Consider the following 72,089-nt stretch of genomic DNA (forward strand, 5'->3'; position numbering starts at 1 on the left):
TAAGAATGACATTGATTTTACTCTTATTCCTAAACTTAAGAATAAGTGTGATACATAAAGTGTTGAGACTAGGTCTCAGCTCCTAAATTATTTAAGAGTGCTGGAGAGGTATCCTAACCTAGTTAGGAGTAACAAGATGGCAGCAGAGAGGAGGAGGCTGCGCACTTTTCAATGAAAATATAATTTATTGGAGTTAAACGATGACGGAGTTGATCAAACGATAAAAGTTTGATCATCAAGGTATTCTTTTTGTAACTTATCTTTAAGAAATTGAATAGCTTCTCCCACTCTACAAATCAATGCTCTAAATGCAGAAATGAATGTAATAATTGCATTTTTGGCAACTGGAAAAATGCAGCAGTGCACTGGTGATGACTTGGGCTCATCAGTCCACAATAAACAGGGTCTTAAATAGCACTATTGTGGCACTGACCACACCAAACATACAGTAGTGGCCAAAAGTGATGTGCGGAGTTATTTTTTAAATGACCCTTCAAGTTTGTTTAAACCATCAAATTATGAGGAAAATATTTTTATATTTAATTTTTTTAATATTTTAAAATATGAGGGAAGAACAAAACACTAAACTTAGTGAAGGTATTTATCTGACAAAATTATTTCAAGTCAAGTCAACGCTTTTTACAACACAGATTGTTTCAAAGAAGCTTATTGATTACAGGAAAAAACTGCAACAAAGTTGGTTTTGGTTGTACAGCAGATCAAGAAGAAAATAGTGTAATTGTCCAGCTTAAGTAACTTCAGTGTTGATTCATTTCCATTGTAAAAATCATTAGTTATGTATTTAGTTCATTTATCTATACAGCCGCTCTGGAGAAAACAGTGATGTCATCGTCCAGCTCAGTTCAGTTCTCAGACAATAGTGCCAATACAGGCAGATCAATTATGTTGTTGAATATTAAGTGACAAATAAGGCAAACTACAGCTAGAGGTTTTAGAAAAACTAAAAAGCTCTCTGGAAAAAAAAATCGTACATTGACTGCAACATTTAATATCAATTTAATTTCAATTATTAATATTTCTGTCCTCTCTTGTTTTTTATGTCTGTAAAATTTGGCATGTGTCATTGTGTTACTACAAATAAACAACTGACTCCAAGCACAACTACACAATATGCTTACAAAATCTTTAACACATTTTTAATACTATTTAAATAAAGGGTGAATATTTGAATTTTCCTTTGCTGGACATCACTTTTGGCCACTACTGTGTGGCAGTTCATTGACTTTCCAACTGATCTTCAAAATCTTGCGGCAAAATCAAGCAACTTTTATGAGGATTTTGGGCTTCCCTGGAGTTGTTGGAGCAATTGATGGATCTCATCCATCAACTGTAAATGAGGAGACATATCAATGGAAAAGGATTCCACAACATCAATACTTATTTTTGATAATTTTGCACAATGCAAAGCTTTTTAAATATTAAAGTTATAGTCTCTTAATTAAATTATTTTTTATTATAATTACATTAAATGATTGGTGTCATGCTGCTGTGACTTCACCCTTGCAGGCTCACTATTGGCTGATTCAGTGGTTGAGGGCGGCCATTTTTGGTTGACATCATTGTAGTCCTTAGTTTGCAACACTTAAGTGCCACTTCAGTCAGTCAACACTTAAAAATCAGTCTTTGACTTTACTGAAAGTTGCTTTTAGCTTCTTTTTAAAAGTCTCCTATCTTTAAAGAAGTCCTACTTTTTTCTAAGAATTTTTTGACACTTAAGTCAAAGCTTAAGACTATTCTTAAGAACATTTCTTAGAAGTTTTATACATACATACACACAGTACAGGCCCTGCAGCCGTATTCACAAAACATCTTAAGGCTAAAAGTCGCTCCTAACTTGAAGATTTTGGAGAAACTATTACAAATAAAGGGCGTGTCAGTCCTAATTTTAGGACTCTTCAATTTTTGCTTTTAGAGTATTTCACAAAGCATTTTAGCACAAAAACCAGTTCCTAAATCTGTGAAAAGTTGGGGTTAGTCAAGAGGACTCCTAAATCCTAAAAAGGCTGTTGCCGCAATCTGCCTCTGCAATCCGCTCAAAGATACTGTACACTTTTGAGGCAATTGGCGATAGAGTCTTGGGGGCTGAGGCTTTTCTTCATAAATGCAAGAAATATTTTGATTTTCATAGATTTTAATCTGTGATGACATAACATAAAGGTTCATATATGTACAGGTAAAATGCATTGAATTATGGAGAATAAAACATTGCGGTCAAGTTGAGAGCAATGTCCTATTGTTTGTGGCGATTGCCTTGTGGGCGGCTCGGGTGACATGAGTTCAAGTTCCGGCTCGTGGACCTTTCCTGATCTCTCTCTCTCTCTCTCTCTCTCTCTCTCTCTCTCTCTCTCTCTCTCTCTCTCTCTCTCTCTCTCTCTCTCTCTCTCTCTCTCTCTCTCTCTCTCTCTCATCATAATAAAAAGGCAAAAAATAATCTTTGCAAATAAATTTAAAATATAAGAAAATACAGTTCGATGGCAGTTATTTTCACAAGCTCACACTTACAAATGATCAAACAGAGTAAAAGAGTAAAGAGTATTTGGTGTGCAGTCAGAGGGGATCGAGGACTCCAAACCCATTGTTCTCCCCTGTATCCCCGGCTGGGAATAGGAACCAGCCAAGAGTGGGAGTCAGGGTTGCGGAGGGATGCTGTCGAGGTAACTATATAGGTAAGTCGGCTGTATGTATGCCTTCTCTCAAGCTTGATTAGATAGACCATTTGAACGTGCTCCTCCTGAATTTTGTCGCTTTATGCAAGACAATTTATCTAAACATACTTGTTTAATTAGTGACACTTGGCCTATATTAAAAACTTAAATTGAATATGGCAACATTTTTATTTGAAAATCTTTATTTGAAAATGGCAACATGATACCTCATTCTACAATATTACTGATCAATTCACTGACAGAGACCCCTCTCCCATCAGCCAATCAATTTAGTCATATAGTAAATGTGTTGACATCATACATAGCAGAGGTGAACCCCACTTCTCTTAGCTTAAGACTTCTCTGTTCCTTAGTAAAAGTTGGTCTCGCTCTCAGCAGCTTTGTGAATAGGTTTTAAGAAGGAACTCTTACCCAATAACTTTTACTGCTTAGGAGAACTCTTTATGGTAAGATAAAATGTTTTGTGAATCAGCCTCCTGAATAACTTTTTATGGAATCATGGATGCCAATAAAGAGCATGTATTTTTTAGAGTGCATGGGATAAAAGCAGCTTGAGCATTTTACCAAATCTTTTGTGTTCTTCTCCAGACAAGTGTCAACATGAAGATGAGTAGGCTAAATGATTTTATTTAGCCTTCACTGTAAAATTTGTCAGATTGGTTTTACTTAAAAAAGTTACCTGGTTACCTAATTTTGAGTTCATTGAAAATGCAATAGAGATTGGTTTAATCAATTGAAACTCAATGTTGATTTGTCAGGTGATTTGACAAAAGGTAAAAGGTTGTGATAACAAATAATGAAAATATTTTTTTTACAGTATAAGATGGGTTCTCCTATTTCAAACACTTAATTAATTGGGATTTCAGTGCTACAACGTAATGATTTATTCCGCGTCAATCGAACAGCACAATGAAATTCTTTAAATGTGAGTCAATGACAACGGTGATGAAAAAGTTACAAAGGGTGAAATTTGCAGTTGTGGGATTACAAATTTAAGAATATGTTTAAGATCTGCTGATCCTACATGCTTTATAGTATCACATGAAAAATTAAGGTGAACTACATTGTATTGGGCATTCAAGGTGAACATGATGGCATCAATTCACTGATTAGGAGTCAGCTGCAAGTCAGCAGTTGGTCTTTGACCTTCCTACTAAGAGTAAAACCAGGTGTGAATGTTTACATAACTTTAGTTCTTGTGACCATGTGGATACAACTCTGGAGTACCATTTGTTTTTGACTCAATCACATTATCACAGTCGGGGGTAATTATCTCTATTGTCTTTAGATGATTAGATTTAGTAGTCATCTCTAAGACTGTGTCTAAGGTCAACATTTTAAGAACTGCCCACTGAAATGCCTATAAAGAAACCATGTAAAGTTAGTCAGATTATGTTGGATTCCTGCAACCACGTCAACGCGAAGTCCTCAATAAAGAATAACTTTGTTTGAACGTGATCCCCAACGTCTACTGGTCTGCTTTGAAGAAAGAAAAACTTTCCAATACAGTCAAACCTGCATTTCTGCGGCAGCTCAGTCATTTGAATAAACAGAGATTATGATTCTTTAGTCGTCTCAAACAACATTTTTGGTACGTTTGACTCACCTGAGACAATGGAAAAGTCATTTGCAACGTGCAAATGGGTTGACAGGAAGTGAGGATGAGGAATATTTTCTGGTGTTTATGAATCACATTTAAATGTGTAAAAAATGATTAATTTTACATTATGATATGTGCTGCCGACTGCTGCCTTTATCATTCACACTCTTTTTTCCTTTGTAGCCTACTGGTTCACTTTCATATGATAGAACTGTAGCAATTAATTTATTTTGACAAGTAGTAGAATGTTAAACATTAAATTTTCATTTGCACGTTTTTAAAAGACACCGAGAATTGTTTAAGAACTGACTGAGCTTTTTCTATTAATATTCCTGGAGGTGAAGAATAAGACAAAAATGGTCAGATTCACCCAGAAGGCTTGTGTTGTAGGCACTAAATCAGTCTAGTACTTTATAGCCAAACTAATGCTTATATTGAAACAATGAACATTTCTGTGCAACTCCAGACTGCTTTCTGGCTCCTACCTGACCAACCCCACTGAGCCAAAACAATAAAGAAAACTGGATGGCCCACTAGCTATACTTGTTAGGTGAGTTCAGAGAATCACTGTCATTTCTCCTGTATAAACCCCTTGGGCAGCATCGTCCGGACTCGGAGGTAATAATTTTCTTTTAAGTTTCTAAAATAAGTATAGAAATAAGTTTATTTTCTGAATTATTTGCCAGTGCAGCATGATCTATATGCCTATTATTTTCAATAATGACTAATTACATTATTTGTAAATATTTAGCCTAAGTAAAAAGTATCTCATTAAGTCAAATTAGTTTACTTGCTAGTTGTGGTTTGCCATTCGTCTCTAGCACGCATAGTATGGAGGGTTTATGGGTCAGATTTAAAACTAAAAGTCTAAAACTAAATGTCTAAGTTGAAAATGAATTTGGTATTTAGGATTGGGCATTTGGTATTTAGGATTGGGCATTTGGTCATTTGGTCATTTAGCCATTTAGGATTTAGGATTGGGAATTTGGTATTTAGGATAGGGCATTTAATCATTTATCCATTTAGGATTGGGGATTTAGGATTGGGAATTTAGGATTGGGCATTTGAGGATTGAGGATTGATGAGTGTATGCAAATAAGGAGGCGTGGCCCAAATACTGGAGGCTGGGTTTGAAATGGCTGGTGTGCAGAGGCACCTTATGGACAGCAGAGGGAGCTCCCAGTGCTAAGGAGCACACCGTAATGAAACCAAACAGAGCGAGTGAGCAGGGCTGGAGCGAGGACTGTACTTTATAATGTGATAATAACTTAATGACAGCGTTGTAACCTTTATGTGGCTTCACACACAAAGTCACCAGTGAAAGGAGTGCTATCGGTCTGACGACGAGAATAAGGGTGCTTTCACATCTGTAGTTCGGTTCATTTGGTCCGGACCAAGGGAGAAAAATTATACTTTGTAGCATTTTTCAGGCGTTTTGGTTTCTTTTCACACCACACTTATCGCTCTGGTCCGGATCAGTTTATGAAACGAACCAAAATGCAGTCATGTGACAACATCCACATCACTCGTTGGCCAGATGGGTCTTGAACGTATTTTCATAACTGCACTTCGATTGTCAGAATTAACGTGCGGGAAAATCCAACAGATATCCCGGAATTAAACAAAGAGGAGGGAAATCCGGCAGACAACACGCCACTTTTTATTATGGAGAGACGACTGCGTGGGCTGATTGTAGCCTATCCCTAGTCATAGTTTATTATATAGTTTGTCCAAAGCGAGGATGCTGCTTAAAAATGTTTTATTCAATGCACGCGGCGAGTCACTTCAGGAGGAGGCGACGCGTGCATAACACGCCACTGTTTACTATGGAGAGACGACTGCGTGGGCTGATTGTATCCTTGGTCATATGTTATTATAGTTTACACCACTTTAGACAAACAATAATATTTGAGAATGAAGCGAGGATGCGGCTGTTAATAATTTCTATCAGGCTCCGCACCTCCTCACAACTCCAAGTTTGTCCGCGAGTGCAAACTGTCAACAAACATTTCTCCTCATCCCATAATCACAGCGCAGTTGACTACGGCAACTGGTTTAGTCCAAAAATGCGCATTTCTTTGGTAGTTGGTTCTGTTCGAGGTCGGATCACGTTCTCACCACAAACGAACCGCTCCAGAGTTCGTTTCGAAGCGTACCGAGACCACCTCTTCGAGCAGGTCTCGGTACGCTTGTTTGGTCCGCTTTTGGTGCGCACCCGAGTGCGATTGCCGCATTCGCACCTGCCCAAACGAACCGCACCAATGGGGAAAACGAACTCTAGTGCGATTCAACCGAACTAAATGAGGCAGGTGTGAAAGCACCCTAACTGTTATTATTATTATTAATAGTGAGTGCGCGCACGCGGCCGGGGCTCTCTCTCTCTCTCTCTGCTCGTTCTTATATATGCCCTGTCAAGCGCGCCCTTGTTAAACTGACATGCAAATGATCAACTTTAACTCTATGATGGTTAAACTGTGCAATTAATCCGATAATGATAGGAACCACCAGCCAAGGGTAAGCGGGGCAATATATGACTTGTTCATGTATGCTTACCTGGAAGGTGTACAGATCACACAGGACTTAAATGGCACTGGATGAATGATCGGGCTAGGTGTAGGTGACCCATACCTAGTTGTATCCCACATAGATATCCATATAAAGGCTAGATGTCTTAAGGCGGAGTCACTTCCGGCATCACCGGTGGCCATCTTACCACAGGGAAGCTGTGCATTAAGGTGAGTGATCAGCACGCACACATATCCTCTTATCTCACTGAAATCTTGACGGATTTACAAACGGTTTGGTTTCTTACAAACGTTATTAAAGTGGCTATAATTCTTTCATATGGAAGTCCATTGTTATAATTATTCATATGTATGCAGTATCATAGCTACATCTCTAACGTTTATAACAAACCAAACCGTTTGAAAATCGGTAGAAAACTGAGCAAGTTATGGTTATTTAAAAGTACATGCACCATGTTACGAGTGAGCGAGCACCCTGTGGTAAGATGGCCGCCACGTGCGGGCGTCGACCTCGAGACATCTAGCCTTTATTATATGATATCTATGGTATCCCATACCTGAATGTGTACTATGTCTATGATTGAGGTGGTAAAAGGATAACCCCTCGGCCTTAATCAGACAACAAACCCCTAAAATGGCAAATGAAAATCCCATGTCAGCCAAGAGTCCAACTGATTGGATGAAATGTTGTCTTTGTCAGACAGACACAAAGGAACCCCTCCAATCACCACCTACCCATCATGTTTCTTAACATGATGGCTATAAAATGATTGCCACCAATATTCCACTCTGTCACAAGATGAACAAAATGCCAATGACCCTGGACCTGGAACGACTGGATGAAGGTGGGGGTATAAAAGCTACTTTGAGAAGGAACCAAGCGAAGTATCACCACAATTGTCGACTTCGGTTCAACAACACAAAGTTACTTCGTGCCCAGAAGCAACAATCCGATGCTCAATGTAGTGAGACAAAGCAAACAAAGCATCGCAGAACCATGAAGCAGAAAAGTCTAGATGATCAGGTTTGCTTTCTTTGTGATAACATATCTCCTGAATCTGACCTACGTCAGGTAATGACACTGCAACTGAATGACAGACAGACTACATGAATGTGCACGAACACGGAATGATGCTAAATTGTTTCAACTAAGTGGTGCTGATGCCATTGCACAGGAGCTAAAATACCATCATTTGTGTCTCATTCATCTTTACAACAGATAGAAACCACCTCAGAAGGCTTGAGAAAGAGTCACAGAGTGAAACGATTCAACCAGCCATATTTCCTATGGCTCTTTCTGAACTGGTCGCCTATATTGTTGAAACCAGTCTCAATTCTGATGGTCCTTCCGCCTTCCATCTCGCAGATACAGTGGGGAGAACAAGTATTTGATACACTGCTGATTTTGCAGGTTTTCCCCTCTTTCAAAGCATGTAAAAGTCTGTAATTTTTTATCATAGGTACTCTTCAACTGTGAATGACGGAATCTAAAAAAAAAAATCCAGAAAATCACATTGTATGATTTTTAAGTAATTAATTTGCATTTTATTGCAAGACATAAGTATTTGATACATCAGAAAAGCAGAACTTAATATTTGGTACAGAAACCTTTGTTTGCAATTACAGAGATCATACGTTTCCTGTAGTTCTAGACCAGGTTTGCACACACTGCAGCAGGGATTTTGGCACACTCCTCCATACAGACCTTCTCGAGATCTTTCAGGTTTCGGGGCTGTCGCTGGGCAATACGGACTTTCAGCTCCCTCCAAAGATTTTCTATTGGGTTCAGGTCTGGAGACTGGCTAGGGCACTCCAGGACCTTGAGATGCTTCTTACGAAGCCACTCCTTAGTTGCCCTGGCTGTGTGTTTCGGGTTGTTGTCATGCTGGAAGACCCAGCCACGACCCATCTTCAATGCTCTTACTGAGGGAAGATCTTGGCCAAGATCTCGCGATACATGGCCCCATCCATCCTCCCCTTAATACGGTGCAGTCGTCCAGTGCCCTTTGCTGAAAAGCAAGCCCAAAGAATGATGTTTCCACCTCCATGCTTCACGGTTGGGATGGTGTTCTTGGGGTTGTACTCATCCTTCTTCCTCCAAACACAGCGAGTGGAGTTAAGACCAAAAAGCTCTATTTTTGTCTCATCAGACCACATGACCTTCTCCCATTCCTCCTCTGGGTCATCCAGATGGTCATTGGCAAACTTCAGACGGGCCTGGACATGCGCTGGCTTGAGCAGAGAGACATTGCGTGCGCTGCAGGATTTTAATCCATGACAGTGTAGTGTGTTACTAATGGTTTTCTTTGAGACTGTGGTCCCAGCTCTCTTCAGGTCATTGACCAGGTCCTGCTGTGTAGTTCTGGGTTGATCCCTCACCTTCCTCATGATCATTGATGCCCCACGAGGTGAGAGCTTGCATGGTGCCCCAGACTGAGGGAGATTGACCGTCATCTTGAACTTCTTCCATTTTTTAATAATTGCGCCAACAGTTGTTGCCTTCTCACCAAGCTGCTTGCCTATTGTCCTGTAGCCCATCCCAGCCTTGTGTAGGTCTACAATTTTATCCCGGATGTCCTTAGCTCTCTGGTCTTGGCCATTGTGGAGAGGTTGGAGTCTGTTTGATTGAGTGTGTGGACAGGTCTTTTATACAGTTAACGAGTTCAAACAGATGCAGTTAATACAGGTAATGAGTGGAGAACAGGAGAGCTTCTTGAAAACGAACAGGTCTGTGAGAGCCGGAATTCTTACTGTTTGGTAGGTGATCAAATACTTATGTCATGCAATAAAATTCAAATTAATTATTTAAAAATCATACAATGTGATTTTCTGGATTTTTGTTTTAGATTCCGTCTCTCACAGTTGAAATGTACCTATGATAAAAACTACAGACCTCTACATGCTTTGTAAGTTGGAAAACCTTCAAAATCAGCAGTGTATCAAATACTTGTTCTCCCCACTGTATGTGCAACCTGTACCAGCTAGGGCTGTGTATTGGCAAGAATCTGGCGATACGATACGTATCACGATACATGGGTCACGATTCAATATATTGCAATATATTTCGATACTGTGCATAAGGCGATATATTGGGATTTTTTTAAAGTAAAATATATTAAAAATATTTTAAAAAAGTACATGATGTGCATAAAAGTCAAAGAAGTTTACTTTAGGTAAACAATTCAGTACACAGAAAATGTGCCAGTTTGGGATTGTGGTTCACAGGTTCTTAGTGAGCAAGTTTTTATATGCTCAAGTAGGCCATAATAAAAGAAAATAGGTACATAGCCCCTATCACAATACAAAACAACAACGTGAACTGGACGAAAATGAATGAAAGTGGATGAAAGTGAACAAAATGAATGTGTCATATATTGAAATCAAGTTTTATGTGATAAAAGATTTTAAAAGAACTGGACGAGCGAATGAGGCGAACCACGCCGCGCTAAACGCCTCGTGCCGTAGGACCTCCAGACGCACGTAAACGCGTCTTTGCATTGACTTAACATTGAAATCACTCGCGCCAGATGCTCTATTCGCGTTTGGTGTGAACGATGCACGCGATTACATTTAGAAATACACAAGCTTTGTTTCCAAATGCACCAAGCAAATATATCCTTTCAATTGTATAAACTTTTATAAAACCAGCCAATATAATCACAATAAACACATCCAAAATGAAATATTTAACATAGGCTATAGGGATGTCCCGCGTGACGTCACGCCATTTGGAGCAGCCATTTTGACGGTATAGAAAATCCTTAACCGCTGGTCATAATACAGGTCGTCGTGAAATATTCACCAGAGAATGTCTATTATGGCTCTATATTCACCTATTTTTCTATCATGCCCGAGCGATGCTGTGATACCGATAGCCTGCTAAGCTTGTGTATGCTTTTAATGAAGCTCCAGTGTAGCGTGATGGGAAGTGAATAAGGTAACTTAGCTGTAAATGTCACCGAACTCAATGTCAGGAAGTTTTTCTACACATTTAATGTCTGTAAAAATAACTTGTGGTGCTTCATAAGGATCTATGATTACTAATTCCTTTATCTTCCTCTTGTATATTTCTTTTTGTGATGACATGACGTGAAGAGTTGCCCAGCTGACGGCCGCTGTGCTAATAATAGATAATGGTCAGTGTTCGTCTAAACCAGTGACCGTGACGCTGAAGTGTGTGAGAGAACAAATGAAAAACATCAGTGTGAACCACGAACATTTATTTATTTGAATTAAATATTTAAATTTCAATCATTCTGTGTCATTTTTCAATGTCAATCTTTTCATTATTTACATGTTTATGCCCAAAATGCTATAATATTCAAAGTAGTTGACTGTCATTCTCCTCTACCCTGTGTACATTATTGATTAAATAGCCTAACGTTAGCCTATTTAACATCGTTACTAGGCACGAGCGCGAGCATTCATTCAACTATTTTAAAAGACTGGAATAAACACCAGCAGCACACACAAGCAATCTTTATAGTCAATTTGATTAAAAAATGTAAACCCAACAGGTAAGAAATGTCAGAAAGAGAAGAAAAAAAAAAACTGTTAATGGGAAGACGAGCATATGACTGCTGCAGCTTAGTGGATAAATATATTTAGCCTATTTATTATTCAGAATGCACAGTTGGAAAGAAAATATATTTATAGGAACATTACAGCAGGCTCAAGATAATTAATACAGTGACCATTATATACTATTATATTATTTTAATCAATTCGCAGTCATAAAACATGTGATAATCCGCATTCTCATGTATGTAGGTGCGCTGAAGTATTCCGTCAAAATGGCTGACACGCGGCTAGAGGTCACGTGACTGGGAGATCCCTATATATACAACTGCACAACGTCTAATTTGTAAACAAAATGATTTAAGCACTAAATCCAGCATAAACTCCGGCACAATCTGCATATGTTTAAACTCTCAAGACAGACGTCACATCCCGAAACTCACAGCAATTGGCTGCCGACTGCGTTTTTCGCTTGATATTTGTATAAAGTCGAAGAGAACTGCCCAACTTTTTGACGCTCTCGGTCGCTCTCAAAGCTTTCTCCGGTCCGCTGTCAATCCTAAAATGTCCAGTGGACACGCACCGTTATAGGCGAGCCTGGCGAGGACACTAGTGGTGTGTCTCAGCATAGCTATCTAGTGGTAGGGATTTAAACAACATAAACGTGAACCACTGTCTTACGGTCTTACCATGAATATTTTTGGACGTAAAAAAAAATAAATCGATATTGTGTTTTTGAAAATCGATACAGTATTGCAAAATAAAATATCGCGATACTCAAGTGTATCGATTTTTTTCTTACACCCCTAGTACCAGCAGCGTATCCTTTTTTAACAGTGGCACTTCCTCTCTGTGGACTACACCTTGCCGTGGTGGAGAGGCTTGTGTGCTCCAATGAACCTGAGACCTATGACCTATTTTATATCCCTGGCAAGTTTAACTAAGCTGGACAGGTCAAAGGAGAGGAGGCAGACAAAGCAGACATTATGACTATTTGACAGAAATGGTGGCCATCTTGAAAATGGTGGCCATCCTGAATTTTTGAGTGGCACATACCTTTTTCCAAAAGAGTGTTCCTTGAAGAGTATTTCTGCCTAATTTTATGCTTGCATCACCATTTAAACACTTGAAATAATTAATATTCGACAGGAACGGTGGCCATCTTTAAAAATGGCGGCCATCTTTAATTTTTGAGGGACAAGCATCTTTTTCTATTAACTTTTCTATTAACTTTCATATTTTTCTATGTCCTTTAGAGAGTATTTGTATCAAATTGTATGCTTGGATCACTGTTTGAATAATTTATATAATAAGCATTGAATAGCAATGGCCATATTGAATTTTTGAGTGGCCAACGCCTTTTTCCAAAATAGTGGCCCTTAGAGAGTATCTGTGCCAAATTTCATGCTTCTATACCAAAGTGAACGATTTTTTTACTAATCTGCTGCACTATTGGTTGAATTCCAATGTTAGAATGCGGTCTGTTATTTCTTGATAACAGAGCATTGCTATGGACATGGACCGGACTATTTTCTTTAGCGAAAGCAATACAATCATTTTTAAATCAATAAACTCCTTTTTATATAAATATTTTGTGTAAAATTATTTATGTATTTTGTAGGTAGCCATGTAATAAGTGGGATAATGTACAGTATAGCGAGGCAGTTGTTATAGCGAATAACAACCCCGACAGGCTGATTCAAGTTCAGCATGTCGGGGTTGTTATTCGCAATAACAACCGCCTCGCTATACATTATCCCTTACGCTCCAGCCCTGCTCACTCGCTCTGTTTCATTACGGTGTGCTCCTTAGCACTGGGAGCTCCCTCTGCTGTCCATAAGGTGCATCTGCGCACAAGCCATTTCAAACCCAGCCTCCAGTATTTGGGCCACGCCTCCTTATTTGCATTCACTCTTCAATCCTCAAATGCCCAATCCTAAATCCCCAAATTCCCAATCCTAACTCCATGTTTTCTGGGTCTATGAATCCATTGGACTTGTATAAATTGCACTGGCATGATTACATATTTATGGAATACATGATTTTGCAAGATTAGTGTCAGGTTTTATCTTAGTTTGGGATGAATCAGAGTTGTAAACGAATGTGTTTTTGGACACATACCCTTTTTTGCTAAAACACAGACTTGACATTCAATGTAAACGTTATTGCACCCAAAAGTAACTTAAATTGGAGTTGTATAACTTTGATCATAAACAACTCTAAATTAATTATTTATTATAAATCTAATTATTTGTGAACCAAAACTTATATACAAATTAAATTAAATTACACAATACATTACATAATGAATTCAACTGAATTATGAGATGTATATATTTTCATTAACACAAAACTACTAGCAAAATGCACATTGTTTTAGGACATTTATAGAGCTACACAAAATACAAAACAATTCAAAGCAGCTTTAAACAGCTTTGAACCTGGTTGTCATGGACTGGCTTGAGGGAACTCTGCTAAATGACACACATTTTACTCATACCTTTTATACGTCATATGCTGAACAGCATAGGGGAGAGTGGGGTGATTTGTGCCAGGGGGGGAAGTAGTTCCACCCTTGTTTCTGGAAAACCATAGAAGAAATTGGTCATGTGACCACATAATTTTGAAAAGCAATCACTTTTACTCGTCCTCCAAAGAAGAGAGACACATGGCATGAGAGTTAAGCATATTTTAGTGCAAAAAACTGTTTTTTCCCTTTCAAAGTAAAATTTCTATGATTAAAGGAGAACTTGGTAACTTTTTTAACTTAATAAAACTGTCTAGAAATCATTTGGATGGTTAAACAACCTGTTCTGGTGATATTGGTGACTTTCCCCGCTCCCCCCAGCGTTCCCAGGCGGAAAACCAACCTTGCAACTTGGGGACTACCGTCCCGGCAAGATAGAAATTGGAAGTCTCGTGAGAAGCGAGAATGAGAACGAGGACGAGCGCGAAACACGAATGGCTTTACGGCAATTCGACATAAACACACACGCATGTATGATGTATTACCAGATTACCCACCTCGGTAGCCAGACAAAGCTCCACACGATACAGTTGGCTTGATCCGATCAAAACAAACGCACATGAGCAGCGGTAGAGAGGGGGAGGAGGCCGCCGCAAGTGAGTTTTTTACGACCGTGTTGTGAAATATACGCCCCCCCACAGCTGTAGGGGGAGCTCGTGGGGAAAACATGCAACAACAAAAGGGAAAATCATCTTCTCAGATGCCACAGATCTTCTCCCTGTATCACCTCGATTTTCATAGAGGTCCATTTGTCCCTCACCTCCATTTCTGCCATCTAATGCAATATACACAGTTGTTAAAGTAATGTAGATGTAATACACACAAAAAAATAAATAAAAAATAAATAAACGCATTTATTTAACGTGCTGTACAAACCAAAACCCCACAGTTGTTAGAGTCAGCCAGCCTCCACTGTCTGGGTACTCAACAGTCCATTTTCCCAAGTCCCAAGTATTTCGGAAGACATTGCTTTTGTACAAAAGAAAAAAGAAATTAAGAAATGTACATTAGTAAATAAAGATAACAATTTTGTCATTTACAAAGCACAAAATACCATAGTATAGCCAGGTCCATTGCAGAAATTGACTTGTAGTTGCCAGTGGGGTCGTACACTCGAATATGATTCAGCACCATCCAAGACCAAGACCTTTACAAAATAAACAGAAACCGCTTTAACCAGAGTAACAACTGTTGAGCAAAAATTTCTTTTTTTATCCACACATACCCACAAAATGAAGTGGTTTCCCTTTTCATAGTCATTCTCATCAAGGTCCTTTAAAATATTTTTAAGTAAATAATTGGTGCTGCAAATGTGTCCCTGACATTTATTTTAAAGATTTTCATTTACCTTCAGACAAGAAATGTGACTGTCATCCACGTTTCTTGATAGTGAAGGATCGCCACCAGAGAACGAACGTGTGCACCTGTAAAGCAGTTCCACCATGTCCATGTGGAACCAGAGCTGTGTATACCAATCTATATCCTTATAGATATTTTGGGTCAAAAAATAAAAGTTTCTTGGATAATCTTGAAACCTTGGATTCTGTTAGAGGGTGCTGACATGATTGTAACATTGGAGGCTCTAGAGCAGGGGTGCCCAACCCGATCGGCAGGAACAGGGTTGGGCACCCCTGCTCTAGAGCCTTCCAGAGCTGAGATATGGAGATCCCTCAAAGCATTTATTCTATTGTGGCAAATAGAGACTCGAGTCGCAGACAGTGATATTTTGGGATGAAACTTGGTGCTTTTGCAGCTTTTTGTTTGGACGTTATTACAATTACAGATTACAGATATTACAAATATGTCTCAAAAACTGTATCAAATTGAAATTCTAACGTTGTCATTCAGCCATGGGAAACTTTTCTTCTGTGTACATAGTGTCTCGAAATCTTCAACTGTGGCCTGGCATCTCGATAACTGAATGAGTGGCCGCTTTCTGTCGTCGGTTTCCTCACTCAAAATTCTCATATACATTTTTCTAGAAAAAATAATGCTTTGTAATTGTCTTACATATACAGTATTGTATAATATATACCAGACTTCCATTTATTTGATATCTTACCTCTTCTAGCTCCAAGATGTGAAAGCAATTCACTGAAAACTGAACAATTTCTGTAAACATGTTTGGATCAGTCACAAATATTTGCCAGAGTTACTTATTGTACATTTTTACATATAAAAAAGAAATACACAAATTTAACTCTAATATCAAAATCAAATAAAGCATACCTGTGCGTGATGCATCACCTCCTGCCATGTCTGTCTTCAGGCAGTAATAATCATGGTCATCATGAATATTCACTGAAAAAGTATATGTAATATTTTAAATTTGCCATAAACAAACTCAAAAAGTGGACCATCAACTGTAATGTACTGCCTTTCTCACCATCCAGGTTAATGTCACGCCACAGGTATGGTTTGAGTTAGGACACATTGGTTTTCTGGTGGAGATTGTTGCCTGATTTGTCTGCAATTGTACCCTAACTGATGAAAAGAAGATGTGATCACTGATGTAGTGTAGCTTTTTCTCACCAAACAGAAAAGAAGTCGTGACATCCCAATGCCAGATGTTCTCCGGTCCTAAAAGTAAAACAAAAAACACAAACAGTGTGTTCTCTTACGAGAGGTTCTCTCGTATTGCGTAAGTAGCTTACGCTGCGGGAAAGTCTTCTTTCTCAAGATACTAAAGCCAAAAAATTATCCTTAATTTTTAATAATCTTGTCATCGCAGTGCGGCAGCATGCAGACCTAGGGCAGGCTAACAACTGCAGCAGCCTATCGCTGAGCCCTTGGCATGGCCTTGGCCTTGGCCCTTCCTCAGGCTGAGATCCACTTTTATGTCCTCAAACGCTCGTTTTTTGGGGTCGACAGCTTATGAAAACTTTTTTCTGGGTTTCTTAGCTTGTTTGCTGTACACCGTGTCACACAGCAGCTTTTAGGCATTATTCTGTCTTTTGTTAGAAGCAAGAAATGACAAGGAGGCAGTCTCTCGCAATGCAAAGTCAATGGAGACCGTTGGACTGTTTTCCCCCTGGGTGGGCGTGGTCTTCAGATTATGACGCGTTGTGCTCTGTCTCTATCTCCAAACTAGACGCTGTCTTGCTCTCTCTCCCTCGCAAATATTAATCAAAATAAATCGACACGGTGGTAAAAGGTCGGAAGACCAAAGTTTCATGTGTAAATACAGTACACACCATTGCGATACATCCATATGAAGACGTTGTTCTGCAGGTTCGTCGTCATCATTTTCATCTCGCTCCGGCTCTGACTCTGGCTCGAACATGTAAGGCTGGCTGGACAAGTCTTCCGTTGTTGACATTTTGTTAATAACGTGTGAATAAAAAGTTTCTGTGCCGCTAGATAATCGTATCTCTGCTATCAAACTACAAAAATGGCCGAGCGGGGTGGAGTTGAACCTCTGCAACCTGGAGAGGGGGCGGGGTATGAAGTGTCTCAATTGTATTTAAAGAGACCGCACCAAAGCGAGTTGCTCTTAGACGCACATCAGAAAAGGGGTAGAAAAGGGGCCTGTGGAGCTATAATAATGAGGAATTCAGACCCAAGCATTGCAGTTCCGCTTTATATATACTACAAATGTATGATTTATATGTAAAAAGGAACAATTTAAAAGCATGATATGTCTCCTTTAATTGAGTATATCAGGATTCAGATGTTCTCAAAATTAGCTGGCTTAGAATTTAGGTATTCAGCAATACTATTGATTTAATTTATTTTGGCTTCATGTGTGAAATTTGCAACAAAAATTCAGAATTGCAAAAATTCAGAATTGTCCCAGGTTACCCATATCCACTCTACATGATATTTAGTCATCCAAAACAGTTTTGAGATTAATTGACCTAATTTCATGTCTCTGGAAAATAGTGATTATGACATTGTACGCCTATATGTTTAAAATACTTTTTTTCTGTGTATTTGTTAATGAGGGATTTGTGGAAAAATCCATGCTTTTAGATTTGTTGAGTAAATGTTTTTTTTAAGCAAAAAGATCATTTCTAATTTCTAAATTAACCTAAGATAATTGAGTGAAATCATTCAATTTGAATTCATAGTATTGCTATATAGACATATCTTCAATTAGAATATGGACAATTAAATATGTAAATATTCATATGTCTGTGTATTACACACAGACACACATGTACACTCTTTAAAAGTTTAGCAGGGGGATGTAGGGGTGGGACTTGATTTGATGTCCATCATTTCTCAGAGGAGAGCTACGGTAGAAATTTGTCAATTTAGAACTTAATCAGAATTATCATCTAATAAGGGTAATCAACATACTCTGGTATGTTGCAACAGACTGGAGGGAGAGTGTAGTCAGAGTTGGGTTTCCACAGAGTTGTACCTTCACCAGTTGTAGAGATCTTTGATGGAATCATGTACTTATATCAAAGACATGCAAAGTTAAACTTGTAAGTTCTTTGTCTGCTGGTCAAATGGGAACAAACTCAATTGAGTTTGCAATAATTGAAGCTGTATTATATTTTTGGTATATTTGTCATGAGTTAGGTTTGCTTTCCTCCTTTTGTCTCTCTCTCTCCCCTGCTACATTCCTGCACCCTGTCCACCTGTTCGCAGTCGCAATCAGCGCGCACTCAAGTGGACATCTGAAAATCTCTTTGAAAAATCTTTCATGCCCTATGAGCAATAAAAACATATAAGGAAAAAAAAATGTCTGAGGTTGTCATAAGTCATGCATGAAAGGGTAAATATTTCCACTTTAATGTAAGAGAGGGCACGGCCATTTTAAACTTAAATGTGCGAGGTATCTGTCAGAACAAAACAAGTTGCAATTATGTTCTTCACATATATTACATTTATTACATTTTAAAAGTATTACATTTCACTGCTATTGACTGTTTGCTGTTGACTGGTTACACATCTTATTTTCAGATAATCTCCAGAAATGAACTTTTTCCTCAAGTTATTCCTGATTGGGCTCAGTATTACGGTATTGGGTATTTACAGTGTACAACATGGATTTCTGGATTTTATAGATGCCACAAACAGACTGTTTCCATTAGGGTATGACCCTACTACGGTGTCTCTGTCATACTTGTTTGTCAGTTTTCAATTTGGTTGTTCTTCCTCTTGTGGCATTGGAAAAACTTTTTCATGGGTGACCTTTTTGTCATTTTAGCAAAAGGTACCTCCAATATAGAGTCTTTCCTAAACAAAGGTCAGTGGTTGGTTATTTATTCAGAATACTATACTTCGTCTCTGTAACATATTACTTCTGTATCATTTTAAATAATGTCTTATCTGTGCAATGCTTCCTTATTATTGTCCTTATTTTTTTTTTTTTTTTTCAAATATGACTTCAGCATTGGACCATTTTCCAGTAAAAATCGTTCGTCTTGTTCCTGTAATGGATTTTCTATACTTGCACAGAATGTGGAAGTGGATGAAATGGAAGATCTTCAGAGACGTCGGTCAGAGGAATACCAGAAATACCAGCTCAGGTCAAAAGTGCATTCCAGTTCCTGCCCCTTAATCAATTTTGGTTTGGCTTAATTCTAAAAGTTCTAATTCTGTATTTCTTAGAATGGGGACGAAGATGGACTCACTTATACTTTCCCAAGCCAACTCGCCCCTCCAATATCCCACCCAGGGTTTCGAAGTGCCACCTCTTACAAAAAGAGTGATACCAGGTACAACTCTTTCCTTCATGTAATGTTTCAGATCTCAGATGTGTTTACTGTAAAACACTCAATCTGTTTTGGGATGTTAGATGTTAAATGTCATGTGTGCAACAACATGCAGATATTCTTTTAAAATTAGTAATTTACTGTATCTTCAAACTGAATTAGAAGATGAGATGTAATGACCAGGTAAGAATGCACTTTCAAAGAATTTTAGAAATGTATTCGTCATTATTTACTCTTAATGAGACCTGAATTGTCAAACTGCCCATTTTCACAGGTTTGGCTCTGCATGCACAAAGAAGAAGACTATATAAGGTTTGTTTTGAAATTTGTGAGGTCCTTTTAGGTTCTCTGGCTTTATGTTCTTAGTAAAGGTGGAGGGTCTTTTCATTTGTATTTTGCTTTGCAAGGGCAAACGGTCCAAATTAATCTTTTTTTGTGTTTTTGAAATGCAAACTCAAAACAGCTGGTTACTTTCTTTGCAGGGGATGTGTCCAGCAATGAGGCAATTAATAAATATCACACCGAAGGTCCATTAATCAACCACTTTTGTGCAACAGGTGTCTTTGAGTGTGAAGAGTGGAGTGCTCTCAGTAGAGGATGTTCTGGATGGAGAGCAGGTGGATGGACAGGGTCAGAGTGAACTGAGCATCTCATCTAGCAGCCTCACACAACTCAATCATCTGCTGTCCAGAGTGACTTACACCAGCACTATCTACCGTGTCAAGTCTAAAGATCTGGGTAATGTCTGCAGTGCCCTATGTGTCCATTAAGTTCAGAGAATGGGTGTGAGCTATAATATGTAACTATTGAGCTGTCTAGTCAGTTTACTTTTTTTTTTTTTTTTTAATTTACATTCAACTTACCTTTTTTAAAAAAAAAAAAAAAAAAATCCAAATCCACGTTTCCTTGTTTCCTTAGTTCATTTTTCTTTTGAGGTCTATGAGGCCATATTTCCCATTATGATCAAGAGACCCTCAGTTCCTGTTTTGTACGACCCAGGGACAGGTAAGACCACACACAAAAAAAAGAAAAATAACAAAAAATAAATACACACACAAATCTAGATTTGGTCAAGTCAATAACCCTCCCCCTTCTTTCTCAACTTAGATATTAACTCACAGGTTACCATAACAACCAAGACCTTTCTGAGATATGAAGAGCTGAACATCCTCATCAACAGTATTCGACAGGTTTACCCCAAAATCAAGATCATTGTTGCAGATGACAGCCTGACACCAGAAAAGGTGACTGGTAACAACGTAGAGCACTACATCATGCCTCCAGCACAGGTAAATACTTTAAGGCCACAGTGACATAGGGGCTTTTCACACAGCGCTCAACCCCGTGTTATCGTAATTCTAAACCCCACTTTTAACCCCGGATAGAGAATCTTTCTGCTCTGGAGCAGGGTTATCAAGCACTGCTTTTGCGCTGTTAACTCCGCGTGTTAACATTGCAGGGAATGATATGGCCTAGATGCTTAGCAAACGACAGCCATTCGTGTGCCTCATATTCATGTGCTTTTGGTTAGCTATGGAAACATCTAACGTTGGTTAGCTATGGCAACATGTAACGGTGTACGTTATATATACGGTTGTTCCAGTGTTTGAGGGGAAAAATGTCAAATGGAGATGGAAAACGTGTCAAATAGCCAATAGCTGCTTTTCCACCATTGGGCCAAATTTCTATTAATTGCATTAATTTGTGTTTTTATGACACTCAAATAGTGTGCTTAGCCAGCTACAGAAAAACTGGTTGCCAGGCAACAGACAAGTGACCAATCATGAGTGGCGAAGTAACTATACACTCTAAAAAGTTTAACTATGATTTACTCAATTTTTTTGGTGAAACATTTTTACGCTCAAAAAAATTTAGTACATTTTAAAGCTATGAAATCAATTAAATATACTGTATGAATTGAGTAAATGCAAGTAAAAAAAAAAAATCTGAGTAACTTTATCTGGTACATCAACAAATAAAATTGAGTAGAAATAATGTAACATTTAAACATTTAAAAACCAATATTTATGAGTAATATTAACTGTTTTTATTTATGAAGAATATATGAACTTTTTTTATTTCCTCTAAACCTTTGTAAAATAGTATTCCATACAATCACCAGTATACGTGACATTGGCCTTTATTGTCGATGAGTACAGCAATACAGCATATTTTTCGGTTTTATATATTTATACATTGTTTTAATATTGCCTACATTTAAACTCATTTAACAAACATTTTATTAGTAAAAATGAAACATTTAAACATTCAGGTAGCCTAATTCAAGTGTAATCAACCAGTCTGTTATCCAATTTCCACCGTATCAGTGTTGGTTCTCGTGCCGGAGACGGACTCGTGCTCTGCGGGTGAACTTCTAACTTCAGACCGCCGTCTTGCGTTTCACTCATAGCCGAAAGATACTGCGAGCGACTGACTCCATAACCTGCCAATAAACAAACCGTGCACAGTTCTGAGGACATTTTATCCTCCAAATTAATTATATTCATTATCATTATAGGAATAAAGTTGTGTGTTTTATGCAAGGCATTTCAGCGAAAAGTGTGACTCTGGTTTAGGTGTCACATTAAGCCTGTATGTTGTTTTGCATTAAATAAAACGATTTAAAGCACAGCAATGATTTTATAGATAATAAAACATACACAAATTTCACGGAGTAAATGCACCAATTCTGTGACGCTGAGAAGAGAGAACTGTTCTGGTTTGGAAAGAATTCAAACAGCCCGCGATCACTCAACAGTCACATCAGAGGGTGGGGGAGGGGTACATTGTTTTAATTGAGTAAATTTACTCAATTTCTTAAGAGTGTGTTAAATATATTAATAATATTGATTTGAATTAATTAAAATTTTTGTTTCTTGAAACAGATCAGTTTAATTCTCCATTCTCAAATATTTTGATTTCACAAATATATAAAATATATTATAAATAAATAATTGGTTAGTCAAATACTAAATTCTTTTTGTGAATTAACTGTTGGATTTTTAGTCAATTATTTTGGTATGATTAACTCAAACAATCAAGTAAACGATATTCAGAGATTTTATTAAGTTAATAAAGTTAAATATTACTGTAATATTTACTAAGCCACATAATTATTTTTATACATTCATTCTACCAGCACAGTCAGCGAACTGTTTAATTGTACCATGCCGAACCAAGCTCAAGTGAAAATAAAACTGGAACCGTTCTTAACTGTTCTTAGAACCATTCGACCCGTTTCAAGTGTGAAAATGTCTATATTACACTTTTACTGCAAAATGACAAAAGATGATATAAAACGTCTCGGTTACTAATGTAATCCTCATTCCCTGAAGGAGGGAACGGGAGACGTAACGTCGATGTGACGACATAATTGGGATCACTTCAGGGAGCCCTATCATCTTCGAGCGTCTACAGAACGAGCCAATGAACGTTGGCGTGCATGAAACGCGTCACGCGCCCCGCCCCGCAGTGCGGGTATAATCAGGAAGCAGGCGCACGCACACATTGTTTTTCACTGAGGAGCCGAGATAGTGACGGCCATAGCAGCGATGGTCAGCAACCGTGGTGACGGGACGTTACGTCTCCCGTTCCCTCCTCCAGGGAACGAGGGTTACATTAGTAACCGAGACGTTCCCTTTCAGTCGCTCACGTTCAACGTAACGTCGACATGATGTAATTGGGATCCCTTGGAAAACGCCACAGCTGCTGCCACATCCAGCGCCCTACGCAGACTCTCAGACCCCCAACTGGCTGGGGCGCAAGACCTGCGTAGAGGGAGTTCAACTGCTGTTCCGTTATACCCCACACTGTGGAACTCTTGGATAACACTAGGAAAGCGTGCTTTCCAGAGGAGAGGGACGCTGCAGAAGCCACATCCTGCCTGAAGGGAGGTACCATGTGGAGAATACACATGGATTGAACTCACAGGGTTTGCCTAAGTGGGAACTCGACTTGAGCAAGAAGTGCACGTATCCGTTCCAATGGAAGGGAGTGGCACAGCAAGCCAACACTAGAGCGGGAACTTCGGTGTTACTGGCTGGTTGAAGCGAGCACACAGGAAGAAACCGGCTCAACACCTAGGCTGTAAAACCTAGCGAACGTGTTAGGTGTCGCCCAGCCCGCAGCTCTACAGATGTCTGTCAGCGAGGCGCCGTGTGCCAGCGCCCAAGAAGAAGCCACACCCCTAGTGGAGTGGGCTTTCAACCCGGGTGGGCAGGGCACGCCTTGAGCTTCGTAAGCCAAGGCGATGGCATCCACTGTCCAGTGGGCCATCCTCTGCTTGGAGACCGTTTTTACCTTCTGCTGGCCTCCGTAACAGACGAAGAGCTGATCTGAGGTCCTAAGGCTTTGCGTTCGGTCCACGTACAGACGCAGAGCGCGAACGGGACAAAGAAAAGCCAGGGCTGGGTCTGCCTCCTCCGAAGGCAGCGCTTGCAGGTTCACCACCTGGTCCCGGAAGGGAGTGGGCCGGGGTCTCAGGATCACGTGAGAGTTATCCGGGCCGAATTCTAGGCACGATTCGTCGACCGAAATGCATGCAGGTCCCCTACCCTCTTGATGGAGGCAAATGCAACCAGGAGAACTGTCTTACATGACAGGATTTTTAACTCAGCTGATTGCAAGGGCTCAAAGGGCGTTGAAGCGCCTGTAGAGCACCTCAGATGCTTCTGACTCCAGAGGAGGAGATGGCGGGCGAGTCGTGACATGCGACGGGAGCGTAGACAACCTTGGCGGTTGATGTATGCAACGGTCGCAGTGCTGTCCGCACGGACCAGTATATGCTTGCCTAGTAGCGCCGTTTTGAAGCGGCTCAGGGCAAGATGTACTGCTGACAACTAGGGCAACGAGGCAGTTGATGTGCCAATGCAGTTGAGGCCCCGTCCACAGACCTGAAGCTGCATGCCCATTGTACGTGGCCCCCCAGCCGGTGGCAGAGGCATCCGTGGAGACCACAGAATGCCTGGACACTTGTTCTAGGGGAACACCTGGGACGAAGCAGGAACAACGGGTCCGACCACAAGCTGAGAGTTTGGCGACAGTGCGGGGTCCCTTGGACCCGGCACAAGCCACTCTACCACGCCCATCTCGGGACTCGATCGTGGAGCCAGTGTTGGAGCAGCCTCATATGAAGCAATCCGAGCGGCGTTACCGCGGCTGCAGATGCCATATGCCCCAGGAGCCTCTGAAAAAGTTTCAGTGGTGCCGCTGTACTGCGTCTGAGTGTGCTCACGCAGTTCAACACTGACTGGACACGGGCCTCTGTGAGGCGCGCTGTCATGTTGATCGAGTCTTACTCCATACCGAGAAAAGAGATCCTCTGCCCGGGGGTGAGTTTGCTCTTTTCCCAGTTGACCTGAAGCCCTAGGTGGCTGAGGTGCAATGGCCGCCTCCACGGCTTTCGTGAAATAATCACGAAATCACGCCAGTCCGAAGGGTAAGACTTTGTACTGATATGCCCGTCCCTCAAACGCAAAGCGAAGAAATGGTCTGTGTCGAGGGAGAATCGAGACATGAAAGTATGCATCCTTCAGGTCGATCGCTGCAAACCAATCTTGGGGACGGATGCATTTGAAAATGCGTTTCTGCGTAAGCATCTTGAAAGGCAGCCTGTGAAGGGACCGGTTCAGGACGCGCAGGTCCAAGACTGGTCGTAACCCACCGCCTTTCTTGGGTACAATGAAGTACGGGCTGTAGAAGCCAGTCCTCACGTCGGCTGGAGGGACCGGCTCGATTGCGTCCTTAGCCAGTAGGACTGCGATCTCTGCCCTGAGCACAGGGGCATTGTCCGCCAGAACACAGGTGAACAAAATGCCCTTGAAAACAGGGGGGCGCAGGGCGAACTGAATCGCATAGCTGAGTCTGATAGTATGGATGAGCCAGCGAGACGAGCTGGGAAGTGCTAGCCAGGCTCCCAGACACCGTGCAAGCAGGACCAGCGGCACCACAGACGTACCCGAGGTGGGGCAGTGCGGCGGAATGCAGGGACCCGACTCGGACGGCATAGCGGCCCGGAGTGGGGTCTGAGTGTGTGGTGCAACACATACCTGCTTCTGTCGAAGGGCAGAGTGAGTGTGCGTAGGCGTGAGAGCGTCCGGAACACAGCCACTGCTGCTCGTTGGAACTATCCACAAAAGCTGCCTCAGCGTGCTGAATGCCCAAACACGAGAGGCAACTACTGTGGCCATCTGCTAGCGCCAGGGAACGACGTCATCCAGAAACGCTCAAGCGGAATGACAACCTGAAAAGGATGCAGGGTCACGCTGTGTGGCTCTTTTAGAAAAAAATAAAAAACACAGGAAAAACTCTCTTTGTGCTGAGGCACCCAGGGGTAGCCGCGTTGTGTATTTAACACAGGGGAAATGACCGACACACACACACACATACAATAGTGCTGTGAAAACAGCAGTTGTGAGCCGCAATGCTCGCGGCAACCGCTGATCGTGCCATCACACCAACACAAGACGAGAGTCTTCTTAGAGTTTTCTTTGGCAATCTTTGTAGAATTCTGAGTCAACCAGAAGCTCGGCTCCGAAGTGTAAGACAATGTGTGCGTGCACCCGCTTCCTGTTTATACCCGCGCTGCGGGGCGGGGCGCATGACACGTTTCACGCACGCCAACGTTCATTGGCTCGTTCTGTAGACACACGAAGATGATAGGGCTCCCTGAAGTGATCCCAATTACGTTACGTCGAATGTGAGCGACTGAAAGGGAACACATTTTTTAACAGCAGAGACTTTTATACAATTATTTTGTAAGCATCAAATTTTGGCTTTTAAATACACCAAATATTGGCCTCATTCACTTCCATTATATAGGTGCCTCACTAAAATCTTGAATTTGGCCTTTTCAAAGAAAATTAGGTGGGAGTTTAAAATTGCTTTTTGTGGGTGCCTACTGAGCTAAACCCAGAATTTTTCTCTATCCGTTTACTTAGGGCTGGTTTGCAGGAAGGAATCTGGCTGTTTCTCAAGTCACCACTAAATACTTCCTGTGGGTTGATGATGACTACATATTCAATAACAATACACGGATTGAAAGCTTTGTGGAGATAATGGAGAAAGTTCCAGAACTGGATGTGGTCAGTAAAGATATGCTTTTTTTTGTAAGGAACTTTGTGTGTGATACCTGTGTACAAACGGTTTCACTAACAAATTTTGATCATTCAATAACTTTAATATGAAAACATATTTTAAATTTACGAAAAATTTAGGAACAACTGAAATATTATTAATTATTATTAATATTAACTTTTATATATATATAAAAAAACTCACTCTGTTGGTGGCCTTATAAACGTCTTAGGATTACATTTCATTTCATACATTGATATTCTTAAATGTATTTCATTTTGTGTGTATGCATATATATATATATATATATATAGGGGAAAGCGGGGCACAACCTAACGCTTTTTGACTTTCTCAGTTTGTGTAAATCTACTTATGGTTCAGAGTATTTATTTTTTCCCACATTAATTTCCCACATGTCTACTACAATTATGTGTTTTTGTTTTATTAATACAGTATATACTTTTTTCTTGATATACCCCGAAAGAATGGAAGTGAAATGTGACAACATGCCCCATAGGTGGGGTACATTGTAACATGTGTGGGGCACATTGTAACATGACATATGACAGCTTAAAATGTTATCTGATCTAATAAAAAAAATATACAAAACAAACTAAAATATTTTCTAAATAAAATACAATTAAAAAACTTTTTCATATAAAATATTGGCATTTTTTAATAATTAAATATAAACTAATTTTTGAGTTTTGACTACGAACACATGAAAGCACAGCTATACAACAAAGTTCAAAACACATAAATAATTAGTAATTTCTGAACATTGACTCTCAGTCTTTATTCACCTTTTTCTCACGTTTTCTCAATAAAATTAATAAAAGTATAGAATATAATAGCATATTTCTAATAGGGGCACATTGTAACGCAGTGTGACAACATGCCCCCGCCTGCACAACTGGGATTTAAACCCTGCTAGTGTCTTCTGTTAGTTAGCGAAGCATTATATAACTATCTAAACTGTTAAATAACATCTTGGAGATTAAAATAATATCAGATTTGTCTTATTTTAAATAAACACAAAAAATAGAGATGAAAAATTAACTTAAGTAAGAAATTTACTTTTGCTATGGTTTAATAAATGTCTATGGATATCTTCCAAAAATAAAATAATTTTGGCGGATTTTTTTTTCTATATAGTGTTGATATGGCAACTAGTAAATAAACAAAGTTTCGTCATCCAAGCATGTGCGGAAGTATTTAAAACAAGCGTGTTCCCAGCTAACAATTTAACGTTCTGGGAACGTTCTGGGAACGTTAGTTTTTGGTTCCCAGAACGTTCCCAGAACGTTCCCAAGAACGTTCCCTATTGGTTAGCCAGGAAAGTTTTCTTTACGTTAATAGAACGTTCCCTATAGGTTAGGGGAACGTTCCCGGAACGTTCCCGAAAGGTTCCCAGAACGTTCCCGAAAGGTTCCCGCAAGGTTCTCGTAACGTTCCCGGAAGGTTAGGGGAACGTTCCCGGAACGTTGCCGAAAGGTTCCCAGAACGTTCTCCTAACGTCTACACATCCTGATATGCCTGTACACAAATTGTAGGTCTACAAACAACATATTCTACATTGTTTATTGTTCAAACACTTAAGAATCCTATGAATATATTATTACAATAAATTGAATTTACAGAAACTATCACTAATAAGTAAATCAATCAGTTTGTATTAAATAAATAAATCAGCACACAATCCATGTTTTTGTTTATTCATTGTTTAATTATCAACCTAAAATAAGTCATTAAAAACAGCGTTAGCAAAATGTATTCAGGAACAGTAATTTACATTTAATATTTCAAACATGAAAATATTTCAAATAAAACTGCACAAACATTTTAATTAAAACGATCTTTTTGCAAACTGTAGCCTATAACTTTGGCTATAAAGTTGAAAAAGTATTCATTTATATACAATATACATGAATGTGCCAATCTTCACTCCGCTCAAAACATTTAAACTCCCAACACCATCTGCAAATTTAACAAGAAAATAAAAAGACAACGCGTTACATGGACACACAATCCCATGCCAAAATTCAAGCCCTGTAATGGCATTAATATTCATCTGGAGCAAATGAAAAGAGTGAGGTGGGATTGTGGATCACAATTGGGATCACAAGCTGTAGGAGATATGAGCACGAGCGCTGCTGGTATCATGTATTTATTCAGATATTTCAGCATCAATGTGTATAGAAAAATTTATATATTTCAAAACAATACATTGCATTTATTTATATTGCACTATTTATTATTTCAGACTACAAATCAAAAAAGGAATGTTTTATATAGGGGTAAGGATACCCATATTAAGCCTCTCTCTCTGAAGTCAAATAAAAAACAGAGAAAATAATATTTAAGTCTAGTGAACTCTGACCTGCGAATTCGCTCTACCTTTTATGTATAAGTCTCACCTCCAATGAAGAATTTGAAAACCTGTAACTGCTGTGTTGTTTATGAGAAAGAAAGTGAAAAAAAGTTTGAAACTGCTATCAATTTTTTTTTTTTAATCTCTGTGACTTTACACCTACAAATTCCACTGTCACAGGTGCTCAGTTTTGCTATAATGAAACCCTCACAGAACATGGTAATAATCAGCCATCCATGCAAAAGCAAAGGTCGGTGTAGTTTACAGGTGCATCTGTCCAGGCCAACATCTGATGCCTTGATGCCTTCCGCTGGGATCCCAGAAAACCTGAAATAAAAAAATAGTACAGTTCAAAATCTATCATACATACATCTCATCTGGTATCACAAATTATCATTCCAGGTTCACTTTAAGATATGCTCAATATTAGTGCTGCACAATATTGAAAAATTTAGAGTTTATTTAGAGATATCAGCCGTATGGTTTAGTGCATGCGCTAACGGCTCCAGGTTTGTATCTGGTAAATTACCCCACTAATAATGCCCAGAATGGTACCAAACTACTACAGTAGTACAAATAGGTTCTGTACTCATTAAACGAGGCATTGGAAAGTTTGTAAGTACATCAGGAGTTTATTTAAATAACACTTGCCTGACGGCGAATGCTACTGCTGATGTTGACGTCACTTTATGAGTACAGAACCTATTTGTACTACTCATTTTCCCCGACATAGAGCAGACCGGCACACAACAAAAACTGCTGTTCGGATGTTCCCTTTTCTGATATTTTAGCCTTCGTGACATTTTAATTAAAACAGAAGTAAGAATTTTAGTGTAATAAGCAAAAATTAACAGTAAACTCAGAGATCACCTACCGCTGCAGATGTGTACGGAAGTGAAAAGCGGAAATGCTTAGACCTCTTTCCGGTTCAACCGCTGGGCGCTCCGCATAACCTCTATTGGGGGGATTTTGTAGAGGAGTGAACCTGCATAGAAAATTACAATAGATAACAAGCATAGATAAATACAATAGAAGAAAAACACAGTTGAAATAAGCAGTGCATTATGTTTTTCAGTTAAATCTAACTTATCAGGTACAGAAATTGATTTATCAAAATGTAAAATAAGTCTTCAGTGTAAAAATAAAATAACTATAAAATTAATGTATCTTTGCTAAAGCTACAAGTCATTCTCTCTTTTGATGTTTGATCACCATTGGCGACACAAGCAGCTGCGGGTACGTTAGGCTGCTGTCCCTTTAAGACGAATGCGCAGAACTAATATAAATGACACGCATCCGTTTTCTTTCTGTTTAAAACACAAGACAAGAGGAAACTCGCCATTTTGACTTCATTTTGCGTGCACGTGTCTGTTTAAGCTAAAAAAAAAAAGTGAAAGAGAACTGAATTCGGCTAAACTCACCTTCTTCATCTACTGACTGTGGATGGCATCAAGGTCTTGTCCTGAAGAATACAGGGCCAAACAATAGGGATTTTATCTCATCTGGTAACAAGAGCAAAGCCATAACTTTAAGAACTCTAATGATATATTTACCCCCTGATATTGCATTGGGGATATCAATTCAAACATTTTTAAAGGCTAAGAGTATGAGCCACAGCTGCCCAAGATATCTAGGGGTTGCAAATTAGTCATGGCTATAAACCTGTATGCATGGCATCTACTTTGTATTTTTTATAAAGCAATGTTCTATGCATTTGTCCCTGTCAAATAAACATTAAATAAATAAATCTGTGAAAAATAACTGCCTAAAGTTGTCGACCCCCTGAACCGCATTTAAAAGTACAAAGAATTTCAGTATTGATCAATAAAAAAAAATAAAAAAATACATAAATACCTTTGAGTTGGACAGTATGTTGTCAGTCTCATTGGCCAACATAATTCAAAACAGACATAAAGAAATAAAATAAAATATAGTAATCATCAGGATATCATGTTATCATAATAGTTAAATGAATTATTATAACTATGACCATTATAATATTGTATTAGTCGCCTATTATTTAGCTGATTATTTAGCTTACAGGCTTCTCAAGGACAATCTCACTGAAAAAACTTGGGGTTAATGATTTTAAAATGTGAGACTTATTTCAAAAGCATAAATCTTACAGACCCCAAACCTTTGGACAGCAGTGCACTGCATGTTTGAGGTGGTTTTGCTTACTAGTCATATGGTTCATAGAGATTTTCTTGGACAGGGAGTGCAGCAGGCCATCACAGCATGATGATCTAGGAACATAACATGCTGTTTGTCACAGAGCCAAAAATATTACATGTGATAGGTTTATTACAAGGAACCAAGCTAGAACAGAGGTGAAATGCATAAAAGATAAATATATACAAATCTTAAGATAATATATTGTGAAATAAATGCATATGGAATTATCATCATGATTAAACAATAACTCACCCCTTGTTGTAGAGTTTTATTTTTTCTCTCGCTATTCTGAAATCACATTTTAGCAATATTGGTAAGTAACGTCACTGATTAAGTTAACAATACAGTGCATTCTTTTTGGTTAGCCTAAATAAATTAGCTTACTTCCCATTGACAAATTACCAGCAAAACTATCAAAAACTGTTATCTACACTAAATATGTGTTTAAAAACCCAAACTTTCATAAATAAGACCTCAACTTAACGTAACTTAGGCCTAACGTTGTCTTTTGAAACCGGTTAGCTAGCGTAGATGCTAACGGACTTTTTCAAAGACATAAAATCATTTCTTTAAAATAAATATTTAACAGAAGCGTGTCAATTACACGTAAGAAATGTGTCAGGGGCGTTTGTGTGTATTATTTGTGAGATTTTGTTGTCTAAACTTACCTGAAAGCAGTGAAACCAACAGCGAGAGACGGGAGTTTTGTTGTTTGTCAGTTGTCGATGACGTTTCCATCTGCTCTCGAGCAGCGCACGTGCTCCAGTGTTTGATCACGCGCATGCGCATTAAAACACTTCAAAGTCATGCAGCATTTAAATAAACATATAGAATTAAAATATAACATAATTTAAAATATCATTAATAAAAAGTTATTGCGAATAGATCTGAACGTTGTTGGTTATCTTATAACCTTAGGGGACCGTACTGACGACGTTGTCAGTTGCCCAGACAGCAAACTGACTACGAAACGCATCCGCCGCGGAGGTACAGTGAACTCCGGAACGGATCCAGAAAGCGGATCCGAAACTGCGTCCACTTGCACACCGCGCCGGATCCGCCGCGGTGGCGGCTCGCGGATCCGGTCTGACACCGCTGCGGTCCCTTTGCGTATCCGTACATAAATGGGTACATCCGCCCCGGCTTCGCTTTGGATCCGCGAATGAGCCGCATATCCGCTCCGGGTCCGTTTTGGACCCAGTCATATGCCCGGCCCGGGTCCGTTTTGGACCCGTTCATAAAATTCCGTCTACAATGCCACTTTTTCCCCACACTTGATTATCTGGCCAAAACTATAGCTACAGATATATTTAAAATCTAATGGTGGACGAACATTAGATAGACTGGACTGCTCTATAAAAGCTTGAATAGTTATTAATGTATGTGCCTTTGAATAAAACATGAATCATTAAACATTAATAATTTTTAGCCAACTAACAATAACAAAATAGGTTATTACAGACTATAAATGTATTTACTAATTTTTTAAATAGTTTTATTCATGTATACATTGAATAGACATTACAGAAAAAAATGAAATCAACCATGAATTGTACCAAGAACATCATTTTATTTAGTGAAAAACATTACACTAAAATGATAAAGTATTTTTTTTCACTACTGTTGGGTCAAGGTTTGCTGACAGGGGCTCCGGCTCCTTGAGCTTCCCCTATCTGATGCCAGGTTGAACCACCGGATTACATGTTTTGTAATGTCGTCATCGGTGGCGGCACAGGAGACATGGCTCTTTCTCACAGCACCTGTAATACATAAGCAGATTTTCATTACATGTCATGAAATCACATTGAAGCTACCAGGTTGTTGTTTTTTAGAGGATAGACATAATTCCTTTTTTAACTTAAAATAATGTCAAGTCGTAACAGGGTGAAAGGCACTTCAGCCTCCGCTTTGCGGTCCTTTATCTGCTATAACCACGCTATGTAAGATTGCCAGATCGGGTCGCGTTTCTGTAGTTCTAATGAGACATAAGAAAACTACAGACTTTAATAGACTCCCTAAAGAATTTGGCACAAACACAAACAGAAGTTCAACTAAAATGACTAAGTGATTATAATTTTAACCATTATACAGCGTGACAAAAAAAAAAAAGTTTTCCTTGAATAAAACTTGAATGCCCATAAGTTTAGTTGACTAAAAAAAGAACTAAACAAAAACAGGATAAGGTTGACTAAATATGATAAAAGTTAAATAGTAAATTTGACACAGGACTAAGCATGCATAAAAATAAAAAAGCTGACAAAATATACTCTATTTGAGTCTTGTATCTAATGAGGTATTGCTCACCAGAGCAGGCAATACTGTCTGATCCACATCTTCCCCCCCGCCAGGTAGGTCTGTAGACCCTGCTTGCAGAAGGGGTTTGCTCTTCTGCTGGTCTCTGTGAACAGTGAGGTGGAGAAATGGGTGGAGGTGGAGCAGCTGTGCCGCTACTTAGGATAAAAGGTGGTGGTGCAAAAACAGGAGCTGATGGTTGTGTTAAAAGTTTGCCTCTTTTTATGAGCATCTTCCTCCTCGCTCTCATCAGAGTCTCCCAAGAAATGACTATAAATTAGGGTGGAAAAAAACAAGCAGTTAACATCTTATTAATTACTCTTATTAATAATAATAATAAATGTAAAGCCTTCCTGTAGTTCAAACAGTAGAGTGTTGGCGCTTGCAATGCTAAGGTCATGGGTTCAATTCCCAGGGGAAGCAAGAACTGATAAGAATGTAAATGTGTACCTTAAAATGCAATGTAAGTTGCTTTGGATAAAAACGTCTGCCAAATGCATAAATGTAAATGTAATTACATAAACATTTTCACTGGCCTAAGAACTTAAATTGTAAATCAATGTAATTGGTTGAGAATGGTTTCTCTGAGAAACCATTTATCTATATTTCAGCTGGCTTTACGTGTGGTGGTTGTCGGGTTCATCATATCCTAAACACTAAATTATGTTTTTGAGAAAATATAGAGGCCAAAAAGTTAATGTAAAATATAAAGGATAATATACGTATACTAACATCGGCTTTGGCCTTCTTTTTGGCCGAATCTCCTCCTCTTCCTCTTCAGACTGTAGATCTGATGTGTTGCAATTTAGAGCTTTCTTCAAGAGTTGTTGTGCCACAAAGTAGTCATCTATAAAATAAATAGCCTACATGTTAAACTTCAGTAGACCTTCAAATTAATAGAGTAGAACTATAGACAACAGAACAATATGAGAATGTAATTAAAAGGATTTTCTTCCCATATAACATATTGGCAAAATACTTTGATATTTGCTTACAAAAGCCATTTAGATTATTTAAAAAGAAAATAGCATACCACATGACTCTGGCATCATATTTTTTCCAGTCAGGTCCAGGTTCCTTAGAATTTTTCACTGCCCCGTTCACTCTCTCATCATTTTTGTAGTTTGGCCAATAGGTAACTCCATCACTGTACCAATTTTGTGGCACCAAACATCCTTAAACGAGAAGGAAGTAACAAACAGCACCAGATAAATTTAACTTCCTGTTTCAAGAACAGGTCAGTATGTCTACCTTGGGTTATTTCACCAAGTGTATGGTGTAATTGCATATGGGTCACTTTTAAATTAAAAAAGCTGGTCCAAAAATATAAAAGAAATTCAGATATGGTCAACAAATCAGAATTGGGCATCAAGACCTGCAGTATAAATGTGGCCTTACTGAACTCAATTGAATCAACAATGAACTGTCAACTTACAGTGAAGTTGCTGAAGAACTTACTGTCTTAAGGTGGAGCTGGAGACAGGTACAGTTTTTCTATTCATTTTATCTAAAAGAAACGTAACAGAAACACAAAATACACATTTCAACTAGTGAGTTGTGGAAAATAACCAAAATTTTGAGTGTTTTCAAAAATAATTATACAGCAGGGCTCGACAATAAGGACTGCCTGATGGCCCGGGGCCAGCGTGAAAGACACTTGGGCCAGTTGCAGGAACTTTCACCTGCCCCATTGGGCCAGTGCTGCATCTTCAAGTTGATAATTTGCAATTTTTTAAGCCTTGACAATTGAAATGCTGTAGTGTGGACCAGTGTCAGTATTTGACAACATATCTGGCTAAATCAAGTTAGAACAGTATTAAATCTTACTTTACTCTGATGTCAGGAAAAGATGAAACTCCAAAATAAGACTGGTGGCACTTGAACAAACTGTGAACTGTAAGCTGCAACAGAACACACACACACACACACACACACACACACACACACACACACACACACACACACACACACACACACAAACACACACACACAATCTTAATATGATATGAAATAATTATCTGAAACAACATTACATGGGGAGGTGGTGGAGAATATATTTGTCATGATGTAAACAAAAATGGACTCAAACTAACCAAACCAGTACAGTATTAAATGCTGTAGTGTGGACCAGTGTCAGTATTTGACAACAAATCCAGTTGGAACAGTATTAAATCTTACTTACTCTGATGTCAGGAAAAGATGAAACTCCAAAATAAGACTGGTGGCACTTGAACAAACTGTAAGCTGCAACAGAACACACACACACACACACACACACACACACACACACACACACACACACACACACACACACACACACAGTATCATATAATATTAATTATTTTTTTGAAACAACATTACATGGGGAGGTGGAACTGTCAAAATGTAAACAAAAATGGACATGTTATACCAGAAATTCAGTGAAAAACGTAAGTTGGGTAACGTTAGGCCTAACATGATAATATTGCCTGACATTTTAACGTTACTGGAGGGGAGAAAATACGCGATCAGGGTGTGATAAAAATCCGGACAGCTAACGTTAATTAAATCACCTAACCTCCCAGACAGAAAGAATATACCATCCAAATAGCTTTTTACTCAAAGTTATTAATTATCAAATACATTTTTACTCAAATCTACGCTAATGACAATTTGCTAACTTCGTTTGCCACAATCATTTCAGAAATAAAATCATCGGTATGTTGAACGGTATGAACGGTAATGTTTTACAGCTAAGTAACTGTACAAATAAAGCATATTTGAACCATTCTTACCGTGTTCCGTGCTTGTCGACCTGCCGGTTAGCTTTTCCACAGAGCGGAGAATGATTCTGTGACGATGGCGACAGTTGAAATTAGGCGCGTTTGGTCAGCGGGTCCGCCCAGCGTCTGTAGCGAGTCCGCGAGGTGACAGTGCGTTAGGGGGCGGGGCACATGTTAAGGCGCGTCCGAAGTGCGGATCCGTATGTGATCCGTTCTGGGTCCGCCGATTAAAACCGCAGGCTGGGCCGATCCTGGAGGCGGGGCTGATCCTGTTAGCGCAGCGAAAACGAATCTGACAGTCAGGCGGATCTGGCGGCTTGAGGGCGGGTCCGCCACGGACTCCTTTGCTGTGTGGGTGGTAATCTGCCTGTTAATAGTAGGCTAAGTGATATTAAAATAATAACCTGCAGAGAACGTTCCCAGAACGTTCTCTTTAGGTTATACAAATAAAACCTAAAACCTGCAAGGAAACGTTCTGGGAAGGTTCTCTTTAGGTTATAAAAATTAAACCTAAAAATAACCTGCAGGGAACGTTCTGGAAAGGTTCTCTTTAGGTTATTAAATAACAACCTGCAGGGAACGTTCCCAGAACGTTCTCTTTAGGTTATAAATTTAAACCTAAAAATAACCTACAGGGAACGTTCTGGGAACGTTCCCTTAAAGTTATAAAAATAGATCCTAAAAATAACCTACAGGGAATGTTCCCAGAACGTTCTCTTTAGGTTATAAATTTAAACCTAAAAATAACCTACAGGGAACGTTCTGGGAACGTTCCCTTAAAGTTATAAAAATATATCCAAAAAATAACCTACAGGGAATGTTCCCAGAACGTTCTCTTTAGGTTATAAATTTAAACCTAAAAATAACCTACAGGGAACGTTCTGGGAACGTTCCCTTAATGTTATAAACAAAGATCCTAAAAATAACCTACAGGGAACGTTCCCAGAACGTTCTTGTTTGGTTCCCAAAAAAATAACCAAATGGGAACCAAACGGGAACGTTAGGGGAACGTTCTGTGTTTGCTGGGTTACAACTAACCCCGCGTTAGGTTGTGCCCCGCGCTCCCCTATATATATATATATATATATATATATATATATATATATATATATATATATATATATATATATATATATTAGGGGTGCACGATATTGACAAAAAGTGATATTGCGATATCGATAATGAATATTGCGATATCGATATTAATTTCGATATTTTTAAACATATGTAAAACTTCAAAAGTTATGGGAAAACGCATTCGAGACGGATTTGAATCTGATCGCTGAAACCACTTCAGGAGGAGATCTGGGCCGCATTCCAGACGAAACTGGACGAAGTGTAAATGCATCTGGTTGTTGAAACCACGTATGTAAAATGTACTCCTCCCCAAAACACAAAAAAATAAACGAGTGAGAACGTGCTATAGGCTACATGTCATGTTATGGCCAGATATGACGGCGCTACGTCTGCAACACGCATCACCGCATGAGCAGCTGAGCATCTACCGGTCAAGCCAACGCGCAAACTATCGCAAATCAAAGTGAAAGTAAGTTGCAGACGCTTTACACACATTAAAAGTAAAGAATCTTCATTAAAAGTAAAGAAGTGAAATTATCTTACCAGGGCTGTTGCCGTTCTCTATTAGTGCGGTATTGTATTTGATTTTGACATTTTAGCTGATGATATATAAGGCTATATAATGCAGCTCATAACTGTGTTCGGTGACGTGAACTCCATTAAATCTGCATATAGCGCGGGAAGTGAAGATCGAATTTATATCCGTTTTGCAAAAAACACATATATGTGAACAGGTGTAAAAGGAATCGTTTTGATAAATTAGATAGCTATCCGATCTGTGATAACGCATGAAGTGGCCAGGTGGCCTGATGTTTATACTTGCGCGCTGGTGTGTGCGTCAAGCTGGCAAGTGTGTGTGTTGTGGGGACTGTGTGGTAGAGCAAGGGAGACCACTGTTGGAAATCTGTAGCATGAAAAGTTAACCCTCTCCTTGATAGAACCAGGAAAAGTAGATAAGTAGAACCAGGAAATCAGTCGGGGGAAATGCAACGGTGCATGTCGGACGGGACGCATCATAAACAAAATATCGCATAAATATCGCGAGACTTTCGATATGATATCGAGCAACGTGATATCGCGATAACGATATTGATTCGATATATCGTGCACCCCTAATATATATATATATATATATATATATATATATATATATATATATATATATATATATATATATATAGAGAGAGAGAGAGAGAGAGAGAGAGAGAGAGAGAGAGAGAGCTGTATTTGTATATTGTTTGAACTTAATCTCAGGACTGCACACAGGGTAGCCTATTGCTTGAGGATCTTTCTACATGTTAGAGATCATTGTGTGTATGCAGTGTTTTATGCAGTTTACTAACTGCGGCATGTTGTCACTCATTTAGGATACTCAATTTACTTATTAACACTACCACAAGGTTAAGAAGAATTTTGTGTGTATGCACATGTTGTGAATTGTTTCAAGAGAAGTTATCCTGTGCGTAAACATGAATAATTCACAAAATCAATAGTGAATGAGACCAATTGTTCTTTCAAAGATATGGAAATGATCTCTGCTCCCTCACTTCAGCTTTGTATTAGTGTTTATTCTGACTGGATGCAGGAAATATGATGTGTTTGCTAGCTATTAAACTGTTCAGTAGAATGCAGTAATGATACTGGATCATTTCAGGTGTACGAACAGTTCTTCACTCACTCTCTTTCCAGGTTGGTGGTGCAGTGGAAAAAAATCAGTTCTATTTCCATCTTCAGTATGAGGAAGGGGATGAAGAGGAGGGCGGTTGTCTCAGACGTTTTCATAGGAAGAACCATCAATCAGTCCCAGGCTTTAAAAACTGCTTGTTTGTAGACGGGGTCGTCAACTACTTCCTGGCACGGACAGATGCGGTGCGACGGGTTGGCTTTGATCCGTTTCTGAAGAGGGTGGCTCACACTGGTAGGTACATCACTATGGGTTTATTTTTGTGCCTTTTAATATTGAACGTAACTTTTCAAGAAACTAATGAAAATATAAATGGACACTGAATAAAATGGCGAAATTTTTGCATGTTATGCTAACTGTTTTCTCTCTTTCGCTGATCAGTACTTACAAATGCGCTTCCAGAGTTTCCATTTACGCTTCTGAAGTTTTCGTTTTGTTTCCGTTCGCCATTCTGACACATTTCTCTCATGGGGGCGGGGCTAACCGCGTACTTAAATTAATAGTTTAAGTACTCAATTTGTTATGTGCAGTTTGTTTTGTTTTGTTAGACTACTATAATACTTATCCTTTCTTACTTTGCGGGGAGTTGAGCAACTTTTCCATGAACAAAATTCTGATGCTGACCCAGAGGATGGAGTGGTGTATTACCAGAGATCCACTGTCCCCATTAGACAGGAATCTTACTTTCTTCAGACACGACATCACTTTTGAATGACTAGGATCTTGATCTTCAGACACTTGATATTATGCATATATTTTAATTTCTTTGGAGTGTTAGATTAAGACAAACACAGTTCACAAGTACACAAGAGGTTGCACTTTATTCTTATAAGTCTACAATTAGCATACCGACAACATATGAATGTTAAGGGGATAGTCCACCCAAAAAAATAATTCTCTCATCTTTTACCCACCCTCATGCCACCTCAGATGCATATGACTGTGAGTCCATACAGTAATGCAAATTAATGGGTATTTAAAAGTTGACACTTTAAAAACCACACACAGTGACTGTGATGGGTTATTCATACAACGCCAGTGGTTGAATCGATGTCTTCTGAAGTAAACAACAGATAATAAAAATACTAATAATTTAAACGGTTTTAACCCTTCAGTACAAAACTGTCATTCAAAATTGGCTACAATCTACCTGTATATGGGCTCACGGAGATGTATTATGTTCTTAAAAATCTTTTATCTGTGTTAATGTGAAGAAAGAAAATCTGGGATGGCATGAAGGTGAGTAAATGATGAGAGAATTTGCATTTTTTGGGTGGAGTATCTGTTTAAATGTACTCCATTACAATGTACACAGTCACTGCTTTGTTGCATTTACTGTAACAAGAACTGTTCAAATGATCATTGCATCATTTAAAATATATTTGAATTTTACACAAATTTAGTATATAATGTACTTGTGCATTTTTAGTACTATATATGTATTATGAGAATACTGAGGTCAGACTGTCACAACATCCAAGACTTTCACTTTCATACTTGTATAGTGTATAGTGACAATAAAGAATATATTGAAATATCCTTGAAGTTCTGTACCATCTGACAGCAAGCCACATGGTTGCAATTTTCATATTGTTTGAATTCTTCAGAATTGAGGTATCATTAATTGTGATGGTGTAAGTGCATTATGCTAACAATGGGTATAGTGTGATGGCCAGGATTGCTAACTTTGTTTATCAGGTTAGAGTGACACTTTCTTGATGGCTGGAAATATCACACACATGTATGACACTAGTATTCTCTTTAAATTGTTACATCAGAATCTAATCAAAGCCTACAATGCAGAAAAAAATAACATTTAGCCTTATCAGGAACAAACAAATATTCTCCGAAAGCATTGGACATTATTTATTATTATACAGGATTTTAATGTACTACAATTATACCTCTAGACATTCATTTCCTCTTGCGCAGACAAATACTGCTCCTGAAAGCTTATGCTGACAAAGTAGTAGGCCTAGTAGAAGATAAATGCAGAAAATTAAAAAAACAAATCTCCTAACTTTCTCTCACTAAAATGAAATAGGAAGCCGCTTACAGCCGCTCACATCCACACATGTAAACAACACTGATGTCTTCACTTTCCTTCCAGGTTAAGAATCTGTCAATCAAAAATTCAGTAGCCAATGAGAACACACCGCAGTTAGCCCCGCCCCCATGAGAGAAATGTGTCAGAATGGCGAACGAAAATGAAGGGAGCGTAAACGAAAACTAAAGAAGCGTAAATAAAAACTCTGGAAGCGCATTTGTAAGTACAGATTCTAGAAAAGTTACGTTCAAAATTAAAGGCACAAAATAATCCCATACATCTCGGGGTTTCAGATTAAAATACATGATTCTCATTTCAGATTATTACCTTACTTTATGCTTTGCACACTGATTGCCTGTGAAGCTGGAGGTTTCCGATATATACGGTATTGTTCCAAATATAATTCAGAATATGTATTTCTTGGAAATACATCTGAAAAAATGGGGTCGTCTTATATTCAGGTTCTAGACTTTTACATGTCAATAATACACCCGCAACAATAGGGAGCGCTAAATGTGTGTAAAATCAGTGTACCCCTCAGGACTGAAGCGACCCACCCCTGTAAACTACCCGTAGTTTACGGTGCCAAATGATGGCGAATGACTATCCAGAACAGAGGTGGCAGCAGGGTCATCAAAAAACTCTCATTAAGCAGCCAAGAAATACGGTGTGTCAGAGTGTAATGTTATAAGATGGCAAGCCCTAAAAGACAAGTCTTAAAAATGCTAACAGTCAAAGAAAAGCTTACTGTGGTCCTAACTGCGGACGCTTAGAAGAAATTAACAGGCAAGTGTGTCAGTACGTAGCCGAAAAAAGAAATGAGGGGCTGCCTACAAACAGAGCCATCATCCAGCTGAAGGCACTGGATGTCACCAAAGAGCTAAACTTACCCACCAGCGAGGACCTAATTTCTTTTTCGGCTACGTACTGATACACTTGATGTCAATATCTTTGAAACAGCCGTTTTGATGCGGCGTAAGAATAATTCAGCGTAATGATGCGTCTTATATTCAGGTTTTTCTTATATTTGGAACAATACGGTATATAAGATCAATATCAAAAGTAGCAGTCAGAATCTGGTGTGTCCACCAGCTGCTTTAAGTCTATAGTGCATCTGACCTTCATGGACTGCAGAAGATTTGCCAGTTCTTGCTGTGAGATGTTCCACCAAGACACTTGCTAGTTCTCAAACATATGTGGCGGGGACACATGGTTACATGTGTTTTGACACTGCAAGGATGATCAGCTGTCCTTCTTGTCTCCCTGTAGCACTGTCTTAAGCCCTACTCACAAGGGATAAGTATTACCTGGTGACCTCTAGTCATTAGTAATAATTGCAGAGGTTGTCTGTGATCTTAAAGGATAACTCTCGCCAAAATGCAACCTAGGGTCTTTTTGTTCATCTACCCGAGGCAAACTTTCGTTTACAAGCATAATTAGAATGGAAACTCCACTTTTAAGTTTGACCGTATTTTTGTTTTCGGTCAAATTGACTTTTGAATGGAAGTGAATGGGACTTGGGGCACTTCTATGACAGAATCAAAAATCGCTATTTTTAAAACACTAAGAAGGCTCGACACAACATGAAACTTTGCTCGAAGTATCAGCAGGGGTTCTACATTGTTTGTGTACACAGAGTTTACTAAAAAGAAAGATTTTGAACAACACACTGTAGCTGTGTCCGCCGGCATTTTGACATTCAAAAATAGTCGATCTCCACTCGGTGAAGGTCTTTATTAACCCCCTGTAGTCGTATGGATTAGATTTATGATGATTCGATACACTTTTTGGAGCATCAAAAACTCAGGCTCTATTCACTCCAATAATAAAGCTTAGAAGAGCAAAACTTTTTTTATATATAACTCAGATTTTGTTTGGCTGAAAGAAATAAGTAATATACACCTAGGATGGCTTGAGGGTTAGTAAATTATGGGATAATTTTGCTTTTTTAGAAAGAAGAACTATCTCATAAACTTCTTGAGTATCTTTTTATGATTGCTCATCTTCTGCTGTCTCTCTGACATAACCCCCACAGAGTTTTTTCTTGATGGTCTCGGAGATTTGTTGATTGCCTCTTGCAAAGGACTTGCAGTCGGCCACCAGAAGAAACGCAAACAAAGCAAATACAGACAATTTAGGTTTCCAGGACAAAATGATGGAAAAAAGAAATTGGCCCATCATTACTTCAAGAATTATTTGAAATGCATCAAGTACTGAGGGACTTTTCGTCAAAGTGATATGGATATGGATATGAATGGATATGAAGAATGTTCATATAAGAAGTGTTTTGGTACAGAAAAGAGTAGTGAAATTGTGTGACATTTTACTTGCATTTTAATAAAATCAGCCATTCAATCAGTGGAATCAACCATCAACAAATATTTTTAACCAAGTTTTTGTCTTCAGGAGGAGAACTGATTTAAGGGAAACAATAATATATATATATATATATATATATATCATCTTTTATAATTTATCACTGTGGGTTACTATTGTGCAATAAAATAAATGCCCCTCATTAAATATATACACTCAGATTTTTTTTTGTACCTTTAGGGGTTCATGTCACAGGGGCAGTACCCTTGAAAGGACATATTTGTACCTTTTTTTTTATCCCTAACAGTTGCATATTAGAGTAGCAATACATTTTTTGCACATTTTTCTGAGAATGCAGTGGTATAAATATGATTGTTATGTGCAATAATGGTTCTTCATCTAAGAAATGCGCAAAATGTTTACAGAGTGGTCAAAAATTCACTATAGATTGAACTGAAATTTGTATGCTTTAATTTGGAGCAAGTCTTAGGCCTCCAAGCACTGATGCAGCTGGAACTGTATTTATTTTCGTAAATCTAAAAATCTAAAGTTAAACTTTGCATGAAGGCTGTTCCTGTGCATAAATGTATTAATTTTTAATTATGTGTATGGTTAATGGTGTTGTTGTATAGCAAACTGAAAAACTTAGCATGGCTAATTCGTTTAATTTCTGAGGTATGGAAGGGAAATTGTATACATGTTTTGGATTTCCTGTTCTTTATTATTATTATTATTATTATTATTATTATTATTATTATTATTATTATTATTATTATTATTATATATACCATGAAATGCTGAACTGATTTATTTCATATTTTACATGTATGAACTTGGACATCTTACATTTTGAATGAATAATTGAGAGATCCAATTATAAAATAGTTTAATCTCTCAATTATCAATCCACTCACCGGTCAAGTATCCAGGACATTTTTACTGGGGTGGTAGGTGATGGTGACAGGACCTCATGGTATGTTGTGACATTTTATCTTTCAGTTTACACGACATTATGAGTGCCTTCATTTAAATAACATTTAAATAAATTTATGAAGAAACTATTGTTTGCCATCAATAGAATGTCAAATGTTTTGTTTCACTTCATGTATCTGCAGCAGTGAGCAATGTAACCAATCACAGACATGTTTTTTGACCTCTTGAATGCAATGACCACTCAGGGGTGTTTAATTTAGTCAGAATCCACTCACTCACTTATGTCTATTTTATAGTATATATGGCCACCCCACTCTAGCTTTGTGTCCCATCTTGGCCACCATCACCTACTGACATGCCCTCTGAATCACTTGATGAAGTACCTGAAGTAGTAACAACAATCACCATTACACCCATAAACTGTATGTCGACAAATTGGTGTCAAACATTTTCCTTTGTCTTATCATAATGTTTTGTATTGAGATTTAAATAAAAGATTGTCTATGTTTAAGTGTGGGGTTTGCTGTGTATTAGGAAATACACTTTGGGCAAAATTGGACCTTTTTAAATTAAATCAAGTATGAGAGTACATGGCAACTTCAGGTAACTGTTCATGAATGACATATCTGGACATAACAGAACTTGACATACCATGCTTAGCAGATGGAGCTCCAGACACTGCTGGATCCTCCTCTGGGTGTGGCTGGTCAGCTGTGGGAATACACAGATATCTGAGAAATCAAGACATCAATAGGCTGGAGGTTCTGACACACACACACACACACACACACACACACACACACACAAACGTATTTATATACCTCATGTATTTATGTATTATGCACATTTTAGTATTGTTCTTCTGTCTTTTAGAACTGTTTTAACTATTGTTTTTGTGCAGTGTAGTTTCAGATAGTTGTAATTGTATAACTGGAGTGACAAACAACTTGAATGTAAGCCTACATAGTAAATTCCAACTATTCAAGCATGACTTACCATCCTGTTCAGGAGGAGCTGACTGCTCTTCAACCTCACTGTCACTGCTGTACCTAGGCTGCTGACTACTTGACTGAGCCTTTTCACTGCAGCTGGTAGAAGCTGTGGCTGGCTCTGACTTTTTTTTTTTTTTTTTTTTTTTTTTTGAAGAAGCTCTGAATATCTCTGCTTCTCTTCATAACTATTCTTAAAGGTCCCATGACATGAAATTTCCACTTTCTGAGGTTTTTTAGCATTAATATGAGTTCCCCTAGCCTGTATATGGTCCCAAAGTTTCTAGAAATTTTAATCGGTGTAAATCGAGCTTTTGCTATTTTTCTCTGCCTTTGAGAAAATGGAAGCTCAACCGGGCTGATCTTGAATCTCCTCCTTATGACGTTATAAGGAGAAATGTTACCTCCCCTGTTTCTGCTTTGCCCGCCCAGAGAATATTTCTCGCCCATGAGAAAATGAGCTAGGAAGTAGAACGTAGCTACATGATAATAACTGTAGCCTAAACCACCCGAATAAAGTACCGTATCCAGACATAATATTTTAAACTAACCATTCGGAAACGTCCTGCCGGAGCCGCTGGGTTGCAACTTCATCCGTTGCTTCTCCATCTGGATCAGATTCTGGGTCAAACTGAAATGCTTGAAAGACTGCCTGTCTTCGGAACCCCTTAAATAACAGCTTTGACTCCATTAAAATGTCAAAAAGAAAGGAGGTGCCAAAAATGTGCCTAATTAAACAGACATATTTATAGAATCTACAAAGGTTTATTTTTATATAACTACCACTCTTACCACTTACTTTTAATAACACAATTAACACATATTGCATCTCACGCATTTGTGGCATTTGAATGCAATTTGCTCTGCCTCTGCCTATTTAAACGTCTAAAAATATGTGAACTGTGAAGATGAGCTAATTGATACAAACAAAAAGTCCTTTATCTCCAAGAGAAAAAAAGTCTTTAAACAGCCCTTTAATCACAGAGCAAATAAATAAGTCAAAGCTTGTTCTTGTGTTATAGCTACTTAAATCTAGACTGTCACACTATATTTCACACACTAGTTGGCCAAAAATATAACATTAGCTCTATTGAACACACACATCTGCAAAAAAAAACACCCTCAGTCTTCAGTCCAGAAAATAGCGTTTCATATTTCATGGCGCAATGGCGGTATCCAAATAACAATTAAAAAACTAAATTCTAACGTTCAATGCTTAAAGGGATACTTCACCTCTGGGAAGATGAATGTGTATTTAAAATAGGTCATTTAAGTAGAAGAAATGTGGAGAAATTTTTGAATTTGGAGCTTTCTAGACTGAGAAAAGCCAGAAAATGTATTTTTGGCTTATGTGGATGAAAGACAACAACTCCCAGAATGCACTTGCTTCGCTGCCTTAGGAGGCCACGCCTACCGGTTAGAGAGCACAGTTGAAAACAACAAGGCTAGCCTAAGTAAGTGATGAGTTTGCCAGGGATTTAGAGATGCCCAAAATGTCCGGGATTCGGCTTTTGCGTTCTACAGTCGCCATTCATCATGTTTACTGTGGCGAGCAGGACGAGGCTGACGGCCGCGGGAGAACGGCGCGAGGCCGGTGGCTTCATTACTGAGACGCGCCGGGTCTCGCATCTCTCACGGAGGAGCGGGAATTTTCTTAGCAATGTTAAAATGCACATCAACCAATCACTTGTTTAGCGTTCATGTAAACACTACAGTCAGATTCACCGATCGGAATTAATTCAGTTAGATTGAAACGAGAGGTGTGCATGTAAACAATGAATGGCGACCGCAGAACGCAAAAGCCGAATCCCGGACATTTTTAACAGTCTCGCCCGCCGGACAAGTCCGGGAAAAGGAAGATGGTAACCCCTACCCAGTCAGCAAATTACCTTTGGCACAGATGTGGGCCAGATAAACAGCTGAGCTGTGGCCCAGATTAGTTTGTGTTTGCCGGCCCAGATATGGCCCACATCTCCTTTGCCAGAACTGAACCAAAGGACTGCCATAACTCCACCAAGCATGAGCCAAATACTACAAATTCATGTGGCCCATGTGTGGGCCTGGTATGCAACTTTAGTATGGTTGAGTTCTGTTAAAATCTAACGGCCCTTATGTGGCCCACATGCAGCTGACAGTATTTAAAATCTTAACTCACAGGTAAATTAAACACTCAACAACAAATGGACTCAAAACTATTTATTTTGACAAGCATTTAAATAATTACAGCTAAAGTGTTGTACTTAATAACAGTAGTATTCAGTTGAAAACATTTATCAAAATAAATATAATTACAGCAACAGAGTTGAATTTAATAATTACAGTAGTATTTAGTTGAAAACATTTAAGAAAACATAATTACAGCTACTCAGTTGTACTTATTTTAAGTAGAATTCAGTTGAAAACATTCAAGAATACAAATTACTAATATAAATAGCATTCAAAGCTAATTTTTTACACCAAAGTTCAAAACACTCGATCAAAGCTTGTATTAATGTTATGTTTAATTAGTCCAATGAGAGTAATACAAATAAATCACAGTTGGTAAAGAGAACTTTAAAGAGAAATTGAGAAAGTTAAAGCAAACTTGAAAGGTAAAGAGTTGAGAAGTGTGTTGATGTGCAGAGAAGTCCCCAATGAGGGTCGGCAATGTGTTGACCTTTTCCAGTAAGGGGATTCTGCCTGACTGCACCTGCAATAAAGAAGAATTGAAATAATGTTAGCAGCAATACAACCTGGAAGCTAGAGCTGCAGGATAATAAAAAAATCATTAATATCCTTTAATATTTTAATTGCAATTATTAACAAATTAAACACCTCTGAATTAACAGTGTATGAAAGTTGTTTTTCCAGTAAATTTTCAAAAGGAATTGCAAATTATATTTTTCAATATGTGGGCCAGAATTATACCGTAATTCCTTATGACAAATTATTTCGATTTTTAGAATACTTTTGCACCAACAACCGGTTAAAATTTACAGCACTGCATGTATTCTGCTTCTTTAAAAAAAAAAAAAAGACATGCACACTCTAATGTAAAAACACACCAACACAGATAGCATTAATGTCATGTTTTAGTCCAAAGACAGAGTCTACAAAAATAAGTGTTTTTACTAACACAAAATAAACTCAAGATAATCTGCAATGATGCGAGACAATTTGGAAGCAGAAACACTCAAACAATAATGGGCCAAGTACTGAATGCAAGGAGGAACATAAAGGGTTAGTTCGCCCAAAAATGAAAATTCTATCTGTAATTACCCTCAAGTTTTTCCAACTTTTGGGTTGTAAGTCAGAGCGTAGACTCACTATTGGCCGACGCTGGTCATGTGTGGGGGATGCTGGTGTTGTAAAGTTTTTCTTTCTCCAAAGCAGAGACCAGGAGACAGTTGGGATCGCGTTCAACGGAAGTTATTCTTTATTGAGAACTCCTCTGTACACGGCTGTAGAAACTTCCAACATGATCAGTCTGACTAACATACTTTACATGGTTTCTTTATAGGTCTTTTAGTGGGCTGTCCTTAAAGGTGCTAAACATACACACAGCCTTAGAGGTAACCACTAGATCTAATCATCTAAAGACAATAGAGGCAATTGCCCCCAACTGACTTCCCCAAATGGTATAAACACAAATGGTCCCGAGAACTAAGACTATGTAACAGTCACACACAGTTCAGCTCTTAGTTGGAAGATCAAAGACAAAACCCCTTACTATTACAATGTTTTGACAGCTGACTTAAAGCTGACTTCTGATCAGTAAATTGATGCCATCATGTTTACCTTGAATGCCCAATACAGTGTAATTCACCTTAGTTTTTCATGTGATGTTATGTAAGGAAGTAAGATCAGCAGATCTTAAACATATTCTTAAATTTGTATCCTTCAGTCCCCCGTTTGAGAGTTCTTAAAAACTCTCACAAAATACAAATTTAAACACATAAAGTTAATTCTTGTAACTGGTGTAATTTACAGGCACATCGCATATGTTCATTCTTGTAACTTGTGTAAGTTACAGGCGCATATAACTTGCTCTGTATTGTTCATCTGTAATTGCATGTTGACAGAAAAAAAACATGCACTTAGGGTCCGTGAAACCTTACGAGTAATAGTCTTTTCTAGTTGAAAAAAAACTGTTATTTCCTTGTGCTGGACGTGAGTCATTTGTTGGTTGACATACTTGATACTAACAGGTTTCTGAACCATGAAAAGTTATCTTCAGTCATATTAACTAGGTGCAGCACTCAGATAATGGTGCAGGCTTGTAGTCTTGATCATATCGATGGATGACTGAAGGTTTTGTATCTCTGCGTTGTGTATTTTTTTTCTTTTTTTTCTTTTGTGATTGGCTCGTTCAGCAGTGGGTGTAGTTGTCTTCTTGAGGTTGTGGCTTCATATGCAGGTGAGACGTCGTTGCATATGGATTTTTGGAACAGCCATCAAGTGTTTATCTGCACAGAGGAAGAAAGAAAACAAAAGACGACAGAGCAGTATTTGTCCAAACACTAGGGTTGTAGCAGTATTTGTTTAAACACTAGGGCTGTAGCGTCTGCTGCGGTTGTTTCATTCTTTCCCTATCTCTTAATTGATTTGACACCTATGGACCAGTGAGGTGGGGATAAGAGGGGGGATGAGGAAATCTTCACCAAATGGCTGACCCCCGAGGCCTGTTGCACATCGGTTCTTCCATTGGCTCCGCCCTGGTCTGTGTGTCCTATTCTGTCCCTGTTGTGTGCACACTGTACAGTGTGTGAGAAAAATTGGCACATTTCCATTCTCCAGTGAAACATCAGTCCTAATAAACATCATTAACAGAGGATGGTTGTCTAACTGCAATATTCTGTGATAACATTTTAAGGCTGTGAGTATACTGAATGTCCCTCAAACAAAGGCTGAGACAGTCACTTTCCTTTTGTTCTATTAAACAAAAATAAGTCTTTCATCTTTGTTGTGTGTTACTGGGGAAATTAAGCACTCACAGCCTAAATGGTTAACACGGTATCAGGTTGCCCCACGAGGGGAGGGGTTGCTTCAGAGTAGCAAGCAAGCTGAGCAGGAGCTGAGTAACCTTATTTACATCTTTAAAATTCTTTTTGTTTTTTCTACACTCATTTCCAAAATGTCCGTGCTTGCCACAGTAAGAACAACTGGCTTCTCTAGGGCTTTTGCGTTTCTTTTGCTTCTCTGAGTTAACCTTAACAGAAACTGCTGCAATTCTTACTCTCTCTTTGACATCAGAATCTCTTTCCCAAATAGTTAAACTATCTAGGTTACTTCTGAGAGTTCTTTTAGCCCACGTAATATCTAGGAATGGCAAGGCTGTTCTGTACTCAGCTACAAGACCATCTGCCCAAATTCGGATTAGAGCTCCTTTGTCAGCTAACACACTTTCGGAATCCTCCACTATTCCACTGTGCGTTACAGCTACCTGACAGAATCGTTCTGTGTACTCACAAACAGTTTCACCCTTCTTTTGTACACAATTGGTAATTTTCGACCAATCGATTTTGGGTCCTAAGATATTCTTTAGGATTTTCAAAACACCTTCTCTCAAATCGCCTTTACTGACATGTTCCAGTTCGGAAGTAACAGCAGACTCAAAATTGTTGAATTCAGATTCAGTTAGAATTTGTGACATTAGCTGTGTGACTTCCGGCAACGACATGTCATAAAGATGCATTTTACTGAACAATGCTCCTCTAAATTCAGAAAAATTTGTGCGTGCTGAGGGTAAACTCTGGGAGAGTCTATCTATATCCTTAGGACCTAAAGATGTTTTGGCAACCGTTTGTATTTGGACAACAGAAGAGGTCGGAGTAACACTTTTAGTTCCCTGAGATCTTCTCCTAGCCCCACAAACCTGCACTGAATCTACAGGCTGATCAGTTACTGATTGGATGGCTACATTTGTTTCAACGAAAGCTTTTAAGTCAGGATAATTGTTATCAGGCTGACTAACTTCTTCCACATCAGTTTTTTCTGTATCTTTGTTGCGGTTTACTTTCTTCGTCACAGAAGATAATCTAGCACGGAGCTCTTTGATCTGTTTCTCTAGCTCTGAGTTGCGCTTAGACTGTTCTGTAGCTAGTGTTAAACCGAATTCTCTGTGACAACAGATAATGGCTTTCATATCGTTCTTGCGAATACTTGCTCCTAGTACCTTCTTACAATCTTCAATTGACCACACTTTTTCTGGATCAATGCAAAATTTCTTTGTTAAATTCAATCTGACTGGCTCAGTCACGATGGAGTCCATGTGCTCTGTTAACAAGGATTTGAACTCATTGTCTGTCCATAACGGGCTAGCTAATCCACCTTTCTCCGTTGTGGAAATCAGCCTAGCATTCCTTCTAACCATTTTGTAACTTTCTGTTACCACAAACAAACACTAAAAAGCTTCTCTCTACTGTCTTACAAACAGAGGGTAACAATCTTATTAGCACATGACGCTAACTCTTCTCTAGCTTACAGAGAATAGGTCTTCTCTTAGTAAGAGGATACACACAATATTAACATGTAACTGTTAATCTTCCCTGCCAACAACAGAGGGTAATTTTCATCTCTAAATGAAAAACTTTTTTTAGAGGCTTATCTTTTTAGTTAACCAAACTCTACAGCTGTTTGTTAACTACTTCTCTGAACGGTGCAGAGGAAAACATTTGTACTGGTCTGCATTGGTTCTTTTAATGGAGTGAAACTCACCGAGTCTTTCATTTGTAGAGAAAGATTCCGTCTGGAAAAATTCAGTCTTTGAGATCTTTTTGGAGCTTGAAGTTTTCAATCTGGATTCAGAAAATTCAGTCTGGAACTCAGTCAGCTTTGTTGAGATCTTTGAGCTTGAAGTTTCAAGATGCAATTCTTTGAGTTTCCTTTTTTTCTCCATCCGGGTCACGGCACCATCTGTTGTAAAGTTTTTCTTTCTCCAAAGCAGAGACCAGGAGACAGTTGGGATCGCGTTCAACGGAAGTTATTCTTTATTGAGAACTCCTCTGTACACGGCTGTAGAAACTTCCAACATGATCAGTCTGACTAACATACTTTACATGGTTTCTTTATAGGTCTTTTAGTGGGCTGTCCTTAAAGGTGCTAAACATACACACAGCCTTAGAGGTAACCACTAGATCTAATCATCTAAAGACAATAGAGGCAATTGCCCCCAACTGACTTCCCCAAATGGTATAAACACAAATGGTCCCGAGAACTAAGACTATGTAACAGTCACACACAGTTCAGCTCTTAGTTGGAAGATCAAAGACAAAACCCCTTACTATTACAATGTTTTGACAGCTGACTTAAAGCTGACTTCTGATCAGTAAATTGATGCCATCATGTTTACCTTGAATGCCCAATACAGTGTAATTCACCTTAGTTTTTCATGTGATGTTATGTAAGGAAGTAAGATCAGCAGATCTTAAACATATTCTTAAATTTGTATCCTTCACTGGCCAGTCGTGAGCCTACGTTCTGACGTACAACACAGAAGCGCTGAATTACACTACGTTGAATAAAGTCTTTATTTTAGCTTGTTTTGCGCACAAAAAGTATTTTCGACACTTGATAAACTTAAGGTTCAGTTCTTGGACTATTTTAACAATGTCTTTACTAACTTTCTGGGCTGGCAAGTTTCAATAACAGAGAAGCCTATGGAGGAGTGAGACAGCTCTCAGATTTCATCATAAATATCTTAATTTGTGTTCCGAAGATGAACGAAGGTCTTACGGGGGTGGAACAACATGGGTGAGTAATTACTGACAGAATTGTCATTTTTGGGTAAACTAACCTTTTAAATACACAGTGATAATGAACTAAATACAGATAGTTGTAGGCATGCGCTGGTATGAGACTTTGACAGAATGATAATCTTATATTGTGATTACAGCTTTAAAATGTATGATTGAAACAATATGATTCGCAATATATAAAAAATAACTTTCTTTAAAAAACAAAACATAAAACTTCTAAATAAAAAAAGCAGTCACTTAAGTGAGCCACGGATGTGATCAGGTAATGACAAAAAAAGTTGTTTGGTTCGATACTGAGATAACAGAAATAAAAATACAATGTTCTGTAAAGCGGTTTTGAAAAGTTGTGTATTGTGCAAAGTGCAATACAAATAAAAGTGACTTCTAAAAAAGGTCTCACCAATGACAATTTCCTTTACGACCAGGCGTTGGACACCAATCTTCCCATTGACTTCTCTCCAATTCATAACGTGCCACAGCAGTTGTAAAAGTGCCTTTCAGCACTCTCCACACGGTGTTATCCAGGTCAAAGCCACCAACCAAACCCAGATAGGTAATCTGATAGGAAAAAAAAACATTCTGTAAGTGGTTGAAATATGCATTTAAATAGACCACCCTAAAATGAAAGTGCTTTTATATTCAAAAATGAACTATAAACTATTATTTACTCCATCTCAAACCATATTTTCTAGGTTTTTAATATGGAAATTATTGTCATTGCCCCACCCATACCACACATTAGGGCTGGGTGGTATGACAGTATACCATAGCATGGTATATAAACTATATTGTGAGAAATTAGAGTAATTATAAAAATGTCCTGCCTCCTCCAAGCTTTATAATGGCAGTGAATGGCTGCTCAATTAATTGATAGTTAACAGAAATACAGCAATTCATTGTTTGTTCATGTTAGTTCACAGTGCACACTAAAGTTAACAAGTACAATTTTTTATATTGAATGTGTTAGTAAATGTTGAAATTAACATTAACACATATTAATATATGCAGTAGAAGTGCAGTTCATTATTAGTTCATGTTAATGTTCAGGTATTGTATCGAAAGTCATAATTTTGATATTGTGACTTGACACTAATAGCCTAACGTTAACATTACTTCCTTTAATTTAAAGAGGGAAAGGTCATGAGAAAAAGTCTTGGTTGAATATCATTTCAGAGTTAAATAAAGATACATACAATAATGCACACGTATTAATGTGTTTATTCTTGGCATTTTTATATTATTATGATTAGTTGAATGATTGTGAACACAAATTAGGATTTAGGTTTTCTGACAAACAGTAACACCGACATTGGACCGCGTCGCCTTAATTCACAAATAGGCTACTACACAATGACAAACTATACTATTTTATTGTGTACGACAGTGAGCTGTTGATTTATAAACAAAAACATCTTAATTTAAAACGGCAAACCAGCGAACTGCTATAGCCTAAGTTAACGGTTAAGTTACATTAAACTTTATTGTAAATTATAGCAGTAAACTGAGGAAAATATTAGCTAGTTCAACCCCTTCCTCGATGGAACGAATAACTAAATGCATAATAACATGCAATATTGACACATAATGCTGCATATTTCATTTATATGACTTTAAAATGCCAAAACATCACTTACCTGAATGTACACAGTCGTGAGGAAAGCAGAGTAAAAGGCGTCAGCTGGCCAGCGTCGCACGGTCGCAGTCAAACTCGCGCCGTAGTCTCACTCCACCAATAGGAGGGAAGATGCATAGCAACCTGAGGTGTGGAACGGCGGATGTTTGCCGCACTTGATTTCAGGATTCCTGTGTTTTTCCACGTATAAGCCAAATGTTTACCACAAGTCGGTGTTTCTCACTGTGTGCCATAGCTCAACCACATATGGTCCTCATGTGTTCGTTGTTATCTGGGCCATATACCTCAAAATCAGTTGTGAACCAAGAGAGCATTTCCCGCAGATTTTAAAGTTATGGCAAAACAAATATGGCTACGATTTGGCCCATATCTGTTCAGCCATGCCACATCTAGGCCATATGTGCCAGATAATACCCACATGTGGCCCACATGTAATTGCTATCTGGGTACTTACTCAGCTTTCTCCTATTATTCAGCTTTCTCCACAGAACAAGAGCATGCTAGCTTAGCTTCCAAAGAAAGACGGCTGATACTGTGTACATTCTGTGAGTGAGATCCCACCCTCTATGGGCGGGCTGAAAACATGCGGAACAACGCCATCTACTGGCTGTAGTCTTTAGCCTCTGGACAGAAAATCCTCCGATGACGCAAAATGACGATTTTTGCGTCATCGGAGGATTTTTTCCAGACAAAAAATACATAAATCTCTCCTCTCAGGGGGATATGAGGGGGGAAAGCATGGTAATTCGAAAATACTACAGGTTAATACAAAGCTTAATGCTAAATCCTGAAGTAACCCTTTAACTTAGTTTGCAGGCTGCTAAGCTAGCTAGTGCCATCACCGTGTAGTTCGACTTTTAGCTGCTACTTGATAAAGTTTTCCTACACATTCAGAGGGAACTACGATATAACTAAACATTAATACCTCTCAATCGACTGATTCCAGCGTTTTTGTCGTTGTTGTATTGTTACAAATCTGTGTGACCGTGCATTAAAGTGGAACCTCTTCGTCAACTGGTGCTCTCCTCACCAAGAAGACCCTAGAACAGGGGTCGGCAAGTAGCCTAACTTTGGCCGCGGGCCAATATTTTTTTAGCCAGTAGATGGCAGGCCAGCTACACGGAGTAGGCCTATGGATACAAATTAAATACTCTTAATGTCTCACCTCCCATTTCAATGTTGTGAATAATAAAATGTAGCTTACAATATTTTGGCAGTGATCGGCTTCTTTTCAACACGGGGCCTTTAATTCCATGTCACCCACCTCATCACATGATACAAAGTTCAATATGTGTTGTTACCATAGACTGTAAAAAAATATGGACGTAGTGTCCGTGACGTCACCCATAGGTTTCTGAAGACCATTTTTGACGCCTAAAGTGGGCATTGCCGACCGTCGCCATCTTGGTAGCGCATCACTCCCGAATTTATTTATTTTGCTAATGATGACTAATGACCACTGCAGCGGGAATCCATCTGTCACTCAAAAGTTGAATTAAAATTACACAATATTCCACACAATTTTTCTAAAGTCATCCCATGCAGGACTCAAACCCACTATCGATGCAGATGTTCCATAATTCAAGTGAGAATCAACTCAAAATTAATAATTTTTAAATTTTATAATATTTATTGAGTTCCTTCTCTGCATCTTTGCACCACTTCTGGCCACAGTACCTATTGCAGTCTGGGCATGTGCCACACAGAATTCGAACCCACGACCTGAATGATTCTGGGCTTGTGGCACGTGGTTTAGCAGCTTGCGCCACTCAGTTGACGCTGACTTACCAAACTGCCGAGGAGAGGCTTCACTGTAAGAATTATCACACAAGAGCATGTTAACCAGATTAGCAATGTCAATGTCAAATTAATGGCAATGTTCTTGTTTTGTTCTATTATAGCGCCACCAGGTGGTGCAGTTCCACCACTTTTTTCATGTGTTCTCAGAGTGAGCCCATACATGTGTGTCAAATTTGGTCAAAATATCTCATTTTATTTTAGAGTTATAGACATTTATATGCATGAGAGCATAAAAAATGACCCATGGGCGACTTTGTTTGGATTTTTTTGCCACTTACTATCAACATTTTGACATTTGGGCATTAAAATTTGACCAACGACCTATGTTTCCAAACTTCCTACGGTGGTTTCATCTCAATCGGTCTAACGGTTTAGAAGATATACGCTGATTTCACGCAGCCGCCATTTTGAAATTGAAAGTGAGGCTCCGGTGGGAAAAACCCCGGAAGTAAAGATAAACAACAATGCCTTTGGACTACCAACCTGAAGCTGCTGCCTCGATTTACTCTTTTGGATGTTAATATCCAATATAGGATATTTATATAATTCATTCCTGCTTCTTTTTTTACTTTCTGAATAATATAAAAAAATATATTTTATTTATAAATGAATTTCACTGTATATAGTCTAAAGTATGACCGAAATGTATTTACAGTTTTAGAATTGACAAAACATCATTAAACACAACAATACGCCATCGCATTCACGACTCTCTGGTGATTAATGGCGACACTTCCGGTTTTCTTCCCACCGGAGCCTCGCTTTCGATTTCAAAATAACGGCTGCGTGAAATCAGCGTATTGGCAAATGTTTTTTAAGCGCTAAATCACAACACTACACAAACAGTAAGGCGAAACCTAGCATGTTTGGTATTGTTGGATTAGGCAAGGATTCAGAAACCTAAGGAGATGACTCGCGTGAAAATAAGTCAACCACACCTAGAGTTATAAGCATTTGAAAAATTTAAAAAACTTCTCAGGCTCCTTTAGGGCATCAAACTGATGACCCATACCAAGTTTCGTAACGATACGTTCATGCGTTCATAAAATACAGCATTTTAGTACAAAATGGCCGACGGCTAAAATGGCCGATATGGGAAAATTAGATATTAGTTGACTCGGCATGACGCCCTGAATCTAATGAGATCACTTGTTAGATCACGTTAGATCACTTTTATGATCACTTTTATGATTCACAATAACTTTTATGAATTTTAGACAAATCATTCAGAAGTTATAAGCAAACATTTTTCATATCATTTTTCGTATCTCTGGACCAGTAGGTGGCGCTGCGCCAAAACGCAGCATGACGCCACATCTAAAAAAATATATATTATTATATATTAAAGTTGACAGCAGAGACAGATCTCCTTACAAGGTACACTACAGTATGTAATTTTCGATAACCACTGCGGAGTAGCCCAGTACTTGCGTGACTCATCATAGACATAAACAGAGAAGTAGCTCGGTAACAATGTTCTTCCACAAGATAAAAAAAGTCGTCTTCTCTCATTTTGTGCATAATTAATGTCTCTGTCCTCTAGAGCCTCATCAATTATATGCAAAATGTCAGGACTGAATGAATGTCAGCAGACGATTTTTTGACCTTTAAATTTTGACACACCCAGACCAGCAACTCTGGCATTTCAGTTCTCACAGAAGTTCAGCGGTGAGGCCTCACGTGGATCTGTGAACATGCAAAGAGGGTAAAATATTTACTACAATGTACTAATCTAGCAAAAGTATTTGCATTTATTCACAGAATATATTATATTTGAGTATTTAGCTGCCTGAAATATGTTGTTATTTCTGAATTTTTTATTTCCTTTAGGTGCCAAATAAACACAGGTGGGTCCTTTCTTTAGAGAAGTATGTTCCTTTGATCTCCCCTGAAACCTCAGTTGTCCCTAGGGGAATTGCAAGAGTCAAACACTTCAATAATGTTTGCATTACAAGGGGAGTACAATTCCAAAAATGTTGGAATGCTCAACCATTGCAGCATATTCATTCAATTTATGCAAATAAACTTCAACTGAACTGAGTAAGTAACTAAAACTCTGAGATTAGTTGTTAAAATGTTTTTATACTGCAGTTTTTTTTTAATTTTTATAAATCCCTTATAAAAATTAACCATGGTTTCACCATAGTAAAATTGCTGTAACCACAGTTGGTTAAAACATATTTGTTAAGGGTTGTTAGCAACAATTTAAAAATGAAGGGATAGTTCAGCCAACTTTCAATGTGGTCTCAGGCTTTTTGACCCCACAGTACACCAGTGAGTGGGTGAAGATTATACATTTAAATACCGTATTTATCCTGTAAGTAATTTCTCTTAATTTTTTTATTTAAGATTGGAGATATTGAGAGCTTCTGGTCAAACCTATGCTGGAATCTGGATTGGAACTGACTGGAACCGCACTCTGCATGCTTTTTAAAGACAAAGTCGTCTACGCACAACTTTCTGTGGACCTGTCTCAGCCTGAACACCCTGGTGTTGACCTGTCTCAGCCTGATCAGGTAGGGTCATTTATTCTAAGACAGACTGTTATGCACAGAAAATGCACTTGCAAACTTCCCTATCCTTTATCCATGTTTTGTTGTTGTTGTTGTTGTCGTTGTTTTTGATGATTTTACTTATGCCAGTAACAGAGGGTAAAGAAGGGAGGGGCTTGCTTTACCAATTGGACCAATCATATTGATAGGAGGTGACATGTTAGTCATGCTGATCTTATTTTGATGTGTCTGTCTTTATCCTATAAAACCTGATGTATTCTTCTGTTTGGGTGAGATTCTCTGAGAATTGCGAGAGTCTCCTCTGAGAGTCCTCTCCCGGCTGTGATTAAAGCATTTAAAGGACATTTGCTGAAGTCTGTGTTAATTTCTGCTGTGCAGCAGGTGAGTTAGTTTAGAGAGGTAGACTATTAAATGTTGATTGGAAACGGCCCAGGTAGACTATATATTAAAAGTCGATTGGAGACGTTAGGAAACGTCGATTGGAGACGACCCAGGTAGACTTAGAGTAGGAGAGAGATAGGGAAAAATCTACAACACATGTCATCTCTTTTGCAAAAAAGTAGACTTTGAGCTATAAGCATGTCCCAGTCGGGTTCGTCAATTATTGGGGTCCCCTGGAAACAATTCCGTTGTGGTCTGTGCTATTTGCAGCGCGCTGCTGTATTTGGTTGTGTTGTGAGTATTTGGAGCACACGTGTGTTGTAAAACATATGGAAGATGTTTTCTTAATTTGCAGGTGTTTTTTCAATTTGCATTTGTTTTCTTCAGTTGCAGCGCGTTAAGCTCTGATCAGGTAGGGTGTGTCTGTGGTGTCAGAGGGAGAAGACGATACATCCTGCAGCTCGCTGGAAGGGTCAGGCTGCATAACCATCTCTAAAACTTCACTACAAGTCAAGCCCTTTCTCATGTTGCTTGCTGCTCTTCTCACCATCAAATGACCAGCAGGCTTGCATGCACGCGTTTAAATCCACTTGCTTTGTTTTTGTTTAGTCTGCATTTCTCACCATCAAAAGGCAGCAGATGCATAAATACACTTACTTTGTTTTTGTTTACTCCATGTAGTTCTGAGAGCTGAGGTGCATATTTTGATTTTCTCAGACGCATCAAGGTGAGTTCACACACACACACACACACACACACACACACACACACACACACACACACACACACACACACACTCACACACACACACACACACACAAACACACACAAACACAAACACACACTTTATTATGCTGTTATACTCCATATAACTCCATGTAAAAGCCAGAAACTAAGCTTTTTTTGGCACAGGCCTATCTAAAGGGTTAATGGTGCCACCTGGTTATCAACAGTAAAAAATACAAATTTTACCTCTTCCCAACAGGGAAAACCACCAACAATCAAAAATGCATGATTATATGGTGTCATGGCTTTGCAATCAAAAAATGTGGTTATAATGGAAGTCAATGGGGCAAAAACAGCCAAGAACAGTAAATGAGGGAGAAAAAGTTTAAATCTGATGCTGCACAAAAACTAACAATGCATCAAAACCAATGTTGTTTCTAATCTTTGACATGTCCAAGACTGTGATAAAAGGTAAAAAAAAATCCAGTCCACAATCACATTTTATATTGAAAATGAGTAATTTTGTGTTTTTTTCCCCCCCAAATCAGTGACATCATTTACGAATTTGGCAATTAAAGAGTTAAAATCCTGAATTTCTTTTAAACATTTAGTATTTTTGAGCAGGACAGAGGTTGATTAATAGATTTATGCAAAAAAATTTGAAAAAAATATTTATCTGATACATTTTTACAGCAGTTTAAAGTAGTGGCTGTTTTCAGCCACAAACATAACGAAAGGTAGTAAATTTAAACGATGCACAAGGGTTAAATAGCTTGAGATAGGCCATGCTGGGATTTCTCACGTACACTTATCTAAAGTAACATTAAATAAAAACAGAGGTAAGAGACCCAAATTTAGGTTGGTCAAACAACATTTGCCAAAACAGAAATTCACTTCTTGTCTTTGCAAAATCAAGTACACTTGAATTAGCGCCAAATATTAGTCATCACTAATCTGACACAGGTTTGAGGTAACATACGAATCCGTTTAATCTACTTTGGAAAACAATTTCAGGTTTGAGGTAACATACGAATCCGTTTCATCTACTTGGGAAAACAATTTCAGAGCAAGTCAGAATAAAATCAAATGTTACAATTTATTATGTCAGGTAAATGTATCATACCAATTTCACAATCAGTTCAAAGATAATAAATACAAAACATCAAATGCTCTGGAATAAAGAAAAAAGACGCAAACCTGACATTAGAAAATACATGATGCTAAGAGTCACTCTCAGCATTACGGGCTAATTTGAGCTACAAATTGCCACAAGCCTTCTTCAGCATCTCCCTAAATACTCAGACCAAGGCAGAAACCTCTTTTCAAATGTAAACATTTGCTAACAATGGTAATTTGCATTGAGTTTACACCTTTGAGAGCAGGATATCATTTGCCTGCAAGACACACCCTCCTCAGTGTGCGAGTTATCTCTAAACTCTTAAATACCTTATGGTTTACTTCTTTGGGAATGAGACCTTACCAGTCGCACTGAGACATTTCAAATGATACCAAACGTGTAATACTGTATGATAATTATTCACATTAAACCATATAGATTCTTGGGTGAATTTTGGTGATCTCAGTATGAGAGAGAAGGAATGGGGAAAGAGGGAAAGAGATTAGGATGATTCTGAGGTGAGACTTGCGTCTCGAATGGTGCACAAGAGTGAGTTCAAATTTTCATTTCCTTTGTTCTCTCAGATTTGCCCCCTCTTCCAGTTTTTCCAGTCTTAAAGTGTGGTGAATTGGCTTAGTTATGTTCTTTAAAGGGTTTCAGGTTTCTGGTATGTATTATTCTATTTATGTTCATTGCTAGTTGTGCCTTTGGTGAAAGCTCTGATAATAAAGGGATACCTTTAAATCAACAAAGCTATTTTTCAAAGAAACATACATTCTGAGGATGGAGATGATCACTTTTGGTTAGGGTTTAGTTTGTTCAGTTTAGATGGTATAAAAGACATGAACATATATGAAACTAATTTACCAATATGACACTGCCTGCACTGGAAATTCATAACAAAAAAGTAACACCACCTTATACTTTACTTTGCTTCTTGCAAAGGACTTCCAGTTGGCTACCAGATAAAACCTGAGCAGGATAAATAGTTAATTTATCATTTATTAACAAATTAAGAAAAGCTGAATCATTTATTCAAGAATAATTTTAAATGTATTATATTTTAAAGGATGTTATGACATGAGGAGAGACATGTCTTGGTGAAGCTATATTGTCTGGTATATTGTAGTGATGTGACGTTCGGCACCGAGGCTTCGAAGCTTGTATCGGCCAGTTGATAATACCCAGAAAATGGAAATCGACTGCTGGCAGTAGATCCTTCTCCTATTTAGCACCAAAACTTTGAAACAATCTTCTTAACATTGTCCGGGAAGCAGACACACTCTGTTAGCTCAAATCTCGACTAAAATGACATCTCTTTGACCTAGCATTCACATAACAAATTATAGACTTCTATAATTCAATGTTAGGCTGCATAGATTAGGTCAGCCGGAACCGGGAACACTTCCCATAAATCCTGATGTACTTGTTACATCATAAGAAGAATGGCGTCTATGCTAATATTCGTCTCTCTGTTTATCCCGAGGTTTACAGCAGTTATACATTTTTAAGCCCAGACAAGTAGTTTGTTGAGGATTGGTTTGTAAAGAAGGACTACACGCCTGCGCACCATAACCATGTGATCTGTGACATCCAAAGCTTAGTTTCCACACACAGTCACGTGACTGCTTCGGATTCAGATTCAAAAATAGCGCGAACCCCTTGAGCAGGTTTTGAGTGTCATACCGTTCGGTAGTAAAAAAAAAAGAAATAGACTTAGCCCTCACACTGTTGAACAAGTCCTGTTCCTTAATAAAAAACATTAATTTATTAAATTACCCACAAAATAAAATGTCAGCTCCCCAGTTCACAAGCACTTCACCATTCCACAACAATTTTTTTAATTTATTTTGATTATATAACCTATGCCTACATGAGCCTTGCCTGTGAACTCGCAGGATTAGGACTGAGGCTAAAGTTTATGTGAATAAGGCTGCATTTGTAGATCAAAGCAGATTCATAAGAATTGTTTCTGTACAAGTGAATTAGTCCCATTTATTATTATTTTTTTTTATAAATTAATTCATATAGTTGTTTGTTCATACATTGTATAAGAACTACATCAACACTAACACTTGAATTATGAGGATTAATTGTATTGCTTTGTGGTTTACAGAGCAAAAACCGATTTATTAAATAAATAAATAAATAAATAAATAAATAAATAAATAAATAAATAAATAAATAAATAAATAAATAAAAAGATGTCGTTAGTGTGCAACGTGTTGAAAAGCTTCGAGTAATGAACTATTTTACAGTACTGTCGAGGGGGAAAGCCCCAGTGCTTCACAAAGCTTCATTTTACCATCACTAGTATATTGTAAGGACAATGAAATCCAGCTAAAAATCCTTCTCACTACAGTCAGGTTTTGAAAGACTGATGACCACTACTGAATATCGGTGTGTATCACATTCACTCAGGTATCATTTACATTTACATTACATTTATTCATTTGGCTGACGCTTTTATCCAAAGCAACTTACAATTGCTATACATGTCACAGGTCGCACACCTCGGGAGCAACTAGGGGTTAAGTGTCTTGCTCAGGGACATATTGGTGTCTCACAGTGGATTCGAACCCGGGTCTCTCACACCAAAGGCATGTGTCTTATCCATTGCGCCACACCACCACATAATCAAAATACCAACAGTTACATGAAACAATCAATCCTAGACAAAGACACATGGCAAACATGAGGGCTAAAATACACAGACTAAGTACAAGACAAGGAACACCTGTGAACAATGATCAGATGATAACCAATGACAAGACACATGGCAGGATCACATGACAAACAGGGAATCACATGACAATACAGAGAAAACATGACAATAGGCTTGTTTGAGATGAGCAAAAGGCTTGTTCGACTTCATGCAGCTCTGCGCAGACCGATCGGCGGCTGACTTAAAGCAGTGCATGCCGGTTAGAAATTTTGTCCGACTTGATACAGCGCCGACGCCACGTGACTGTGACGTATGCCATCAAAATACCGCGAGAGCGATTTGAGAGTAGCCGGAGAACTCAGCCAGCGCAGCTTCTCAAGAGCGGCTGCACTGGGCTGCAGGAGGGCTGATGACGACACAGCTGTTCCACGATTGGCTGGATTCACTGCATGACAACGATCACGTGTGTTTCGTGTTTATTTGAAAACCTTTAGTTCCTCTAAAGCTCTCAAATCAGTTTATTATAACAGTGAACTCTCTTTTCATGTCGTTGTCATGTTATATTGTGTCATGTTTATCAAATTAAAACTGCTTAAAAAACGTAGACTCCACTTCATTGATAGTAGTTTATGTTGAACTTTATTCTTGTTCAAACAGATGCTGGATGAAGCAGTAGCTGCTTCAAGTCAGCCGCCGATCGGTCTGCGCAGAGCTGCATGAAGTCGAACAAGCCTCATTTCTAATCCGTCGAAATCGCGGCACCAATCAGAAACGTTGGGGCGGGCTTTACACGATGACGATCGCTCTGATTGGTTTTAGGTCTATCCAATTGTGCCCAGAGGCATTTGAGCGACGTCCGTTCAACTTTTAAATGCATTATTATATTCAAATTGCAAACACATGAGGACAGTCTCCATGAAAGACCCACTGGCAGATGAACGTGCTACTACATTTCTCTCCGAAACGGCAGGAAATTAAATTAGATTTAATAGAGGATTTTAACTGTGACAAGAAGATTGACAGGGCAGTTTAAGTGACAGGATGCACGTGACAGATCCGTCCGATAAAGATGACGAAGTAGTAACTTATGTCCCAAAGCTTGCCTACTTTTTTGCTACACATTCAAAAATAAATACATTTTCTTCACAAAAAGAGTACATACTTTTATGGCGTAGTGTAACTTAGGACGCAGCATATGGCTTTACACGATGACGATCGCTCTGATTGGTTTTAGGTCTATCCAATTGCGCCCAGAGGCAATTTCCCCTTTGGAAATGAGTTATTAGTAAAGCTTTTTCCAGACCATAACTCAGTTAATACTGAGAATGGTCTGGTTTTAACCAGGCTAGTGATGTATTGTTCTCTTTTAAAATGTTTGATTTTAAAACTCTGATATCATGTTTTATGTGTATACATTATGTGTGCGAATGCAATCTCTATGGGTTATGCAATGTAATAAAAAAAAAAAAAAAAAAAAAAAAATATATATATATATATATATGTCTGTATTAAAGAAAAAATTTTTGGTAAACATGTATTTGGAATGGAATTAAATAATAAAAGCATCAGAACTTAGCCTAATGACAAGACGTGACACAACACAACCCCTCCTCCTAACACTGACCTTATAAACTCAGCCAACTGGAAGAACATGTGCAAGTTAGTAGCAGCTAGTAGAAACTAGTAGTTTCTGTTGTAAGAAATGGAAGATACTAATGTAAATGCCAAGTGAATACATTAAAAGAAAAAAAAAGAAAAAGAGCAACTAAACGTCAAATGACAGAACGGTATGTTTCTCTTATTATTTCTCTTTATAATTATTACTTTATACCTGTCTGAAGCTAAATATGTTTTTTTTGGTAAGAACACAATAAATATAATAATGGTGTAAAATATTCTACATTCCAGCTAAACAGATTTGATTGCACTGTATTTGTACTTTTAAGTAAAATTACAGAAACCTAAGCCAAATTAAGCTGTTGAATAATGTGAACATACGAACATAACATCTTTGATTTACCTTCATGACGCTGATTTATGTTTTGCAGCTTTGAGCAATGTAGCCAGTTATAAACATATCTGTTAATTTCTTGAATGCAATTGCCAATCAGAGGTGTTCAAGTTAGCACTGAACAAAAACTCTTAAACTCTCAAAACCCAAAAAGCTTAATTTATTATAACATAACTCAACAAAGATGTTGATCCAGGAACATGTTGTACTTGGTGAAATTAGGTTCACCAGCTTTTTTTTGTCATTGTTATGTTATAATGGTTGAATTGTATTACGAACCGCCAGGACCCGATGTGAGAGATCCATCAAAAAGAGAGGTTCCCGAATGGGTTTTTGGATAAAATGAATAGAGAATATCTCGTGTTTTCCCATGGGCGCTAACTTAGCCATTTCCGTGCATGGGTGCTCAGATCAGCGCCTATAGGCTTTATGGTAAAATGTGTTTGCCAATAACATCATTATTGATGAAAGAAAAATTTGAACTGCAACATTAGGCCAATTAAACTGCAACCATAATGTAATGTTTTAAAAAAGCTTTGTTCTTATTGCTGCTACTGTTTAACTAATAGTTGATGTATTTAACTACTGTATTTGTCCTTACAGATCTTCTTCTATAATGAACTGCTGCCACCACACCATGCTTAAATATTTCTTGCTTCTGCTTGGCAGTGCACTGGCCATTGGTTTTATCCAAATGGGGGCCTTGAATATCATGAAAAGTGTAATAGCAAATGGGTACAAGTATAACCTTTCACCCTCCCTTATGAAAAGTCATAATTACCTTTTTTATTTTTTATTGTGGAAGAAACAATAAAACGTAAATTTTGAAGCAGTTCTGTTCATTTTTGAAAATGTAAATTTTTAATAAGTAACTAGATAAGACAGCTTGGGGTGTGGGTGTGTGCTGTGTATATTGTAGAAAAACAACAACAAAGTATCATCGAATAATGCTTACCACAGGCATTATTTTACTCATAACTTGAAACACCCCATTATAAAACCCCAAAGGAAAATCTTGGAGGAACCAGCGGCGAATTAGACGTCCAGGTTCTAACGTCATACCTGCACCACTCTATTAATAAAGAGACCAGGCTGGACTTGCAGTACACTCATTGTATTACAACCATAAGCATTAGGCTGCATTTTTCCCTTTATTTGTTATATACACTACATAAAAACAGTTTTAATGGGTGCCTTTGTTGTTTGCTCAACAGTTTCAGCCCTCACCCTGATTTCATCAAACCAAAGTAAGTGATACATTTGTACAGCAGAACAAATGTATGGTTTTAAAAGGGGCTCAATGATCTTTTAATTTATCCCAATTAGATACCTCAATATTGGACCGTTTCTCCGTACAAATCGCTCATCGTGTTCCAGTAAAGGAGCTACACTCACAAGACAACATGTACCAAAAGGAATGCTGAATGACACTCTGAAACGCAGAGCGGAGGAGTACAGGCAACACCTACTCAGGTTCATAAGGCTTTCTAATTTATTTAAAGGAGAACTCCGGTCAATTTTAACATTGAGCTAATTTTTTGTAAATTTGGACTGCTGTCAGTACAGAGAACAACGACAAAAATCGGTGTTGCCTACACCGTGTTATCCTCTTTTTAAAATTTGCACCCTGTTGAGTTAAATGGGGCAAGTTTTAAACCTGCTTTTAGCCTCTTAACATCCTTGATGCGTCATTACAAGTGTACAGCCATGTGAGTGATTCCTTCAGAGTGAACACGGTGAATCAATTCGTAAAATATGTACGATTTTGCAAAAATCTTACTAATTCGTACGAGCCAGGTCGTATGAATTCGTACGAATAAGCCACCTCGTAGAATTTGTATGTTTTCCCGTGAGATCGGGCTCAACTAAACCTGTGCGCGTGAACTCGACAATCGACTACTGTGGACTGAATTAACATCACTTTTATCCCTATCTTTCACATCTACTGCAGTCAGATTCACCGTGTTCACTCTGAAGGAATCACTCACATGGCTGTACACTTGTAATGACACATCAAGGATATTAAGAGGCTAAAAGCCCCATTGAAGTCAACAGGGTGCAAATTTTAAAAAGAGGATAACACGGTGTAGGCAACACCAATTTTTGTCATTGTTCTCTGTACTGACAGCACTACAAATTGACAAAAAATGAGCTCAATGTTAAAATTGACCGGAGTTCTTCTTTATTTAAGCAGGAGTGTTGCATCTTGTCAAAAAAAGGACTTGTTTGTTCACTGCATTCTTGTGTCATACCTTCTATTGTCTGTCCTCCATGCAATAAATATCCATCACTGGTTTAGGACTGACTTAACCCGCATTATCTGTAAGAGTATAATATATAATATAGTAAGAGTGCCAGAAACACAAGGGATAGTTCACCCAAAAATGAAAATTCTGTAATTTACTCAACACTCTCAGGAAAAAGGTACAAAAGCTGTCACTGTGGCGGTACCTTTTCAAAAGCTACACCTTTGTACCTAAAGAGTGCATATTAGTCCCTCAAAGGTACATATTGGTATTTTTTTCTGAGAGTGAAGTTGTTCTAAACCTGTATGAATTTCTTTCTTCTGCTTAACACAAAAGAGGATATTTTTATGATGACAGAATTTTCTTTTTTTGGCTGAACTATCACTTAAAGTCTGTCCTCAACCAGAGAGACTTTTTCTTTGTGATAACTACATGAATTTTTAATCTTTTTTCTTCATTTGTCTTTTTCAGAATGGGGACAAACTTGAACAGCCTTATTATTGCACCAGCCAACTCTCCTCTCCAATTTCCAATCACAGGTTTCACAATACCTCCATTTACAAAATCTGTAATACCAGGTAAGTTTATAGCAGCTGAAATCTGTTTAGGAATGTTGCTCAAAACAGTAACCTCTGCTCTTTTTTTTTTTGCTTTTCACAATTACTTGCTCCTGTGTGTATTACTAAATAAAAAATAATTTTATAGCATTATAAAACCTGATTTATTATTTTGTGTTTTTGTTAATATTAATTTATATTATATAAATGTATTTGATGAAAAATATAATAATTTATTATAAGTAATTTATAATATTTTTAAATACCAAACATTTTTAAGGTCTTGCTCTTCAAGCACAAAAGAGGCAAGTCTACAAGGTTGGTTTCAACAATAACAAAAAAACTTTATCCTTCTAATCTTTTTTAATCTAGGTGTTGGGTAAAAAAATGAAACATTTTCATACTTCATTTACTTTCAAATACTGTGAACTTGAATGCATGCTTTACAACCTGACTTACAACCTGAAATCCCGATTGTCTTTCAAATAGTTATAAGGGTTTGGTCTGCACTTTTAGAAAAAAAAAAGGTTTGATGGACAGATAATTGTGGGGTGGTGAATGCGTGCACATATTTGTCATTGTCTTTTGAGTGCAAACTTCTGTATCCGGTAAAACAGGTTGGATCCCTTCTGGTTCTGTGGCCTCATGTATAAAACTTTCTATATATTTCATCCTAAAAGTACGGTGACCGGGAGGGGACATGTTCGGTTCACTTATTTTTGTCGTGGCCACAACATATAAACTCGTGGGAACGTGATATTAAGTCGTGGGAACGTCATAATATCTCGTGGGAACGTCATAATATCTCGTGGAAACGTCATATTAAGTCGTGGCCACAATATAATTTTGTTGAGGTAACGACATCATTATGTCGTGGCCACGCGATGCAAAGTCGTGGCCTCGAGATCATATGTTGAGGGAACGATATATTTTTCTCGTGGCCACGAGATCATTTTGTTGAGGTAACGACATCATTATGTCGTGGCCACGCGTTGAGGGAGCCACAGCGGCCAATACTGTAACCGTACCATAGACTGGGCTACAGCAGAGACGGAGATAACAGAAGAAATAACATTTTACTTTAAATTAGGAATGTCATATAAAGATATAGTGCGGTCTTTGGCATTAAGACATGGGTACGTTATAAAGATAAGCGCATTCTTAGACTTTTTTTTGTCGCACGCATATTTAGGGACCGTCTCAAAATTACATGCGACATTGGCATAAACGTTTCTAACTTCAATAGCATTTGAAGACAATGACTTACAGTCATAAAACCAATTGTACATTGTTCACCCAGGTCTCATGTATGATGCACACCTTTTAGATTTTTGATATTTATGACAATAAACTGCTGAATCATATGCAAATATTGTAGGCCTATTTCACATCTCTACTGTATGGGATCATACACAAAATATGACAATATTTAAAGCTCAATATCATTTGAAGACAATGACTTATAAAACCAACTGTATATTGTTCATATAGGTCTCATGTATGATGCACACCTTTAATATTTTTGATATTTATGACATAAACTGCTAAATCATATGCAAATATTGCTATGTATTTCACTACTGTATGGGATCATATACAGAATATGACAATATTTAAAGCTCAATAGCATTTGAAGACAGTGACTTACAGTCATAAAACCAACTGTACATTGTTCATATAGGTCTCATGTATGATGCACACCTTTAATATTTTTGATATGTATGACAGTAAACTGCTAAATCATATGCAAATAATGATATGTATTTCACTACTGTGTGGGATCATATACAGAATATGACCACATTTAAAGCTCAATAGCATTTGAAGACAATGACTTACAGTCATAAAACCAACTGTACATTGTTCATCTAGGTGTCAGGTATGTGGCAGTAGTGAAATAGGCCTACAATATTTGCATATGATTCAGCAGTTTATTGTCATAAATATCAAAAATCTAAAAGGTGTGCATCATACATGAGACCTGGGTGAACAGTGTACAGTTGGTTTTATGACTGTAAGTCATTGTCTTCAAATGCTATTGAAGTTAGAAATGTTTATGCCAATGTCGCATGTAATTTTGAGACGGTCCCTAAATATGCGTGCGACAAAGTCTAATAATGCGCTTCATGTGTCTTTCACTTATAACGTACGCATGTCTTAATGCCAAAGACCGCACTATATCTTTATATGACATTCCTAATTTAAAGTAAAATGTTATTTCTTCTGTCATCTCCATCTCTGCTGTAGCCCAGTCTATGGTACGGTTACAGTATTGGCCGCTGTGGCTCCCTCAATGCGTGGCCACGACATAATGATGTCGTTACCTCAACAAAATGATCTCGTGGCCACGAGAAAAATATATCGTTCCCTCAACATATGATCTTGAGGCCACGACTTTGCATCGCGTGGCCACGACATAATGATGTCGTTACCTCAACAAAATGATCTCGTGGCCACGACTTAATATGACGTTCCCACGAGATATTATGACGTTCCCACGACTTAATATCACGTTCCCACGAGTTTATATGTTGTGGCCACAACAAAAATAAGTGAACCGAACATGTCCCCTCCCGGTCACCGTATAAAAGTGTGCATTATGCACATAAGCTAGATTTTGCTAGTTTATATGCATAACGGCATCTGCATATCATTTCCATGCATATTCCCATCCACGCGATACCATGTTAAACGGTACAAGACATTAGCAAAATATGAAATAAGGTTGTGCCGTAACATTACATTGCTAAAAATCATTCAGTATAGTCTATGGCCTTGTTTTAGAATAGCCTAAATAAATCAAAATTGTACAAAATACATTTCAGAAAAGGGTTAGGTTATTCTCAATCTTTTCCACGGGTCAAATAGTATTTTTAATAGCTTTAAGCAAATCACATTTATGCAATTTTGCCTATAAGGTATAAACATATGTTTTAGGATGTTTATATGTTTTTAATGGAACCAGATATAGGCCTTATTTTTGCAGTGTAAAAATTGTCTGAGACTCAGCGCGTCACTGACAAAACATATTAAAAATAAGACATGCACAACTTACCATTTCCAGTTCTATCCATCAAATACAATGGTATTTATATAATTTTGGGAAGGGCACAAAAATTTCAAAGCAACACCTGAGGAATTGGAAAGATCCGATTGAATATCCGTCAAATATTTGGATTGAATCTTTCAACTGAATTTTCCTTAGCCTACTGAATCTTTTTAACTGTTTATTTTGCCTTGTATTTAACATTTCTTTATTGCAATAGGATAGGATAATATGGAGTAGACAGGAAGTGAGGCGAGAGAGAGATGGGGTCGGGATCGAACTATCAACACTATCACTAACATTCATATTTAAATTGAATAATGGTTAAATGGTTGCATAATACTTTCATGTTTAACCGGTTATTTAAATTTTGATAGTTAATCATATTTATGTTAGTGAATGTTAGTGTTAC

General features: G+C 38.2%; 1 protein-coding gene and 2 long non-coding RNA genes across 3 annotated transcripts; 1 reads left to right on the plus strand and 2 right to left on the minus strand.

Moving 5' to 3' along the window:
* Positions 1 to 6,778: 6,778 nt before the first annotated feature.
* LOC308696236 (beta-1,4 N-acetylgalactosaminyltransferase 1-like) lies at positions 6,779 to 43,225 on the plus strand (the record flags this gene model as incomplete). Its single annotated transcript, XM_081374734.1, has 10 exons — positions 6,779 to 6,801; positions 19,203 to 19,340; positions 19,423 to 19,529; positions 19,801 to 19,838; positions 20,084 to 20,264; positions 20,445 to 20,531; positions 20,634 to 20,815; positions 26,465 to 26,608; positions 38,967 to 39,195; positions 43,044 to 43,225. 10 exons carry the CDS (start codon positions 6,779 to 6,781, stop codon positions 43,223 to 43,225), a joined length of 1,311 nt encoding a protein of 436 aa, XP_081230860.1.
* Positions 28,312 to 30,878, minus strand: LOC308687835. The gene is made up of 4 exons (XR_014029805.1): positions 30,826 to 30,878; positions 30,393 to 30,433; positions 29,846 to 29,956; positions 28,312 to 29,298 (listed from the first exon to the last, which is right to left on the minus strand). It is a non-coding gene; the product is annotated as an uncharacterized lncRNA (long non-coding RNA).
* On the minus strand, positions 33,501 to 36,312 carry LOC308687794. Its single transcript, XR_014029799.1, has 7 exons — positions 36,213 to 36,312; positions 35,621 to 35,682; positions 35,266 to 35,339; positions 34,897 to 34,945; positions 34,472 to 34,613; positions 34,171 to 34,285; positions 33,501 to 33,708 (listed from the first exon to the last, which is right to left on the minus strand). It is a non-coding gene; the product is annotated as an uncharacterized lncRNA (long non-coding RNA).
* Positions 43,226 to 72,089: the final 28,864 nt, after the last annotated feature.

The sequence above is a fragment of the Scardinius erythrophthalmus genome, assembly GCF_964197995.2.
Source record: "Scardinius erythrophthalmus genome assembly, chromosome: 1".
NCBI lineage: Eukaryota > Metazoa > Chordata > Actinopteri > Cypriniformes > Leuciscidae > Scardinius > Scardinius erythrophthalmus.